Below are 72,089 nucleotides of genomic sequence, written 5' to 3' on the forward strand. Positions count from 1 at the left end.
CGCTGCTGCAACGGTCGCAGGTTCGAATCCTGCCTCGGGCATGGGTGCGTGTAATGTCCTTAGGTTAGTTAGGTTTAAGTAGTTCTAAGTTCTAGGGGACTGATGACCACAACAGTTGAGTCCCATAGTGCTCAGAGCCAATTAATCAACATTGGCTCTTTTTAAAAAGGCAAAGAAATGATAGTAAGCAAATATTTTTTTACAAAATGTTTCAAATTTACTCAGTTTTACAACTATAATGTAGTAGGCGCCTATTTTATAGGAATTTATCAACTGTTCTTTAAACTTATTTAAATATACCATCTAACCCACCAGGTTCTACAGATATTTTTCCTTGACTCTTCCCTACAAAAAGATTTATAATAAACTAGCAATTTACCCGTCGTGGCTTCGACCGCGTTACTCAGTAAAGAACACTACGCAATATGAATTTTTGGTGGGTTGTTGTTGTTGTTGTGGTCTTCAGTCCTGAGACTGGTTTGATGCAGCTCTCCATGCTACTCTATCCTGTGCAAGCTTTTTCATCTCCCAGTACCTACTGCAACCTACATCCTTCTGAATCTGCTTATTGTATTCATCTCTTGGTCTCCCTCTACGATTTTTACCCTCCACGCTGCCCTCCAATACTAAATTGGTGATCCCTTGATGCCTCAGAACATGTCCTACCAACCGATCCCTTCTTCTGGTCAAGTTGTGCCACAAACTTCTCTTCTCCCCAATCCTATTCAATACTTCCTCATTAGTTATGTGATCTACCCATCTAATCTTCAGCATTCTTCTGTAGCACCACATTTCGAAAGCTTCTATTCTCTTCTTGTCCAAACTATTTATCGTCCATGTTTCACTTCCATACATGGCTACACTCCATACGAATACTTTCAGAAATGACTTCCTGACACTTAAATCAATACTGGATGTTAACAAATTTCTCTTCTTCAGGAACGCTTTCCTTGCCATTGCCAGCCTACATTTTATATCCTCTCTACTTCGACCATCATCAGTTATTTTGCTCCCCAAATAGCAAAACTCCTTTACTACTTTAAGTGCCTCATTTCCTAATCTAATTCCCTCAGCATCACCCGACTTAATTAGACTACATTCCATTATCCTTGTTTTGCTTTTGTTGATGTTCATCTTATATCCTCCTTTCAAGACACTGTCCATTCCGTTCAACTGCTCTTCCAAGTCCTTTGCTGTCTCTGACAGAATTACAATGTCATCGGCAAACCTCAAAGTTTTTATTTCTTCTCCATGAATTTTAATACCTACTCCGAATTTTTCTTTTGTTTCCTTTACTGCTTGCTCAATATACAGATTGAACAACATCGGGGAGAGGCTACAACCCTGTCTTACTCCCTTCCCAACCACTGCTTCCCTTTCATGTCCCTCGACTCTTATAACTGCCATCTGGTTTCTGTACAAATTGTAAATAGCCTTTCGCTCCCTGTATTTTACCCCTGCCACCTTTAGAATTTTAAAGAGAGTATTCCAGTCAACATTGTCAAAAGCTTTCTCTAAGTCTACAAATGCTAGAAACGTAGGTTTGCCTTTCCTTAATCTTTCTTCTAAGATAAGTCGTAAGGTCAGTATTGCCTCACGTGTTCCAGTGTTTCTACGGAATCCAAACTGATCTTCCCCGAGGTTGGCTTCTACTAGTTTTTCCATTCGTCTGTAAAGAATTCGTGTTAGTATTTTGCAGCTGTGACTTATTAAACTGATAGTTCGGTAATTTTCACATCTGTCAACACCTGCTTTCTTTGGGATTGGAATTATTATATTCTTCTTGAAGTCTGAGGGTATTTCGCCTGTTTCATACATCTTGCTCACCAGATGGTAGAGTTTTGTCAGGACTGGCTCCCCCACGGCCATCAGTAGTTCCAATGGAATATTGTCTACTCCGGGGGCCTTGTTTCGACTCAGGTCTTTCAGTGCTCTGTCAAACTCTTCACGCAGTATCATATCTCCCATTTCATCTTCATCTACATCCTCTTCCATTTCCATAATATTGTCCTCAAGTACATCGCCCTTGTATAGACCCTCTATATACTCCTTCCACCTTTCTGCTTTCCCTTCTTTGCTTAGAACTGGGTTTCCATCTGAGCTCTTGATATTCATACAAGTCGTTCTCTTATCTCCAAAGGTCTCTTTAATTTTCCTATAGGCGGTATCTATCTTACCCCTAGTGAGATAAGCCTCTACATCCTTACATTTGTCCTCTAGCCATCCCTGCTTAGCCATTTTGCACTTCCTGTCGATCTCATTTTTGAGACGTTTGTATTCCTTTTTGCCTGTTTCACTTACTGCATTTTTATATTTTCTCCTTTCATCAAGTAAATTCAATATTTCTTCTGTTACCCAAGGATTTCTACTAGCCCTCGTCTTTTTACCTACTTGATCCTCTGCTGCCTTCACTACTTCATCCCTCAAAGCTACCCATTCTTCTTCTACTGTATTTATTTCCCCCATCCCTGTCAATTGCTCCCTTATGCTCTCCCTGAATCTCTGTACAACCTCTGGTTCTTTTAGTTTATCCAGGTCCCATCTCTTTAAATTCCCACCTTTTTGCAGTTTCTTCAGTTTTAATCTACAGGTCATAACCAATAGATTGTGGTCAGAGTCCACATCTGCCCCTGGAAATGTCTTACAATTTAAAACCTGGTTCCTAAATCTCTGTCTTACCATTATATAATCTATCTGATACCTTTTAGTATCTCCAGGGTTCTTCCATGTATACAACCTTCTTTCATGATTCTTAAACCAAGTGTTAGTTATGATTATGTTGTGCTCTGTGCAAAATTCGACCAGGCGGCTTCCTCTTTCATTTCTGTCCCCCAATCCATATTCACCTACTATGTTTCCTTCTCTCCCATTTCCTACACTCGAATTCCAGTCACCCATGACTATTACAATTTCATCACCCTTCACTATCTGAGTAATGTCTTTTATTTCATCATACATTTGTTCAATTTCTTCGTCATCTGCAGAGCTAGTTGGCATATAAACTTGTACTACTGTAGTAGGCGTGGGCTTCGTATCTATCTTGGCCACAATAATGCGTTCACTATGCTGTTTGTAGTAGCTTACCCGCATTCCTATTTTCTTATTCATTATTAAACCTACTCCTGCATTACCCCTATTTGATTTTGTGTTTATAACCCTGTAGTCACCTGACCAGAAGTCTTGTTCCTCCTGCCACCGAACTTCACTAATTCCCACTATATCTAACTTCAACCTATCCATTTCCCTTTTTAAATTTTCTAACCTACCTGCCCGATTAAGGGATCTGACATTCCACGCTCCGATCCGTAGAACGCCAGTTTTCTTTTTCCTGATAACGACATCCTCTTGAGTAGTCCCCGCCCGGAGATCCGAATGGGGGACTATTTTACCTCCGGAATATTTTACCCAAGAGGACGCCATCATCATGTAATCATACAGTAAAGCTGCATGCCCTCGGGAAAAATTACGGCTGTAGTTTCCCCTTGCTTTCAGCCGTTCGCAGTACCAGCACAGCAAGGCCGTTTTGGTTATTGTTACAAGGCCAGATCAGTCAATCATCCAGACTGTTGCCCTTGCAACTACTGAAAAGGCTGCTGCCCCTCTTCAGGAACCACACGTTTGTCTGGCCTCTCAACAGATACCCCTCCGTTGTGGTTGCACCTACGGTACGGCTATCTGTATCGCTGAGGCACGCAAGCCTCCCCACCAACGGCAAGGTCCATGGTTCATGGGGGGGAGGTTTTGGTGGGTATTTTTGTAAAATAATAGATTTCCATCGGCTCCAGATTTTAAAAGCACAGTTCTATAATTTAAGCTACGAAATACTTTGTGATTTTTGCGTATAATTTTCGCCTTCTTAAATTGGTTATAATAATCATGCTAACATAGTATTTCAAAATGTAGAGTTCTTCGTCTGGTACGGTTTCACTCAGCCGACTTCGACGGAATTTTGCGTGAATGGAGCTTTTATTCGGTTTGAGAAACGATTAAATTTGAAATACTTCCCACGGCTGTTTAGGGCATAATACATAATAATCACACCACACTATCGACAAATTTAAATGTTACTGTTATATCTTCCTTATATTCGGCAATCTGAAAACACGTGTTAATCCAAGCTTAAATTGACATGCTTTAGGAGTATTAAGTGCCATTAAAATATACAGGGTGTTACAAAAAGGTACGGCCAAACTTTCAGGAAACATTCCTCACACACAAAGAAAGAAAATATGTTATGTGGACATGTGTCCGGAAACGCTTACTTTCCATGTTAGAGCTCATTTTATTACTTCTCTTCAAATCACAATAATCATGAAATGGAAACACACAGCAACAGAACGTACCAGAGTGACTTCAAACACTTTGTTACAGGAAATGTTCAAAATGTCCTCCGTTAGCGAGGATACGTGCATCCACCCTCCGTCGCATGGAATCCCTGATGCGCTGATGCAGCCCTGGAGAATGGCGTATTGTATCACAGCCGTCCACAATACGAGCACGAAGAGTCTCTACATTTGGTACAGGGGTTCGGTAGACAAGAGCTTTCAAATGCCCCCATAAATGAAAGTCAAGAGGGTTGAGGTCAGGAGAGCGTGGAGGCCGCGGAATTGGTCCGCCTCTACCAATCCATCTGTCACCGAATCTGTTGTTGAGAAGCGTACGAACATTTCGACTGAAATGTGCAGGAGCTCCATCGTGCATGAACCACATGTTGTGTCGTAAAGGCACATGATCTAGCAGCACAGGTAGACTGTCCCGTATGAAATCATGATAACGTGCTACATTGAGCGTAGGTGGAAGAACATGGGGCCCAATCAAGACATCACCAACAATGCCTGCCCAAACATTCACAGAAAATCTGTGTTGATGACGTGATTGCACAATTGCGTGCGGATTCTCGTCGGCCCACACATGTTGATTGTGAAAATTTACAATTTGATCACGTTGGAATGAAGCCTCATCCGTAAAGAGAACATTTGCACTGAAATGAGGATTGACACATTGGTGGATGAACCATTCGCAGAAGTGTACCCGTGGAGGCCAATCAGCTGCTGATAGTGCCTGCACACGCTGTTCATGGTACGGAAACAATTGGTTCTCCCGTAGCACTCTCCATACAGTGACGTGGTCAACGTTACCTTGTACAGCAGCAACTTCTCTGACGCTGACATTAGGGTTATCGTCAACTGCACGAAGAATTGCCTCGTCCATTGCAGGTGTCCTCGTCGTTCTAGGTCTTCCCCAGTCGCGAGTCATAGGCTGGAATGTTCCCGGCCGGCCGCGGTGGTCTAGCGGTTCTGGCGCTGCAGTCCGGAACCGCGGGACTGCTACGGTCGCGGGTTCGAATCCTGCCTCGGGCATGGGTGTGTGTGATGTCCTTAGGTTAGTTAGGTTTAAGTAGTTCTAAGTTCTAGGGGACTTATGACCTAAGATGTTGAGTCCCATAGTGCTCAGAGCCATTTTTTTGGAATGTTCCGTGCTCCCTAAGACGCCGATCAATTGCTTCGAACGTCTTCCTGTCGGGACACCTTCGTTCTGGAAATCTATCTCGATACAAACGTACCGCGCCACGGCTATTGCCCCGTGTAATCCATACATCAAATGAGCATCTGCCAACTCCGCATTTGTAAACATTGCACTGACTGCAAAACCACGTTCGTGATGAACACTAACCTGTTGATGCTACGTACTGATGTGCTTGATGTTAGTACTGTAGAGCAACCGAAGTCAACATTACCTTCCTTCAATTCGGCCAACTGGCGGTAAATCGAGGAAGTACAGCACATACTGATGAAACTAAAATGAGCTCTAACATGGAAAGTAAGCGTCTCCGGACACATGTCCACATAACATCTTTTCTTTATTTGTGTGTGAGGAATGTTTCCTGAAAGTTTGACCGTACCTTTTCGTAACACCCTGTATACGATACTGCAGTGCCTATGTTATTCCGAATTACGATTCAGAGTTCCTGCGGACATGCAAACAGCTGACAAGAAATACATTAAATGTATTCGTATGTACGAATATGGACTACCATCAGCTGTATAATGGAATGACGACAGTGAAAATTTGTGCCGGAATGCAACTCGAACCCGAATTCCCGTCTATCGCGAGCGGTCGCCCTACCATTTTTCAGCTTTTGTGAAGGCATCTCCCGTTTGGATTCCCTTGTGATCTATACTCTACCGATTGAGTCGTCGTCTCCCCCTCCCCTCTTACAACCCCCCACACCCCCCGCTGCCATTATTTAGTGCTGGTGACGTCCGTGGTCGCCTTCATGGTGATGCAATTTTATTGCCCAGCAGTTAGGTCACTAAGCAAACAACGTAATACACTGCACCCATTCCACTTTCCAATAATTAATATTTGTTACTCTCGGATACCAATTCTTGAAGAGTTTAATTGTAAAATGAGCTGAGATTAACACAGCACATTTATTCCAGAAACACGGCACTAAACATCAGTAGCGCCTTCTCCCCTGTCTAACGGAAAGAGGTCTAGATACGAACATAGCCTAATACATCGCCAGCCAGCGAACTAGGAAGAAGGAAGGAAGATTAAGGTTTAACATCCCGCCGACGACAACGAAGTCATCAGGGACGAAAGCAAGCTAGATTCAACAAGAGAAATATAACTTATATGGAAGACAAAATATTTGCTTTAATTGGTGTCGTTATTTCTCTTTCTTTCTCTCTGCTTTCCTTGAAGCTGTTTGTTTATTATCTCTGATCAGAGTTATTGCTCATAGAAGCTGTAATCCAAACATTGCTTCGGAAGACTGAGGGCGTATATATAACGTTTTTATACGAATATTTTGAAGACCATGAATGTTTAAGAACAAACTATTGACTATGGTGTTCGTTTATACGTGGTAAGTAAATATTAATGCTCTTTTACTGAAGAAGAACATACTGTTACATCGTGAAGACGAACTCATTTATCTCTTTCCCGTAGATTTCGTTCCATCACAACAAAATTTTTGGTGGAACAGGTATTTTGAATTTTATAGCGCTAATAAATATTAGGATAACTGTCCCAAAATCTCCTCTGTGCCTGATATTGCTTTTAGTAGGTGTAATTACGGATATGTTTTCGAAAACTTCAGTTTTCAGTTTCTGCAAACGAGGAAAGATATAGAAGGTAATTATTGCTGAAAACTGAAGTACTTATTGAATTTCCAGATTCAAATATGCCTCATTAGCGGGAATTAGGGTAGGCGATATTTGTAACCTTCACCCTATCAGTTGCATCTCTGGTGAAGTTGAATTAAGTTTACTGATTATTTGCGCACAATTTTAGCGTCAACATTATGTCCTGCTACTATAGAAGTGCCGAAGAGTGAAAGGGCAGCTGCACTTGTACAGTTCGTTTACCAAAACTACCACTTTCTGTCACTGGATAAAATCTTGAGGTGTTCACAGTCCTATACAAGTAACATGGATCTCATACGTACGTCGCAGAAGGTCAAAACAATAATTTTCTGTAACGTACAAAATATTGTACGAGTGTATGCGACTCCTGTTTCTTCAGTCCGTAATGTGCAGTATGTCAACGTGGCCATCTCAAGATAATTAATCATTTGATAATCAAATCATTCAGTGTATCAAACTGATAGTGCAGTTTGACTGTTGCTTCATTCTACTGCTCAGTTTATTGTTGTAAGTATGTAAAATACCAAACAGAAACTCATTAGCCTACCACATTATTTTGTTTATAATGAAGTGAAACTCTGTGTGACTGGACGTAGCCGAGTGTGGACCTGTCCACCGTGTGACAATGCACAATAACTTTGAAGAGGAAAGAGATGGGTTTCGTCTCTTCAAAGTAAAGATGCAGGAAGCGCTAACGAATACTGTGTTTTACAACTGAGACGTTACTTATGTTTCAAGTTAAATTATGTCAAATTAAAGAATGGCCGGAAGGAGAAAGTAGAGGGTGGCAATGAAAACTGCGGTGGAAGATACGAAACAGCATGAGATTCCCCACGGTGGGGAGTGGAATTCCAATATTTTCCTCACACAGGAAAATACGATGAAACATGCTCGAGTGAAGCATATAACTAAAGGGGTTATCCCATGTCAAGTGGTCTAGTTTTAGAGATGGTCCCCACTCTACAATCCAGGATTTTTTCAAATTTGGTATCTGCTAAACAACCAAGGGAAAATTTACGAATTTGTAGCCCCAAATTTTAATACTTTCTGAGTAAGTGCCTATTAAGTGAAAAGTGAACAATTGTAGCGGGGACATGTCGAATATTTCAGTAATTTTTGAAGTGGTGTAACCACTGCAAAGCTGCTCTCTCTCTGTAGGTGGTTTAAAAACTTCTCCTTTTGTAACTTTATTGCCTAGTAACTTGTTTATAAAATCTATAAATTTTAACACTTTTGAGTTCTTTAAGCACTGACATGTTGCCAAACGGATGTATGCGACCTTTATAAAGATCTACTTTCCTCCCTGTACTCGGTTGGTTGGGGAAGGAGACGAGACAGCGAGGTCATCGGTCTCATCGGATTAGGGAAGGACGGGGAAGGAAGTCGGCCGAGCCTTTTCAAACGAACCATCCCGGCATTTGCCTGCAGCGATTTAGGGAAATCACGGAAAACCTAAATCAGGATGGCCGGACGCGGGATTGAACCGTCGTCTTCCCGAATGCGAGTCCAGTGTGCTAGCCACTGCGCCACCTCGCTCGGTACCTCCCTGTACTCCATATGCAGGCAAACCTCTGAGGAGTCGTAGGTAGTTTTCTTAATGGGTCCAGAAGTGCTTCACACTTGTTTTGAAACAAACGAATCCGAAAGCGCTACAAGGTATTCACACACTAATACAGAATAGTATTGCTATTGCAGTCTTCCGACTAATGACGATCTGTTCCGTATCGTACAGCTGTCAGAAAGTTCGACAAATAGTGCAAGGAAAGGAGACAGCAGCCCTGTGGTTATTTGATAGATGGACAGAAAGGCTAATAAAACTAATCATTATTTTGCCGGTGATGCCTTGTAGACTAGTGGTAACGTGCAAAAGAAAAGATTCGGTGTGCATGTCAAACTGCATTTTTGCGATTAAACAAATCATCGCAGTCCAATTAGACAGTTGTGACATGGATGTCAGCAGAAATTTTTACAAGATGGAGAGATGTTCTAAAATTGCCACTTTTTATAAAATTCATACAGTTAGTCAGAGAACGTATGCTGTCCCAAGAACTAAATTTTACAGACATTACATAAAACTTATTGTGTTTTAAATGATTAGTGAACATCCATTCACTGTTTGTTTTTAGGTAGAATGTTATATATATATATATATATATATTAACAAGCAAGCCACCATTTTGATTTAATGATTAGAAATTATATCGTTTTTAAAATTAATTCCTGGGTATTCAACGAGTTATTCGCAAGAAATATTCTTGTTATTGCACCACTGTTAGGTTGTCACTGAAAATTAAAAGAAGTAGGGAAACAGTCAGAAAGAAGGAGAAAAGCCTATTAGAATAGAACAAAAGTGATCAGGGATAGTGCCGAATTAATACTTCTCAGAGTGAATCAACGGAAATAAACTTACGAAACTCCTACTGCAGCGATGCTAACTCTGCTATTTCGTAGGATCGAATAAAAGTGCTAAAACTGCGTGACAGTATATACGTATTATACATTTAAGTCCCTCTCCGCGTTTTTCTGTCTGTATGTGAAGTCAAACCTCATAAATTACTGCAGGGATTCTGATACGGTTTTCACTAGCAGATTGACTGATCACGATGAGGCTTTGTGTATACAGAATGTAAACAATAATTACTTAAACCTAACACAGTGCTGTAGGTAAAGTGGAGACGAACACTTTTATACAGGACCATTGTGGTCCATCAAATCAAGAAACTATCACAAAGTGGCCTAAAAATCCACCTAAGCTACACCGCATGCAAAAGTGATCTTCAAACGCACCCACCATCCCACACTCACCTCCCCACCGGTCAAGATCTTTAGGATGTTGTTCATGACACTCCTTCCTACCACTGTACAAAAATTTGTGAATACTCGAATTATTTCCCATATTCGACCTTCTTTGGTCTTCATTGACTGGGATATTACGTTGCTGGCTCAGTCGGCTGTTTCGTTAACATTAATAATTTAAACTTTCCCGTGAGGATATTGAAAGAAAAAAGACTTTTGTGAACTTTATCCATAAACTAATTATATTTACAATTATATCTCAACCTAATGCCTAGAAGCACAGTAATCTCGTAGAAACAAGGTTAAACGAACAAAACGGTTTAATTGTTCATTTTATGCAGACAAAACTCACAAAATTGTGAGGTAAAATTTACACGAGCGCCAGTTTTACGGTTTGTAAGGGCACGACCAGACCGCTGGCTTGATAATAGCCCAGAAAATGAAGACCAAACAAGCTCGAATGTCCTAAGTTATTAGTGTAATCTCAAATTTTTGTATAGGGGTAAGAGGCAGTGCCGTGAACAGCATATCAAAAATCATGACCGGGAGGGAGATGCCTGTGGGGGTGCGTTTGAAGGCCACTTCTGTACGTTTTCCACGAGTAACTCGAAAATCGCAGCCTCTAGCGAAAACACCTTGTTTAAAATTAAACTACCATAAATTTTCTACAAACAAAGTCCTAATGATTGTTTTATCTCTAGAACCAATAGTTTGCGCGCTTAGGACGAGAGAATATTATAAATCTTGTGCAACTTCTATGCACTGTAACTTAGTTGACTTTTGTAGGCCAATTCGTGGTGCTTTCCGTACTTGATGACCCCTTAGCGACTTTCTCTACACCACTGTTGTACGTCAGTTACCTTTACACCGTGTATAACTTACACTGAGGTGACAAGTCGTAAGATGGCAATGATATGCGCACATAGAGAAGACGAATTATCGCGTACATAAGGTATAACGGACAGGGGATGTCAAATTGATTCCATATTTTTAGATTTCCAGAAGGCTTTCGACACCGTTCCACACAAGCGTCTTCTAATCAAACTGCGTGCCTACGGAATATCGCCTCAGTTGTGCGACTGGAGTCGTGATTTCCTATCAGAAAGGTCGCAGTTTTAGACCACCCACCCTACAGTCCTGATCTTGCGCTCCGCGCAAGATCAGGACTGTAGGGTGGGTGGTCTAAAACTTCCCAGCCAAAACTGTCCAATAAATCGCAGATCTGACCTGCAGTGTGACGTCTTGCATTGTCATGGAGAAGGACAATTCCCTTTGTCAGTATGCCGCGTCTTTTGTTTTGAATCGCTTCTGCATTGATAGTAGTTCCTCGTTGGATGAAGTCGACCAACAAAACACCATGCCTACCCCAAAATACGGAGGCCATGATTTTGCGCTAGGACAGAGTCTGTTTGGCCTTCACCTTTACAGGCGAGTGTGTGTGTCTTCATTCCATGCTCTGTTGCTTCAATTCGGGCGTGATATGCGAAACCCATGTTACGTCTCCAGCTACGATCTGACTCAAGAAGCCGTTGCCTTCATCATGATGACGAGTCAAAAAATTCATTGCACACTCAAATCTTTGGTTTTTGTGGTCCTCTGTTACGAGTTTCGGGACCCAATGGGAGCACAGTTTCCTAAACTTCAGGTGTTCAGAAACAATGTTGTAAAGCACTGATCTCGACACGTCAGGAAATTCGTTTGAGAGACCTGTTGTTGTGAAGCCCCTGTTCTCACGAATCCTCGCTTCAGCTGAAGCCGCCAAATCGTCTACAGACCGGAGCGGTCCTCATCATGGACGTCGTCACGGCCATCTTTGAATTCTCATACCCACTTACGCACTTTGCTTTCACTCGTAACAGTATCACCGTACACTTCGCAAATCTGTCGATGAATTTCTGCAGCAGACAGGTTCCTTGCTGACAAAAACCGTATCACTGAGCGAACCTCACACGCGGCGGGCGAGTTGATAGTCTTAAACATTTTGAAAGCCCAGAACAGAACCGTACAGGTTAGCTACAGAGCTGAAACTGAGCACAGTTGTTCCCGAGGCATGCCTGTACACTACGAACGCGCTCGTTGCGGTATGCTCGCGCACTGCTAGTGTCTACAACAAAACGGACCTTACTTAAAAAAACACGCATCGTATTATGGTGTGGGCTGTGTTTACATGGAATGGACTGGGTCGTCTGGAATCGATCATTGACTGAAAATGGTCATGTTCGCCTACTTGGAGACTATTTGCATCCATTCACGATCTTCATGTTCCCAAACAAGGATGCATCTTGTCACCGGGTGACAATTGTTCGCCATTGATTTGAGGAACATTCTGAACAATTCGAGCGAATGATTTGGGTACCCAGCTCGACAGGCAAGAATCCCGTCGAATATTTATGGGATATAATCGAGAGGTCATTTCGTGCACATAATCCTGCATCTGCAACATTTCCGCACTTATGGACGGCTATATCGCAGCGTGGTTCAGTATTTCTTCAGGGTACTTCCAACGACTTGTTGAGTCCATGCCACATCGAGATGCTGCACTATGCCGGGCAAAATGAGATCCGACACGATATTAGGAGATGTCCCATGACTTTAGGCACCTCAATGTATACCAGTGTTTTCGTCTCGACTTTCTCTACACGACCGACCTACGCTATAAGCAATTTACTTTACAAAAATGGTTCAAATGGCTCTGAACACTATGGGACTCAACTGCTGAGGTCATTAGTCCCCTAGAACTTAGAACTAGTTAAACCTAACTAACCTAAGGACATCACAAACATCCATGCCCGAGGCAGGATTCGAACCTGCGACCGTAGCGGTCTTGCGGTTCCAGACTGCAGCGCCTTTAACCGCACGGCCACTTCGGCCGGCAATTTACTTTACACCCTGTGTAATTTGTTACGTTACACCACACCAGTCGTCTAGCAGTAGACACTTGGCGCTACCCGTGCAAACCCAGGATAGATCCCTAGTACTGAATAAATACCTCCTCGTTCCCCACCGTTGAGGACCCGTGTGAGTTGCTGTATCATGAAGACTGAAATCCGGAACGAGTTACTTCAAATTTTGCAAATAATTTTTCGTGATCACAATACACCTGGCTCTTCCATGCGCTGCAATATATGTAAAACTGTAGCGTCTTGAACTTCTGCAGTCGTTACCGGTACGTTAAATGAAAAACATCAGCAGCTCATGTTAGAAAAGTGTGTAACGACAGGAAATAAAAGTATGTTGTGATAGAAATATCGGACGACACGTACCCAAGCGAACAGTAATCTTTAAGCTAAGTGAACAGATGACTTTTCTACCGCCACAGCCTGCAAAGAGTGAGATATCTGCAAAGGATGTTGTTGCATTGATGCTGCCACCAAAACCTTGTGGACAGCAGAGGAAAAAGTCCTTTCGTGTTCTACTTGTATGGTGGCAATAACAAGAGATCATTTGATTAAGGAGCACGGGGCCATTCGCCGCTTGTAATAATGCCGGAATATTTTCTTATTATACAAAAAAATACAATACGCTTTATCTCTCATTTAGGATGGGACCAATACTTTCTTTGTCTTCAGACACCTTCGATATCCGCTGCATCATCAGGTATCTGACCTCCAATGTTTGTATTGCAGGCAAGTCTCAAGAAACAAAATGGCTTCCGCTGAATACTTCCTCACAACCAAATCTGCCAAAATATAATTCTGGAAAGGGACTCATACAAACGTCGTACTTGGGTGTTACACAGTTACCAGTCCTGATAAGGAACTTCGTTTTCCTGCGGCTATGGTCACCGAAGTGCTCGCTGCACGAGTAAGTATAATTCTGTAATATGTTGTGTAGCTTGAAACTAACTTCGGAAAATTGATAATCAGAATGTTGCGCTACATATTATGTTAGACACTTCAATGAATTTAAGAAATTGTATCTTGTTACACATAAAACCTGCATACCGTAGAATTCCCCAACTTTGTGCCACTTTTTTAGATTTTTTAAACGTAACTTCCTTAAATTTTCACGTGGAAGGCTGAGGATTTTACTCAACATTGCTAACCATCTTTTCTTTCGAATTCCATCTTTTCATAAAATCTGTCTACTATAGGAGGGGACGCAGAATTTCTTTCGTGTGTCTGATTGTTGGGAGGAGCAGGAGGAGGAAGAGGAGATTAACGTCTAACGTCCCGTCGACAACGAAGTCATTAGAGACAGAGTACAAGCTTAGGGAAAGACAGGAAAGGAAAACGGCCGCGTCCGTTCAAAGGAACCACCCTGGCATTTGCCTGAAGCGATTTAGGGAAGTCACAGGAAACCTGAATCAGGATGGCCGGACGCTGGTTTGAACTGTGGTCCTCCCGCCTCACTCGGTCATTGTTGGGAGTGCTGTTTGCCCTACTATGTGACACTCCTCATTTTTATACAGAAAACTCGAAGCGAACTGAAGAAGAAAATTTTCTGCTTCAAGTCCGCACCAGGTGTGATCTCTCATGCTGGATCTATCTGGCGAACAATTAGGTGTGTCTTACACAGCAGGATTGGACCACGTCCACAATTTTCATACTTAGGCATATCTGATACTGGTGCTTCTTCTGCACTGTTTGTAAATTAGTTATAGGATAGTAAACGGTAATTAAATTACAGGAATATTTGATACAGCACTGAATGCAGTATATCTTCAAGTTTTATTCCCGCCTAACACTGTTAGCTCCTGACGTTCGCGATAGGTGGCATGTGCGAATGAGGTATTTCAATCTCTGAAGATTACATTTTCAACCGTCTCACATCATTATACTCTTCCAGCAGCGTCAAGGCTTTGGAGGAGGTCGCCTGCAATATCGCTGTTACCAGTTTATAAAGTTGTAGCCGGCCGGTGTGGCCGTGCGGTTAAAGGCGCTTCAGTCTGGAGCCGCAAGACCGCTACGGTCGCAGGTTCGAATCCTGCCTCGGGCATGGATGTGTGTGATGTCCTTAGGTTAGTTAGGTTTAAGTAGTTCTAAGTTCTAGGGGACATGACCACAGATGTTGAGTCCCATAGTGCTCAGAGCCATTTGAACCATAAAGTTGTTCATAATGATCATTCGACTGTAGTATATGTTCCTTTCTGTATCCAAGAGGGATAAACTACTTAGCAGCAATAAGAACAACCCTGACAAATTGAGTGTAGTTTTTAGATTCTGGTGGAATGAAACATATATATTTATCTAGGTGGTCGGAAGACTCTGGCAACTGGACCTGCAGGACTTCCATCTGGTTCGCTGTACAGATCTTTCTATTGAGACAGAGAGCCCCATATCGAGGATTACTAGCCTGTGCTGGCTATGTGGGAAATTAGGTAGGACTTCTCTGGATATAGACACTGAGTGCCCTCTGCAGTCCTGGGACACAAAGCAGAGATCCAGGTTGTAATCTCTTCGCCAAGCGGCCAATCTGAAAGTTCCCAAATTCTTGGCATCGTAAATCAGGTATAGATTTTCATTTTCAGCTCAGTTGTTGAGCGCAATACCACATTCATTGTCACGTGTATAGTTCCAATGACTATGGGGACTATTGAAATCTCCAGCATAAATCAATGGGTGGGCAGTAATTGGTAGAACAGCCAATGGCCACGGCACATTTGGTAGCGTGTAAATATTGTTTATAATGGTCTCCTCCAGTTGTATCGAGATATGAAGTATCTCATTTTCTGTATTTGTTGAAATGAAGCGAGCATGCTCGATATTGCTTCTTACATAGGTGGCAACATCGTGCGCTCTATGATACGTAGCACCCATAAGATCGTAGCCATAGCTCCTACCTATTTTACGCAGGTCTTCCATAGTTGGAGCGTTTGTTTCCTGGATTAGAACTACGTCAATATCATTATCTACAAGGAATTTAGGTAGGTACTAGCTTTTAGCTCGGCTAACGTCTTCTTTGTTTAAATGGCATACTCGAAATGAAGGGCCAAGTCTTTTAATCACTTGGTCCTGAAAAGACCAATTTTTAAGTCTTTTTGATACGGATTTGTCTGCATGTTTGTAGCCAAGAAATCCAATATTTGGTCTGGCTGCCGATTCGTTCACGCTCATTTGGCATTATCCAGAGTGCACAGGTAGTATTCTACTATGAACGTGAGCTAATTTTCAGCCCATTATGGCGGTGATCTGGGGAGAGGTCCAACTATTCCGTTGTTTTGGATAGGCACTGCAGTGTTACTCCTGGCAGCATGGTGGGAAGAGCTACTGGGAATGACTTCAGGCTACAGTTGGAAGTGACTGAGGTGACTCCGACAGCAAAGCAGTACGTCATGGACATCCTGCGTCCCCTATGTTAGTTACTTCTCCTGTGGCAGAACTGTGGCGTCATTTTTCAATAAGACAATGCCTGTCCACACTTGGCACGTGTCTCTATGAACTGTCTATGTGATCTTGAGGTACTCCTATGACCAGCAAGACCCCCAGATCTGTCTCTGATAGAACATATATGGAACCAGTTGTAAGGTCAAATCCGTCCCAGTACCAGTAACCAGGATATCAAAGATCAGTTAAAACAGTTGTGGGCCAGCTTGCCTCATAGAGAATACAATAGCTTTATGAAACCCGTCCTAACTGAATCACTGCATGTACCCAGGCCAGAGGGGATCAATGTCATACTGATAAGTGGACTAATACTGTCAGTTTCTTTGTAACTGTAACACGCTTTTGTTATAACTGAAATAATATCACATACCCTGTCAGCCCATGAAGCTTGTCATTTCCTCTCTCTCCGTTTGGTACTTCACTTTTTCTGTTAGACATTGCAGTTAGGACGTCTGTAGATTTGTTGCTGAACATGGTACAGCATCATAGCAGAATTCCTCGCTGCATTTTTTTCACCACTAAAGCAGCTCTGACCAGCCATAATCTGTGCACAGAAACACTGGAATCATAACCTACACTTGCAGTTAACATATTCTTGTGGTGTAGTCTAATGACATTCAGGTGCTAACAAAACTTTCTTTCTCCCATATTAATAATTTGGTACATTATAGCACCACTCTTCCTTAACATATATTTTATGTGGGCATTGAATGTCCAGTGTTTGTCTACACACCTACATTCCTGTTGACGGCATGCTTTCGAATTATCGTCTGGTTTATATTGATCAATGGGTCCCTAGTAAGTCTTTCTTTAAATGACGTATATACACAGTCCATCCAAAAAGTTGCTGGTGTGCAAGTGATAGCACTGAAATATCTATGGTGGCAGCTTGAACTAACAATTGTAAACAACAGATGTGCATTGGACCTGTCAGTTGTGAGCAGGCAATGTGAACTACTGATCACATGGCTGCTCTGTCACAAGCTGCAATGGAGTAACATTTCTAAATCAGGTGTTCAAGACATTATTCAGATGTTTTGGAGAAGAGAAAAAAGTGTGTGCAGAGTCTCTCCTGCACACCTTGACTCCTGAACAAAAATGACGATGCATAGATGCCTGGCACAACTTCATTGATGTGCAAAACATGGGCAATTCTTTTCTGGTAAAAATCGTCACAGGTGATGAGACTAGGTGTTACCAAAACGAACTTACCACAAATGACAATGTCAGAACTTTATATGAAGGTTCAACACTTTGACAACATAACCAGCATTCAAGCCAGTGTCACATGCGAACATACCTGAACAAGGTATTTTCATACTGTCTGCACAAATTATGTTGACACTCGGCATGGTGGCTGATGGGAGTGAACCTAAAGGCATTTCTGATGTATGGTTGCTCCCATCAGCCACTGCGCCGAGTGTCAACTTAGTTTCTGTGGAGAGTACAGTTTCACATGGTTATATGAAAGTTCTGTGTGCCATATTCAAGTGGGGGGGAAACTATGTAGAACATGTGAACCATCTTAACTTTTCTCTATTTTTTGTTAATCCAGTCTAGAAACTTTTTGTAGCTATTGAGTACCTCGGATATTAGGGTGCTATCGTGCATCATACCTGTGAGCAATTCTGATGTATGATTCAAGTGTGTCCCATATTTATTTTCTACCTAATCTCTGCTGTTGGCACTTACTGAAAGCAACAAGTCATCAACAAGCACTATAAATCCTAATAATTGTTTACTGTTTTGTAATCTATCCAGAAATGGTTCGAAGTTAACACACTGGAATTAGGGGCAGCAAAAGGACTGTTGAGGCATCCTTTCACATTACCTTTGGTAACTGTTAATGTTGGATCTCAATGCATCACAAAAGGATCTCTGTAGGAATCCAGTAGACAATAGTATAACATTTTTTGGTAGCCAGTTTCCTCAGTTGTCTAAAGAATGAAATGCACCAAAAGTTATTGATGGCCCCAAACTCTATCATTTTTTGTGTCTGCAGCATACACTAATTTCCTTCTTCATTGATTGCATCGTCTGTACATCCATCTTGTCTGAAACCTTGTAGAGCATTATATAACCCCATTAGAATCCTATGGCATTTTAATCTGTTGATTAGCACTTTTTCCCAAAATCTTATCCAGATAAACTGGTTTGATCAGGGGAATGTAGGATCCTTAGCTTCTCCCTTCTTTTACAATGACTGTTTCTGCCATTTTCCAGCATTTTCGGAAATTCCCCTAAATCATGCATTCATTGAGAAATCTGCTAATGTAAGGAACTACATAGGGACTTAATTGTTGTATCACCTCTCTTGGTAAGCCAGTGGCACAGGACCTCCATTCTTTTTCATTTCTCATGTGATTTCAGTCACCTCTATGGCAACTGTATTGTCATAAGGTCCTTTAAGCTCTTCTCACAGTTTTTGTGGTATTCAGTGTCATCCTTTTCAACGTAACCTGGAAGAATGACTTGACAGAACAAATCAGCGGTCTCTCTCCAGTTTGTTGCCATCTGGCGTTCAATCTGGGTTGTGTATAGAACTGTGTGGGATCTTATTTTCTCATTTACAATTTTACAGGGCATGCCTCGGGAATCCAATTCCAGGTTTTTAGAAGCATACCTCACCCAGCTAGATTATTTGACAAACCTAATCTCAGAATTATAACTCTCTTTTAGTGGTTTTTATTAAATGTCTAAGATCTCTTTCATACAAAGTTTTTTGATATTTTCTTCTAGCCTTCTATACTTGTCTTCTAAGCACAGTAAATTTTGATCTCCAAGTTTCAATTGACCTGTATTGACTTGTTACTTCAGTGGCACAAGCCTGTCTATTGCTTTCTGGATCACTTTCAATAGTTCAGGGGCTTTTTCGTCAACATTTATCTCCCAGCACCACTAGATGTGGGGGAACATACTCAGAATACAGAAGCTCCTATTTTGCTTTTCTCTCCTCAGGTCACTTCCTAGTGGCAAACTTGTGTTCAGGCTCACATGTTTGTAAGTGTAGCACCTGGGTTAGAACTTGCCTCTGCTCTGTTTTGGCAAAAAAAAGAAATGATTATATTCCATTGATGGCCAGGGTGTCCACCTGGGGCAGTTCGGCCGCTGAGTTGCTAGTCTTTTTGGTTGGTACCACATTGGGCAACTTGTGTGTCAATGATGATGAAATTATAATAGGAGCAACATAACATCCAGTCTGTGAGTGGGGAAAATCTCTGACCCAGCTGGGAATTGAACCCAGGCACAGGGGTGCCTCACGCCATTTTATAAAAGATTAGAATTGATATTCAAGGTATCTATACTTTTATGAGTACAATACTTTTCTCATGATACTACTCGTGAGTAAAATATCAATACTTTTCATTCTGAACCATGTCCCTAGGCATAACCTTTTGTGCAGTGGAAGTGGCAATGTAGTGGGAGTTCACAGTGCCAGTTTCCCATTGGTACATTGCTAGCAGAAGCAGTACAGCCCATGCCACTTTCCCATTGGTGTATTGCTAGCAGAAGCAGTACTGCCCACTTGCTGTCAAATGTTATCTAATGATAATAGGTCTATAAGCTCTTATCATCTGTTGAAAGTGATGATGGACTGTCTCAATGAATGCATAACAACACAGCCTGTTACAGAACTGAAGTGTGAGCACATTATCACATAGGCCCATTGCCTGCACAAATTGTTTATGATGGGAATGTAATAGCTGTCCTTTCAGTGATCTCCATACTGTGTTCTTTAAGTTAGCATTGCACAGTCAATATGACAGGTGCTTATCAATGAAATTTCTCTCACACAATCAAACGCTACTGTAGGGTAAGCAAAAGAAGATCCCTGACAGTTGCAGTGGGCTTGGCACAACTGTTTTGCACGTTTACTTCAACCAGTCACATAACACGATTTGTATATGTCTCTGTGACGATGTCTCAGTGTTCCCTTGGCTTTATAGACAACTTTTGTTTTTACCTGATGCTGTTTGTGCTTCATAATTGAAATCTGGCAATTGTGCTGCTAGCTGTCAGAGACCTTCTTTCCATCTGTACTATTGCTTCTCAAATTCCACTCTGCAAACAATACTTTGTCAAGAATCTTGGCCTTCCAGTTCTCTGTGATTTGAAAGACCTAATTTCACTTAAGTCTAAAGAAATCATCTATTACAAAACTTTTCCATTTGTTAAGCTTTCTAGGCACTACTTCCCACTACATCAAACATTAAATGCTTTTCTTAATTAATAAAGCTGTAAATGGCAGTGTCACCAGGCAACATTCAGTCTAGCAGTGGGCAGTGGGCAGAACGCTTTAGCTCATCAATGTGCATGACAAGATCAGAACTAGATGTAAAATTGTTGTATAGTTCTAGTTCTGCACAAGTGCTGTTCAGAAATGTGGTGTTAACACAGGCAGACCCAAACTGGTCCTACACGGAGACGTCGGAGAAGGACTGGCTGCTGGGCTTGGCAAAATCTGAGGATGGCAAATCATTTGTGGCGGAGCTGCGCCGCAAGAAGGGTGCCGTGGCAGATGTGGCATCACGACAGCTGCTGGTGGCTGAGGCACGCCTCCAGCGCGTCAAGTCCCCACCTTCTATGTCAGTACACTCCTCCCCTGATTCTCCTAGCTGTAAAACTATAAATGCAGCAAGCAAAAAATGTCAAATTTGTATGACTTATGCTACATTACTGGACATGCATCTACATTTACATCCACACACAAACATCACAAGCCACCATATGGTGCATAGTGTAGGGTGCCTTGTACCACTACTAAAGATTCCATTTCCTGTTCCACTTGTAAATGGACAAATGGAAAAAACAAATGTGTATCTGCTTCCATACAAGCCCTGATTTCTCTTATCTCTTATCTTGACTTCACATTCTTTATTCTTTATGCAAGATATACAGGCTGCCCCCCTCCCCCCCCCCCCAAAAAAAAAGTGTTGTGTGGTTGAGTTGGAAGGTACACTGATTAGATTTCAAGAAGAAATGTGTATCCAGAAATGCACGGCTTGGGTGCTCGAGAGCTTCAAAGTCCGAGATGGGTGTATGTTCCACATTACATCAATAAACCCAACATGAGTAGCACATCATGGTGTTTGCATTACACATGACCTTTGAACTGTGTACTTCCTACATCAACACAGAGCCAACGTTGGTAATGCTGAGCCTCATGCACATGAGCCAATACGTTGAGTTGTCTTTGAAGTGCTTCAGTCACTCTGTGGACTTCAGCAATATTATCCTCCAGTGACATTACAGGTGTGCCATGTATCATACTCTTCACACTGCCCCACAGAAAATAGTCAAGAGGTATCAGATCTGGCAGCCCTGCTAGCCATGGAATTGCTCCACCGCTACCAGCTCATCGACTGGGATAGGTGACGTTGAGGTGATTCTGCACATCAATATCAAAGTGTACAGGAGTTCCATTGTGTTGCAGCCACATGTCCATCAGTACATTTAGTGGCACTGCATACAATTGGGTAGGCAAAACTACTCTAATAAGTGTGAGGTAGATCGGTCCTCTTAGTCTGCTTGGCAGTAGATACGGCCCAATGATGTGGTCACGAATTATCTCAGTCCACATGTTAATACTGACCCTGCGTTGGCGATTTTGAATCACCTGTGCATGCAGAGTTTTGTTCACCCAAACATGTTGTGCAAGTTTAATATGCTATCTCCAGTAATAGTGCATTCATCTGTGAATAGCACCAAGCTCAGGCATTGTGGCTACAGTATGCATTGTGTAAATACCACTGTACAAACTGTACCTGTTATGGGTATTCCTCTTCCCATAATTCCTGCACTTTCTGCAGATGGTATCAACGGAGCCAGTGTTCATGGACAACATGCCATATGTGGCACTTTTACTGATGTACAGCATCTGTGCCACCTGCCAATTGCTGACGGTTAGGTGCTCCAATCGTAGTGTTTGAACCAAGTGTGGATGACCCGCATCACATTTCAGCATCTACCAGAGGAGAGTATTTGCAAGTACCAAGCACTAAGCACTAGTATTTTACTGTACAATGGACACACCTCAGGCAGAAAATATCTATGTGCAACTTTCCACCTTCTCTGAGAAATCACTCAGTGGATATGAATATGGAACAATGCAAGGTATGTCTGTTTGTAAAATGTTTGGCATACAATCTTGCAGCAGCTCTCCCATTGCAGTTCACTTTGTCATGTGCAAGTACCGTGCTAGTCATTTCCGCAGTTGCGTACTGGTGCATTTTGCACTATTGTAAACAATGATACTGCACTGGCAGACCACACAAGTTCCATTGTAGGACACACACAATGGCTGTGTGAAGGAATGTAGCACATGTGCAGGAATGTTTTTAGGCTCAGGTCATCTGTTTGCAGTTCACAAATGGCTAAGGGGTTGCATACCTTTGGTATTCAGACACCAAAATGAGTTGGAACAAACTGTAACCACAGTTCATTCTCAGACTTCAGTGCTCTTCAGTGCCCAAGCTGTGCTTTTCCGGTGATGGGTTCCTTCTTGAAAACTGATCAGTTTGCTTTCCCAAAAACCATATTAAGCATTTTTAGTGTTCTTTCCCTGTGACAACTTGTATATTTGTGGCAGTAGGATCAGTCTGCAGTCTGTTGCATATGCTAGTTCTCTAATATTTCTCAATTGTGTTACACAAAAAGAATATCTTATTCTCTCCAGGGTTCCCCATTTCAGTTAATGGCACATTTTCATAATATGTGTGGATCAAACCTACCAGTAATAAATCTAGCAGTGTGCCTCTGAATTACTTCAATGTCTTTCCTTTACCTGACCTGATGAGGATCTCAAACACTTGAGCAATACTGGAGAACAGGTCATAGAAGTGTTTCATACATGAGCTACTTCCTAGAATTCTTCCATTAAATTGAAATCGACCATTTGCCATCCCTTCATGTGACCTTACATGCTTGTTCCATTTTAGGTTACTTTGCAATGTATGGAGCATGCCCCATTCACAACATCAAATAGAAATTCTATCCAACGTGTCCTGTATCCTCCTGCAGTCAACCAACAATTAGCGTTTCTGAACAACCACAAAAAGAAGATAGGAGTCATGTAATCTATAATCTGTATACAGGGTGATGCAATATTCGTGCACTCAGGCTTTGCAGCACGACTCCTCAGATTTCAGTGATAAAATAATGTCTCTCACAAAATTTCATCTGGCGAGTACATCCAGCAGAAAAAAAGACTTTAAAGAGTGGCAGTCCGGCAATGCTGTAACCACATGTATGATAACTACCTCTGTCAGCACATATTAGTCTCGCTGAGCAGTTGATGCAGTGGATAGAGTTTTGGGTTAGCCTACAGGAGGTCGATGGTTCGATCTTGGGTTCAGACATATGTATTTTATTAGTAAATGTAGTCCACGTGGTACAGTATCTAGCATCTTCATTGTCAACAGCGATTGCAGTGGGGTAACTAGAAATCATTTGCACTTACATACTGCAATTGTAGAAATGGAAGATTGGTCAGCTTTGGAAGAAGCCCTTTCCACGTTGTTGGTGTGAATTTATTCGCACCAATTCATCTACTAGATGGGAAGACTGTTTTCTTTGTACCCTCCTCCAGTGGTCCCATAGATTATTACCATCCCATAGATTATTACCAACTATTATTCTTCCCTCATTCATGTCCATTACCAGTAGGACTAGCAACATGCTTTGCGAATAATGTCCAAACTTGGTTCTATTTGTATGTGTTATCACCATGGTCCCACTAATTATGACTTTCAACATTGAGTCTGGTAACTGCATGCTCCTTAGTATGTGTCTCAATACATAATAATAATAATAATAATAATTATTATTATTATTATTATTATATTCCATTCTCAGATGTTATGTCTGGTTACAAATGGAAAGTGATGCGGACCTTGATCAAGCGTGACTTCCTTTTAACTGTGTGGTAGATGTTACATTGCATTTAGGAACTTTCGGGTAATTGAACATGTATCAATAATTACAGATTTCTGTAGTTGTATATATACGTTTGGATGTAGCTGTATTGCGTTGATGTACTGGTGGATATTGTGTGGAATGACTCCTGTAGTTGATAGTATAATTGGTACAATGTCAACTTTATCCTGATGCCACATGTCCTTGACTTCCTCAGCCGTTGGATGTATTTTTCAATTTTTTCTCCTGTTTTCTTCTGTATATTTGCTGTATTGGGTATGGATATTTCGATTAGTTGTGTTAATTTCTTCTTTTTATTGGTGAGTATGATGTCAGGTTTGTTATGTGGTGTTGTTTTATCTGTTATAATGGTTCTGTTCCAGTGTAATTTGTATTCATCATTCTCCAGTACATTTTGTGGTGCATACTTGTATGTGGGAACGTGTTGTTTTATTAGTTTATGTTGTATGGCAAGTTGTTGATGTATTATTTTTGCTACATTGTCTAGTCTTCTGGGGTATTCTGTATTTGCTAGTATTGTACATCCGCTTGTGATGTGATCTACTGTTTCTATTTGTTGTTTGCAAAGTCTGCATTTATCTGTTGTGGTATTGGGATCTTTAATAATATGCTTGCTGTCATAACTGGTGTTTATTGTTTGATCCTGTATTGCAATCATGAATCCTTCCATCTCACTGTATATATTGCCTTTTCTTAGCCATGTGTTGGATGCGTTCGATTCCCGGCGGGGTCAGGGATTTTCTCTGCCTCATGATGACTGGGTGTTGTGTTGTCCTTAGGTTAGTTAGGTTTAAGCAGTTCTAAGTTCTAGGGGACTGATGACCATAGATGTTAAGTCCCATAGTGCTCAGAGCCATTTTTTTTGTTGGATGCGTCTTGATCAATGTGTGGCTGTGTTAGATGATACGGGTGCTTGCCATGTAGTGTTTTCTTTTTCCAATTTACTTTCTTCATATCTGTTGATGTTATGTGATCTAAAGGGTTGTAGAAGTGGTTATGAAATTGCAATGGTGTAGCCGATGTATTTATATGAGAGATTACTTTGTGTATTTTGCTAGTTTCTGCTCATTCTATAAAGAATTTTCTTAAATTGTCTACCTTTCATTAATGTAGGTTTTTTATGTTGATAAATCCCCTTCCTCCTTCCTTTCTGCTTAATGTGAATCTTTCTGTTGCTGAATGTACGTGACGTATTCTATATTTGTGGCATTGTGATTGTGTAAGTGTATTGAGTGCTTCTAGTTCTGTGTTACTCCATTTCACTACTCCAAATGAATAGGTCAGAATTGGTATAGCATAAGCATTTATAGCTTTTGTCTTGTTTCTTGCTGTCAATTCTGTTATCAGTATTTTTGTTAGTCTTTGTCTATATTTTTCTTTTAGTTCTTCTTTAATATTTGTATTATCTATTCCTATTTTTTGTCTGTATCCTAGATATTTATAGGCATCTGTTTTTTCCATCGCTTCTATGCAGTCACTGTCCCAGATAGCACAGTAAGCTGGTTTCAAACTTGTTTCCAGATGTAAAGTTCAAGTATATAAGCTTGATCAAAGCTGGAATATTCAGGCCTGTTAGTTGGATTCAAGCTTGAAACAAACATCAAAGTTGGCAGAGTTCAAGCTATATTTCAAGCTTGACTTATCAAGTTTGGCTCCAGGTGTATCTACACACGTGGAATACAGCCTGGTATTTACAGCTTGTTTTAAGCTACATAATTATTAATCTGAATTTATTAAACCTAATTAATTAAATAAATATCAGAATGGAAATGGCGTGAAAAAAATTATCAAGACATGTATGTTTAAAAAAATTTATTTTCAAAGTGTTTAAAATTGTTTTATTTTAAAATTTAATTATTCTGAAGCCCCTCCGGCCCCAGCACACAGACCAGAGCAGGATCAAATATCGCTGACTTCTGCTGGTATAATGATCCTGTAACAGGTAAAAGAAAATGATAGCCATACCTAAACATAAAAAATGTAAAAAGTTGAAACTGATCAATCTAAATATAATTTATGCCCCAGATTAGCAAAATAACTTCAAACTCACTGATGTAGTAAGTATCATTAACTAGTATAAATGTCACTGAGTAAGCAGCTGCTTCTGGTGACTTCATTCCAAAGAGTTTTTAAAGTAATTTCAAATAACTTTTTGTTTGAAATTTTGGGTAATTTTGCGATGACTTCATGAAGAAGCCACACATCACTATATCTAACAGTTTCATGGCCATTTAATCTGAATTATAAAGAAACAATTACTTGAAAACATACACACCTCACACTGTAAGCTTATAAGGAAACTACCGTTTAGAAAAATGTAGACTTTTATTCTATCCACAATTATATTTTGGTGAGTAAAACTGAATCAAAATGAAATAAAAGATGAAATCGAAATGAATTTAAGAAATTACCAGTTCAGTGGAACTGAAATGTAAAAGAACAAAAAATGTTCTCCTTGTCATATTTTAATATTGCCTTTTATTATATTTCAGCCACATTACAAATAACAATAAAAGTAAGAGGTACCAGTAGGCCTTGCAGTATTATTTCACCTAGGGAACAACAAAATTAAGAGCAATTGAAGACCAGTCAAAGCTACATAAATAAAAAAGACTGACACCTATGTAGTGACTGGTTCTTGATGCACTTTTCCCGTTCACCACGTCATTACTATTTGTATTAGCAAAGAAACTTTTCACACTTCATGATTATTCATTCATGGTGTGACACACGCGAGTATTTACAAGTAAACAAATGTAATAGGGTGATATAAATAAAAAGGCAAGATTTTAAAAAGGTAAAACAATATTAAGTTTTAATTTATTGGTGCCACGTACTAGAGAGCTAGTTTAAAATGACCTCTTTTTGCTGAACAACTTGTAATATGTTTTCTTAGCTGGTAATCCATTTCCCTTTCATCCAGGTTTAATTTTTCTACGTAAAAGAATATGATATTTCTTCACGTTACGTAATAATATTTAACATTTGTAATATTAACGTACCACTAGAGAAAAAATGCACCAGCGTACCTGTAATACACTTTATATCTTCTTCAGACCCGGTGTAGCAGTAAGGCAGGGGACGCCACACACTTTCCGAACTATTTTCCAGTATAAAACAAACTTCACAACAGTCAACAATCATTAACGCACGTCACAAAAATGGCCGTAAACCTAGCAGCGTCAGTGCAACTGCAAGGCTTATAAACGCTTGTGGTGCTTCCCGTGGACATCTATGGAAGCTATGCTGTGCGCGCATCTGCTGTACAGCCTTCCAGGGAAATTATAGTTTATTTCAAGCTTGGGAAAATTATTTTAATTCAAGCTAAATTTCTACAGCTTGATGTAAACTGTGTAACAAGTTGATTTTTCAATCTTGAATTTTCAACTGAACCTAAACTCAATATCCACCTTGAAATAAGCTGTGTAACAGGTTGATTTTTCAATCCTGAATTTTCAACTGAACCTAAACTCAATATCCACCTTGAAATAGGCTTGAGTGCTAGCTGGGGTGGTTATCCAATATGTAATCTTCTTGTTTAGTGTGCTTTCCCTTGACTATGCTATTTTTCTTACATTTGTCTGTTCCAAAAGCCATATTTATATCATTGCTGAATTCTTCTGTTATCTTTAGTAGTTGGTTGAGTTGTTGATTTGTTGCTGCCAGTAGTTTTAGATCATCCGTGTATAGCAAATGTGTGATTTTATGTTGGTACGTTCCAGTAATATTGTATCCATAATGTGTATTATTTAGGATATTGGATAGTGGATTCAGAGCAAGGCAGAACCAGAAAGGACTTAATGAGTCTCCTTGGTATATTCCACACTTAATCTGTATTGGCTGTGATGTGATATTATTTGAATTTGTTTGGATATTAAGTGTGGTTTTCCAATTTTTCATTACTATGTTTAGGAACTGTATCAATTTTGGATCTACTTTGTATATTTCCAATATTTGTAGTAACCATGAGTGGGGTACACAATCAAAAGCTTTTGGTAATCAATGTATGCGTAATGTAGCGACCTTTGTTTAGTTTTAGCTTGATATGTCACCTCTGTATCTATTATCAGTTGCTCTTTACATCCTCGTGCTCCTATGCAACCGCCTTTTTGTTCTTCATTTATAATTTTGTTCTGTGTTGTATGTGTCATTAATTTCTGTGTAATGACTGAAGCTAATATATTGTATATTGTTGGTAGGCATGTTATGGGGCGATATTTAGCTGAGTTTGCTGTGTCTGCTTGATCTTTAGGTTTCAGATAAGTTATTCCATGTGTCAGTGTATCAGGGAATGTGTATGGGTCTGCAATGTAACTGTTAAATAATTTATATCTAAAAACAAAGATGATGTGACTTACCAAATGAAAGTGCTGGCAGGTCGACAGACACACAAACGAACACAAACATACACACAAAATTCAAGCTTTCGCAACAAACTGTTGCCTCATCAGGAAAGAGGGAAGGAGAGGGAAAGACGAAAGGATGTGGGTTTTAAGGGAGAGGGTAAGGAGTCATTCCAATCCCGGGAGCGGAAAGACTTACCTTAGGGGGAAAAAAGGACGGGTATACACTCGCACACACACACATATCCATCCATGTCTGTTATGTTTGGTGGATTGTCTCTTTTAATGTGTGTGTTATCTAATGTCTGGTAAAATTTCTTTTGGTTTGTGTTGAATGTTTGGTTTTGTTTCCTTCTATTTTCACTTTTTTTGTATCTTCTAAGTCGTTTGGCCAGTGCTTGTAATTTCTGCTTCTTTTCATCTAATTGCTCTATTGCTTCTTGTTGTGAGATTTTACCTAACCTTTTTCGTTTTTTGTCTGATATTTCATTTCTTATAAATTGTGTTAGCTGTCCGATGTCTTTTCTCAGTTTTTTCTATTCTGCTTTGTAGCCTGTGTTGCCATGCTGGCTTTGTGGGTTTCTTCTGTGTGTTGGTTGGTTCTGATCTCTGCCTAGTGTGTATATTTAGTGTAGTGAGTGCTCCTATATAAACCAGTAGTTGTAACTATTCTATAGTTGTATTTTCATTTATTTTGTTGTGTATGATTGTGTTGATAGTTGTTATTGTTGTTTGGACTTGTGGGTTATTTGGTGGTCTATGCAAGAATGGTCTAATGTCTGTGTTTGTGTCTTTGTATTCTATATATTTCAGCTGAAATTTTTCTTCTATATCTAACATGTGTGTCACTTTGTGTTCTATTTGTGCTGTCTTAAGATTTTGTTTTCCTCTGATTGTTTAATTGATGCGTGTTGTTCTTCGTTTGTTTGCTCTGGGATATTTGAGTCCATTACTGTATTTTCTTCTTCTTCTGATTGCACATTATTTTGTTCCAGTATTTGTTGTACTTGTTGTTTGATGTTTTCTAATTCTGACTGGGGTATCCTGTTACTTTTTATTATTACACGGATCTGATCAGCTAGTCATTGTTCTGTTAAAAATTTTAATTCTGGGGATCTGGTAATAAATGTTGTGTATACTTGTGATCTGTATCCAGTTGTGTTGGTTCCTAAGTTTGTTGCTGGGTAATAACAGAACATGAGGTGTCAGTTAACTTCATCTGACCATCTCATCCTCTGTCTTTGTTTTCCTTCTAGAGTGGTTGCAGGAAGCATATCCTGCAAAACACCTCTATTTGGATTTAAATCATTTTCTGTGTGGCTAGCAGTGTCATTACCATTTTGGACGGGCATAGGGTTCAAGCGTCGTCCCCGACCATGACAGCACTTGTCCGAGGCTTCATTAGTTCTGTCCTGAACCAACTAATCACACTAGAAGGGGGGTTAGCCCTATTAGTGGTTTGTTCTTTTCATCGCCTTTTACGACTGGCAGAACATACCGGCGGCCTATTGTTTTCCCGGGCCTCCACGGGAATTATTATTATTATTATTATTATTATTCTATCGATGGGATTCTGGAAACATCACATCTATTACTGTTAGGGAAACAGTGTAATTCAAAACCTAACTTTTCACAATTAGTGGTGTCAGGATGAATCATGCAGAACAATATCTGTCAGAGGAGTGATGCATGTTAGGTAGAACAGTGCGCAGGACTCAGGGTGTGTTTCTAATGTATGATTGTGAACCTCTAAACCAGTATGGTAGACATAGGCATACACTAATGATGAATATGTGGATATGCTTCTGGTCCTTAGGGCATCTGATAACTGGACTGTTATTGCTACTTGTGAGTAGGCTGCTAGATATCCTTGTCAATGCCATCCAGATAAAAATGTGTTTTGTCATCTGGAGCTGCACCTTCAGGAGTCAGATTCTCTCCTTCCACCATTGCATGACAGTGGTTGTCCACAGACTTGCCGCACTCCAGCTACTGAGGAAGCTATCCTGGAGATCATACACCGAGAACCTCAATGAAGTACACATAGTGTAGCAAGGCAGCTGTGTGTCTCACAATGCATGGTTGTTAACATGCTCCACAAACATGGGCTGCACCCCTATTATTATGCTTTCATGCAACAATCACCGGATGCAATTCTGTGAATGGTTCCAACAACAGCAGGAAGCCAACGATGACTTCATGAACACCATAATATGGTCAGATGAAGCACATTCACTCATGAAGTGTCTTCAATATGCACAATGCCCACCATTGGTGTGAGGTTAACCCGCATGTCACCCTCAACCGTGGATATCAAGTTTACTTTGATATCAACGTCTGGGCCGGAATATTGGGTGACAGATGTTTGGGCCCTTACATGTTGTCTGACCATCTGACTGCATGAAGGCATCATGCATTCTGTTGTGACTTGGCAAGACAGCCAAGCCACTAGGAGGTGAAGCCGAAAGGCACGCGTTAAAGCTCACGCAGGCTGGCGTGAGGTCTGGAACAGTTAAAGGATTTGAGTCTAGCAAATAAAGTACGTAGCTGTTGGAATACTTAACTTTAATCCATAATTGGTGAACATCGGTCTGACAGTACATGCATCACAAGATAAATAGCAATTGATAATGGCGCCTTGCTAGGTCGTAGCAGATGACGTAGCTGAAGGCTATGCTAACTATCGTCTCGGCAAATGAGAGCGTAATTTGTCAGTGAACCATCGCTAGCAAAGTCGGCTGTACAACTGGGGCGAGTGCTAGGAAATCTCTCTAGACCTGCCATGTGGCGGCGCTCGGTCTGCAATCACTGATAGTGGCGACACGCGGGTCCGACATATACTAGCGGACCGCGGCCGATTTAAAGGCTACCACCTAGCAAGTGTGGTGTCTGGCGGTGACACCACATTCCTCCCCCGCAAATCGGCGTACGGTTGTGGTATAAGGCTTCCGCCCGCTGTGGGGAGGACCCCATGTTGACGTATGCGATGATGTGGGGAGCCTAACAACAGGCGAGGCTGTGCCACCCACACCCTGCCATTCGGTCCGAGGGGAGCTAGGAAACGCCTGAAAACCTAGTCCAGGGTGCATGCCAATAGGCGGTGTATGCGCCCGTAAAGAGACAGGAGGGGCCGAAGGGTCGACCTCCATCTGGTCGGGGCACCCGACGGGCGAAGACGCCATGTGGTCCGGAGCAGGCAAGAGTTCCATGTCGGAGGACAGCTGGTCACGGGAAGCGATCGGCAGCGCGTGACCCAGGGAGGCGCCCGGCGGTTGCAGCGATGCGTCCACTGCGGGCGTCACCGGCAGGAGAACAGGCGGCGGCGCGTCTCCATGGGGCAAAATGGAAGGCAGTGTCGGTAACACCTGGGGATGAGGCGAGCCAGTAGATGGGTCCCCAGGGCACTGACCGGACGGCACCATCGCTGAAAGCAGACGGGCAGCGGCAGAACCCATGTGATGACAGAGGCGCAGCTGATTGAGATGCCGACGCACCTCACCAGGGGCCCCCAAAACCAGATACATAGCGTGGCCGAGGCAGCAAAGAATGCGCCCTGTGAGCCAACGCCGTGAACCTCGATAGTTGCGATAGCATACAACGTCGCCTGGGGCAAAAGCAGGTGTCTGCCGCTGCACAGGAACCTGATGCGGCGGATGTAGCAAAGACATCAAGGTGCGATGAGGCGACCGTGCAACAACTCAGCCGGCGAGCAACAATCTCGGGGCTGAGAGCGATACATGGACAAAAAGAGCAATAAGGCGTCCTCCCAAGAATGCGACTCCTTCAACTTCAACATCTGGGACTTGAAAGTCCGGACCAATCGTTCAGCGGCACCGTTTGACTGGGGCGAAAACGGCGCGGACGTCAGATGTTGAATACCATTGGCCTTGCAGAATGACTGAAATTCTGCGGACATGAATTGTGGGCCATTGTCGGAAACAATAGTCTGCAGAAGACCTTCAATGCAAAAGATAGCAAATAACGCTTGGATGGTGGCAGATGACGTCGTGGAAGACATCCGGACAACAAAAGGAAAATTACTGAATGAATCTACCACAACCAACCATCTAGCATTCCAGAATGGACCAGCAAAATCGATGTGTAAGCGTTGCCAAGGGGTAGTGGCTTTTGGCCATGCAAAGAATTTCCGCGGTGGTGCGGATTGTTGTTCGGCACACGCCACGCAAGAAGAGCACATATTCGTAATCGCAGCATCGAGTCCGAACCAAGTACAGTGCTGACGAGCAAGTTGTTTCGTTCGCACTATACCCCAATGTCTTTGGTGGAGAAGCCGTAAGACAGAGGACTGTAACGAACGTGGGACCACGACCCTGGACTGATCATTATCAGAACGCAACAGCAAAACACCACGTCGAACAAAAAGTCTCTCCTTGTGAGCAAAAAATCGGCGAACCAACGGATCCTCGATCCGTGATTTTGACAAGGGCCATTGCGTAGCAACAAAACGCAGAACGGGAACAAGGACAGGGTCAGCAGCTGTGGCTGTAGCTACACGACGAAAATCAATCGGAAACGATTCGACCACGTCATCGGTTTCCGCATCAATGAACATGCAAGTAAGTTCGGAAGAATCGAATGCTCTGTCCTCAGCAACAGGCAAACGGGACAACACATCGGTGTTTCCGTGTTTAGCAGTGGACCGATACAAGATATCGTAGCAGTACTGCGAGAGGAAAATAGACCTGCGAATGAATTTCTGCGCTGTACGTGGAGGTACAGGCTTGTTCGGATGAAAAAGCGATGTCAAAGGTTTGTGGTCTGTGATGATGGTAAAGTGACGACCATACAAGAAATCATGAAACTTAGTAACACCAAATACGAGAGCCAAGGCTTCTTTCTCGATCTGTGAATAATTTCTTTGCGCAGACGAGAGCAATTTGGACGCAAAGGCAATAGGGCGATCATGCGATCCATCTTTGTGCGCAAGTACAGCACCGATCCCGAAATCCGAGGCATCTACCATCAACAAAAGGGGTTTCTGGGGATCGAATGGCGTAAGGCAAGTATTGGAAAGCAACGCCAATTTCAACTGGCGAAAGGCGCGTTCGCATTCCGTCGTCCAGACGAACGGAACACCTTTACGGCGTAAGCGATGAAGCGGAGCTGAAATGGAAGAGGCGTGGCGCACATATTTATGATAGAAATTGATTTTTCCCAGTACCCTCTGTAGCTGCTTCACATTCTGCGGCGAAGGCAAGTCTTGTATGGTACGGAGGTGCTCTGGACTCGGATGTATGCCTTGGGCATTGAGTACACGGCCCAGGTAGGGTAAGTCCCGAGCAAAAAACACACATTTGTCCTTCCGCAAGCGAAGACCATTTTGTCGCAAGACCTGAAATAATGTTCTGAGATTGGCTAAATGTTTTTCCTCTGTCTTTCCGGAGATCACAATATCGTCCAGATAGTTTGCTGCAGTAGGGACCGACGCACGAACAGTTTGTAAATATTGCTGAAACAATGCAGGGGCGGATGCACACCCGAATGGCAGTCGTTTAAAGCGGTACAAACCAAGATGCGTGTTAACCACCAAAACACGCTGGGAGTCTCCGTCCACCGGTATTGCTAAGTACGCATCTGCTAGGTCTAACTTCGAAAAATATTTATCCAGGCACAGTTTGTCAAAAAGATCGTTCGGGCGGGGTAAAGGAAAAGTTGCAGTCACTAGTTGGGGATTCACTGTTGCCTTGAAGTCCACACAAAGTCTCAATTTTCCGGAAGGCTTTTGCAAAATTACTAAGGGTGATGCCCAGACAGAAGCCTGCACACGTTCAATTACACCTTGTGATTCCAAATCGTGTAATGTTCTTGCGACCTCATCACGCAATGCGTGGGGAACATTGCGCGCTCTGAAAAATTTCAGTTGCGCGTTTACTTTCAGTTCCAAATGTGCTTTATAGTTCTTAGCGCAACCAAGGCCCAGTGCAAAACTGTCTGCAAACTCTTCACATAGACGAGAAACACTGTCTGAAGGCACAGTCTGGTTCACTGATAGGACCTGATTTACTATAGACAAGTTAAACAACTGAAACAAATCGAAACCAAACAAGTTCACTGCAGAAGAAGAACGAAGGACGTACAATGACACAAGTTTTGTTTGTCCCTTGTATGTTGCAAGAAGGCTGCACTGTCCTAACACAGGGAGCCCGTGACCTGAATATGTAGTTAGCTTAACATTTGCGGCACGCAACGGAGGTGTGCCCAGCTGTTTGTACGTGGCGCGATTGATCAGTGAAACTGCAGCTCCGGTATCGAGCTGGAATGGTATCACGTTGCCGTTTATGTCCAAATCTACAAAAAGTTTATTGTCCTGCTGACGACAAGAGCGACTCTCTCGTGCAACGTGAACTGACACTGGTACAAAATCACTTGCGACTTGATGGGATTTCCGGCGGTGTCGACGCACATTATTTGTGGGACGAACACAGTCACTGTTAGAGAGAGTGGCACTGGGCGGAGTGGAATGAACTGCATGAATTTCCATGGGTGACGGTTCACAAGCCTGAGTATCCTTGGTTCGATTCCAATTCCGGCGCGAAGCAAAGGGCCTGGAATGGGTGTGAGTGTCTGATTGGAGCTTTTTCTGGCAAACACTTTGAACATGTCCTTCTTTATTACAGAAAAAGCAAATAGCTTGGCATGACGGGCAATTCTCACGCGAATGTCTAGTAGTACACCGCGGGCATGATTTCACTGCATTTGCTTGCTGGCGCGGCACACGTGGCGGAGAGCTTGGCAGCAGCTGCGCGGACGGGCGTGAGGGCTGTTTACTGTTCCGTGCAGCTCGCCCGGCGGGCCGGTTAACCTGACACACAGGTGGCGAAATTTCAAATGATTCCTGAACAAAGTCAAGTGGGTCTTGCCGATCCAATATGTCCATCACTTGTTGAAGGGAGGGATTGACTAGTTTCAAAATCTGTTCCCGTATACGAACATCAGAAACGTTCTGTGCAATGGCATCACGTACCATAGTATCTGAATAAGGGAGTCCAGATTGACACTCAAAAGCACAATCCCTAGTAAGGCCTTGCAAGGTTTCAACCCACTCCCGATTAGTTTGACCAGCCGTACGTTTTGTACGAAAGAAGGTATACCTTTTCGCAACTACATTGACTGATTCTTTGAAATATGCATCTAATGCAGACAAAATTTCTTCGTAGGACAGAGTTGCTACATCGCGTAGGGGAAATAATTTCACTATCACATGGTATGTCTGGATGCCTACGGCAGAAAGGAGAAAAGGCTGCCGCTCATTACCTTGAATTCTGTAGGCGGCGAGATGGAATCCAAATTGGTGTGACCACTCCGTCCAGCTTTCCAGTGCCGCATCAAAAGGACAAAAAGGTGGTGCAACTGCGTGTTGTGGCTGTGTGAGCAGTGAAGCAGTGGCTGCTGCATCGTTTTGCATTGCACGTTGACCCTGGACGAGCTGTCCAAGTGCATCCAATAAGGCCTGCGTCTGCTGATTCTGAAAGCGATAAAATTCGGACAGTACATCTGGAGATTGTGGCGAAGCCATGACACAAGTAATTTAGGCAAGATCAAAACAAATGCAAAATCCTCGTCGTCATTTGTTGTGACTTGGCAAGACAGCCAAGCCACTAGGAGGTGAAGCCGAAAGGCACGCGTTTAAGCTCACGCAGGCTGTCGTGAGGTCTGGAACAGTTAAAGGATTTGAGTCTAGCAAATAAAGTATGTAGCATTTGGAATACTTAACTTTAATCCATAATTGGTGAACATCAGTCTGACGGTACATGCATCACAAGATAAATAGCAATTGATAATGGTGCCTTGCTAGGTCATAGCAAATGACGTAGCTGAAGGCTATGCTAACTATCGTCTCGGCAAATGAGAGCGTAATTTGTCAGTGAACCATCGCTAGCAAAGTCGGCTGTACAACTGGGGCGAGTGCTAGGAAATCTCTCTAGACCTGCTGTGTGGCGGCGCTCGGTCTGCAATCACTGATAGTGGCAACACGCGGGCCCGACGTATACTAGCGGACCGCGGCCGTTTTAAAGGCTACCACCTAGCAAGTGTGGTGTCTGGCGGTGACACCACACATTCCTCTCAGACTATTTGCCTGATGCACTGGAAGATGTTCCACTACATTTTCAGCAGAGGATATGGTTCCAACATGATGGTGCAACTCCACACTCTGGAATTAATGTGCGATAGTATTTAGACAGAACATTTCCAGGGAAATGGCTCAGATGTGGGGGTCCAGTTGTATGGTCACTGTGTCCACCTGACCTAAATCCCTTGGATTCCTTCTTGTGAGGACACATGAAGAAGCACCTGTACTCTACTACTCAGTTGAATGTGGAAGAATTGGTAGCACATTTTCATGCTGCTCTTGTTACTGTAGACACAGCTTTGCTGCGCGGGGAAGGTCCAGAGTTGTATGATTCTGTGGGTTATGCATATTTTTGATGTGCAGGGAGGTCGCTTTGAACATCTGTTGTTCTGAGGACAATATATTCTGTTGTGAAACTCATACGGTCTTTAATATGGGCGTTATTATTGTCACTGGTTGCTAATGTGCAACATCTGAGTGCTCATATTGCATGTAGTATAAATGACAAATAGATGTGTTATTGTACTGTGCTATCATCTTTAGCATCTCAAAATTGATATTGTTTTTGTAGTTATTCTATCCTGTGACAGGTCATTTGGTTCCACTGTCTATTTTTTACTTGTCTAACCGTGTATTTATGTTCAGGATTACAAAATGTTGTGAATTTAGGATGCACGTGATCTAAGAAATGGTGTGTATTACAGTATGAAATGTCAGAATGAAATTAGCAAATAAAAAAAACATGACCCAATCCAGTATCGAACCATCAACCTCCTGCATGCTAACCCAAACTCTATCCGCTGCACCACCTGTACAGCATAACTGATATGTGCTGACAGAGTTAGTTAAAATACATGTGGTTACAGTGTTGCCAGATTGCCACTCTTTAACATCCTTTTTCTGCTGGATGTACTCACCAGACGAAATTTTGCGAGAGACTTTTTTATCGCTGGCATGTGAGGAGTCACGCTGCAACGCCCAAGTGCATGAATTTCACTTCACCCTCTATAAGAAAAAACTGCACAATGATTTTTTCATTCAGAAACTGTATTTGAATGTTGGTTGTTTGTGAGAGGATAGTATTATGAGGAGAAACATCTACAAGCATGTGTTGGGATTCAACAGCAGTAGATGCAGGATCATGACCTAACACAATTGCAGTTTATTGTGCCACATATACTGCTGTTCACAATGGCTGGCATCCCATGAGCATCACATACAGCTTGGACAGCATGATAAATATGTGGTGAAAGAACACCACACTGAATGCAGGAAATATATACATAGGGCTGGTTTAAAGACCAACTGATTTGGGGGGTCCAAGCTGAGAGGGGCCCACACATGCCAGGTTTCTATACAGAATGTATCAGAATTAGCAGCAACTACTTGCAGTACCGTTATGAGAGGCTTGCCCAAATGCATGCACGTTTTGTATTCAGTCCATATCACAAACTGACACTGTTGAATGTGGGTGAGGAAAAGGGGGGATTTGACTGGGGAGGGAGTAGGGCTTCTGTGGGAAGGTGTTCCTGAGCTGGCCCTGCATATACAGTTTATGGAGGTTCACATGCTAGCTACACAACAACTGCCTATGAAGGAAGATTATGAAAGGCAGGCGATATAGTCAAGCAGCCCACCAACATGAATCACAGTGAAGACATCCATCATCTTGGCTGCTAACAATAGCTAGCATATGGATGGACCCTGGGCATTTATTTAACTCCCATTGAAGCAGAGTAATAATAAATGTTCTGTTTCCTTTGTCTGAACTGCTTTCACTACACTTCCAGTGATAATGGATGGCTGCCCTGAGACCTGCTTATCACCAACATTCATCCTCCTGTACCCGAATGATCTCACAACTTAACACACTTTAATATCACTAAGTGCATTGGGAATAGAGTCATGTGTGGTGCTGGCTTCAGCCAGTGCAGCCCTTGTTTTGTGGCCTAGCCTGGTGCAGAATAACATGGCTGGTAGGTGCATAGTCTGTAGATCAAATAGTGGGGAGAGTGCTGGTGTTGTGGGTTGCAAGCAGGCTGTCAGCACACTGAAGGGGGAAATGGCGAGTGCTGGAGAGGAAGTGCCATTCTAAACTGAAGCCTGCACTCATATTTTTTTGTAAATATTAAACAGAACCTCTCCACATTCACATTTACATGATAACCACCAAAAAATATCTACTGCTGCCTCTGCTATTGTTAGTATCCAAAAATAATTCCACTGAAAATACAGCAAAAGCAGCAATTTATTTTCGTCTGACTTGTTAACCATTTGTAACTTTCAGAGAGGTGAATTTTGAGTAAAACTTAAATTTCTCTTATTGTGATGTTAAAATTTGCTTCTTTTACCAAAACACTGTAGAGTTTACACAATGTCATCTCACTAACATATTGTGCAGATATAACTGAGAGTGAGTTCTGAAAGAGTGGTTCATTAAGTTTATTAAGCGATGGAACTGAGCACAAGTAAGGTCAACAGCTTATGAAAAAGCACATCATCAGTGCAAAAATGAACGTGTAATGTCTTCACTTAAATTGTTCCAAAACTCACAGTATTTCTTGTCACCAGTTATTGATGGCCCTTAAAAATTGTATTCTTTCAAGTCTGTATATAGTGGAATAACATAGTAGTTAATGAAGTCTCCCATAATAATCACATGGCAAAATACTCTCCTCTTTTTGTCCTATTATTTGCCCAAATCTCGTTTCGATATCTCAAACGTTGTGGATATTTCATATTGTCTTTATTGCTGGAGCCCAAGACTGCAAATGAGTGTGCTACGTAAGAGCAGTTGTCTCAAGCCTGATGACAGAAAGAGATCCCCGCCCCAATCTGATGAAAAATTCAATAACTTACCTAAATTTCATATGCAGCAACGTATTACATAATTTGAACCAAACATAAAATAATAGTGACACCTATTTTTCATTGCAAACCTTTTTCTAATTTCATGCAGTGTCTTAGTTAAACGCAAATATCACAATAACTATGACCATTAATGACATGATGGGCATGTCACCATGAGGTTGACATATAAAACTACACTCCTGGAAATTGAAATAAGAACACCGTGAATTCATTGTCCCAGGAAGGGGAAACTTTATTGACACATTCCTGGGGTCAGATACATCACATGATCACACTGACAGAACCACAGGCACATAGACACAGGCAACAGAGCATGCACAATGTCGGCACTAGTACAGTGTATATCCACCTTTCGCAGCAATGCAGGCTGCTATTCTCCCATGGAGACGATCGTAGAGGTGCTGGATGTAGTCCTGTGGAATGGCTTGCCATGCCATTTCCACCTGGCGCCTCAGTTGGACCAGCGTTCGTGCTGGACGCGCAGACCGCGTGAGACGACGCTTCATCCAGTCCCAAACATGCTCAATGGGGGACAGATCTGGAGATCTTGCTGGCCAGGGTAGTTGACTTACACCTTCTAGAGCACATTGGGTGGCACGAGATACATGCGGACGTGCATTGTCCTGTTGGAACAGCAAGTTCCCTTGCCGGTCTAGGAATGGTAGAACGATGGGTTCGATGACGGTTTGGATGTACCGTGCACTATTCAGTGTCCCCTCGACGATCACCAGTGGTGTACGGCCAGTGTAGGAGATCGCTCCCCACACCATGACGCCGGGTGTTGGCCCTGTGTGCCTCGGTCGTATGCAGTCCTGATTGTGGCGCTCACCTGCACGGCGCCAAACACGCACACGACCATCATTGGCACCAAGGCAGAAGCGACTCTCATCGCTGAAGACGACACGTCTCCATTCGTCCCTCCATTCACGCCTGTCGCGACACCACTGGAGGCGGGCTGCACGATGTTGGGGCGTGAGCGGAAGACAGCCTAACGGTGTGCGGGACCGTAGCCCAGCTTCATGGAGACGGTTGCGAATGGTCCTCGCCGATACCCCAGGAGCAACAGTGTCCCTAATTTGCTGGGAAGTGGTGGTGCGGTCCCCTACAGCACTGCGTAGGATCCTACGGTCTTGGCGTGCATCCGTGCGTCGCTGCGGTCCGGTCCCAGGTCGACGGGCACGTGCACCTTCCGCCGACCACTGGCGACAACATCGATGTACTGTGAAGACCTCATGCCCCACGTGTTGAGCAATTCGGCGGTACGTCCACCCGGCCTCCCGCATGCCCACTATACGCCCTCAAAGTCCGTCAACTGCACATACGGTTCACGTCCACGCTGTCGCGGCATGCTACCAGTGTTAAAGACTGCGATGGAGCTCTGTATGCCACGGCAAACTGGCTGACACTGACGGCGGCGGTGCACAAATGCTGCGCAGCTAGTGCCATTCGACGGCCAACACCGCGGTTCCTGGTGTGTCCGCTGTGCCGTGCGTGTGATCATTGCTTGTACAGCCCTCTCGCAGTGTCCGGAGCAAGTATGGTGGGTCTGACACACCGGTGTCAATGTGTTCTTTTTTCCATTTCCATGAGTGTATAAGTGACACAAAAATGAATTTTTTTTAGTGAATAGTTTCTGTAAAACAGTTTTAGAAAGATTGCAGAGCATCTGCCTTGATTCTGCCAGCCCAGTGTGTCGCTAACCAGCAAAAGTGGACTAAATCAGCCTCCTCCTCTGAACAACTGAATGAATGTGCCCATCGCTTTGAGTGAAAATTGGTCACTGCTCATCAGCCACTGTGTCCTGCATGGACACTAAACAGAACAGCCCATCTAGTTCACTAGATTTTGTGTCTTATAGCAAACCATCGGGCCAGCCTGGGACTTCTCCAGTCCACTGAGCTGCATGCTGAGGTTACTTGCTGGGCCGGTCTGTCGCCTCTGCTACATTACATCCAGCATTCATCTGTGAAACTCTGTTTTCATTCTCATCTTTTTTGTTTAGAGTAACTACCAGTAAACCCCCAATGCTTTAAAAAATTGAATTCCCATGTACACTGATGAGCCAAAACACTATGACCACCTGCTTAATAGCTTGTTTGGCCATCTTTGGAATGAAATTCATCACTGTTTCTGCCTATCAGGGATCTGACAATTTGTTAGTAAGTTTGTGGAGGTATGCGGCATTAGATGTCTATGTATAGGTGAAGTAATTCATCTAAAGAATGGGTTGCTGGTTTGCGTACACGGCGATGGTGCCTGATAGCAACCAAGATGGGTTCCACAGGATTCACGTCAGGTGAATTTGGTCATTGAGACATCAGCATGAGTTCACTATAATGCTCCTCAAACTACTGTAGCACACTCCTGGCTCCAAGACATAGACAGCTAAACTGCCAAAGGATGACATCGCCATAAGGGAAGAGATCAAACATGTAGGGATGCAAGTGGTTCGCAGCTGTCAGCATTGCTTTGATTACTACTGCAGGTCCCATGCAAGTGCAGGAGAATGTCTCCCATAGCATAATACTGTGCCCATGATGCACTGCACACTTTGAACCGCCATTCATTTCAATGATGGCGTTATTCATGACACCCATTGACCTAGTGTATCAAAAATGTAATTCACCGGAAGAGCCAACACATTTCCATTGATTGACAGTCAAACACTGATTGTGCCATGCCCGCTGCAATCATAGCTAATGATGCCATTGGGTCAATATGTGAACCCTTAGAGGTGGTCTGATGCGGAGCTCCATGTTCAACAATGTACAATGAACAGTGTGCTCCAAAACACTTGTGCGTGCACTAGATTGTGCTCTTTCAGTAGAGATGCCACGGATCATCATCTATCCTTCTTTACAGAACAGACAAGCCTCTAAACCCCACGTTCTGTAACCATTTGGGGCCCAATGGTAGTTTCACTGTCCTTCTTCCTCTTTCTGCAGACGCTCATGATAGTAGCAAATGAACATTCAACCAGCTTCACCATTTTTGAAAAACTTGTTCAATGCTTCTGCGTGATAATAATCTGCCCTTTGTCAAAAATCAAACAATGGAAAATCCAGACTGCAGTCGTGTGTGTGTGTGTGTGTGTGTGTGTGTGTGTGTGTGTGTGTGTGTGTGTGTGTATGGGAGGGGAGGGAGAAGATGTTAAGATCTCAGCGAGAAAAAGTTTGAAAAAAAGGTTTGAAAATTGTAAAATATAATGTATGTGTAAAATTTGTTGGAAGTTGCTAGTGCTCTCATTCTCAAATACTGGATGAATAAAGTCGTCAAGATGAACACAGAGTTTGTAACTGAAATATTTGTCTTACTGTGCAAAACATGTAAGGTAAGATTCTACCTCTTAATGAGTAGATTATTATGGAATTTTAATTTTTTAAAATTTGATTAATAATTAAATAAAATGTTGAAAATAAAATTTTTGTTGAACCCTGGAAGCCATTATTCAGGCAACATACAATAGGCACTGGCTTACAGGATAGTTGTTTAATAATACAGATACATGGGGAGATTGCAAACACTTTCAGTGAATTTTTGATCTTTATTTCTCAAAAATACCATTTATAAAATCATTAGGCAGTACATGCACTTTTGACTTACAGGTATGTGTTTAATTCCTATAAGTAATCAGAATATTGTTAGTGAACAGTGCTCCTTAAGACAGAATAACAAATCTGCACTTTGAATATTAAAACCCAGCTTGGATAGCATGTTATTTAGTTCTGTATCTGTGATGGGTATATTGTTTGGAAAGAAAAATCTCAGTGTGAGAGATATATGTAACCTAAGCTTTCGAAAATTTCATAATGGATGTCATAAACTAAGTTTTCATCCTCACCTTTGTTATCTGTTTAATGTCACCATCATCATTTGGTGTTCTTATCAAGGAAGCAAATAAGGAACAGACAGTTAAAAATAGCTTGTGCTAGTTTCAAGTGAGAATAAATTGCATTTTTCTACTGTACACGGTACAAAGTTGAATGAATATTTTAGTTTTGTGTTGACAGCTCATTTAAGTTTGATTATTGCCTCAAGAAAGGGTCCTTGTCTTTAACATTAAGCACGCACAAATGCATTAAAAATGAGACATCCTTCAATTTCATCATGAACTAAATCTATGCTTCCATAATACCAACACATAAATCATACCCTTTGCTCTATCTGAAAAACTCATATGACCTTCTGAACATCAAAATATGGCTCTAAATTCTCAGTTCTCTTTCCTTCTTGTTATACTACTGAGTACCAGTAACAGATTTTTTGTTGGCAGTCCATTTGGTTAGCATTACATCATCACATGTAGGCCTATTCATTTTATAATGAGCAAAAATTTTACAAAAACAAAGTAAATTATATGATTCATTTTGGAGGCTCTTTTTATTCACTTTCAACAAGTTACAGTACCCATTCCTATTTGATCACCAATAACAAGTACAGAATGTATACATTCTTGCAATAATACTTTTTGATATCTAAGTAGTGCAAATCAAAAATAGACTGGTATGATGAAAGACATTTCATTCTTAAGAAAGGATTTGCTGATAACCATAATTTAAGAATTCATTGCCAGATAGTGGGAATGACTAATAGTCTCCAGATAACTTTTAGGACTTTGTAGACTGACATAAGGGTGCCATAGTAATGTACATTGTTGGGAGCAGTGAGAAAGATGAGTAGAGCCCACAGTGTATCGGGCTGTTGAGCCAACAGACTGTTGGACTGGCCTGCTAGACCATTGTCTCTAATGTGGCACATTGTACTGAGTCCACCAGCCTAGCATGCCAGGAGGGTTAGCACATGACCCTGTTTGGTAAGTGAGCAACAGATGGGCTGAGTGGGCTGAAAGCAACATCCTGCGTGACTCTGCTTGGGACTACAAACCACCCACAGTGAGTTATGACGGACCATTGATTTCATGCTTGTTGGTCACAAAAAGTGAATGATGTACATTTTCACAGTTATCAACTGTTCAAGAATCCCAAACATTCTAACTGCTCTGTATGAGTTGCATGACATTATCTATGACTGTAAAATGTAGCATGTTTGAGAAATACAAATATGTGTGTGAACAGTTAAAAAGATGTTGAGAATGGATCTCAATTAAAAAGTCATCCTGTGCATACATAATGCAAATCTGCACTAATGAATTTTTTATTAACTCTTTGAAAACAATGATGCACTATGGTAGGTAATTACTCATTCATGCATACAAACTTCTTTGATAAGTTGGAAATTATTCTTGAATATTAACACACTTTTTATCATTGACGGAGGAAGGGACAACGGATAGAGCTGATAGAAAATTTTCAATAATTTAATGATACAATAAAAAAATACAAGGTTTAAGAGGCATAAAATGAAGACCAAAGACTAAATTGTTGACACAACTCATAATGATATAATAATAATGTATCAGAATTTTCTTCAGCAAATATTTTCCTGTTTCAGATTGAGCAGAATCTGGCAGACATTGTTGGCATGTAAGATTTATGTGGCAGTTGGTTGTGTCACCGCTTTTGTCTTGTGGTTGATCGCCTTTGCTGGAGCCATCACTGGGCTAAGAGCCTGCTGCTGTGATGGAAGCACCCAAACAACAGAGTGCTGTTGTAGCAGTCTGTTCATGTCGTGTAAGCCTACACCAAATGAACCATTTCTAGTATGCTTCTGAATTAAAAAAAAAATTATATACAGTTGGACAAATAATGAAATTCTCTACAATTTACATTAAATTATTATTTTGCAATGAAAGAATAATACATTTGGCAAAAATAAATTGAACATATGAATGTCTGAAAATGGCATCCTTGTGTAAGAATGTACATTTTACAATATTCTTCATTTTGAAAATAATAAACTGTTCTCAGAGTTAAATATTTCTAAAAATAAAAGAGTGTTTTATTCCCTTTGCAGTCTCGTGCTGAGATCTAATGAAACGACACAACAAATGAATTCTGGCATTATGTACTCCATATCGTCCCATTACTTTAGAGGTGAAGCAATATTTCAAATGACATGCCAAACTTCATTTACAACACGTTGCAGAAGTTTTTAAATAGCATGTAATAGTTGCTATTAAGGGCACTTCACTCTTTACCATTTTATCAGTTACTGAGCAAGGCAGTTTAGTGGTCTAGATACTGAATTTGCATTCTATAAGAATGACATTCAAACCTCTGTCCACCTATCCACATCCATTTTCCATAGTTTCCCCTTTACACACATAACTAGTTTCCCCTCTACACACATAATTAGTTTCCCCTCTACACACATAATGTGATGGGCTTGGTAGGCCCCTAGTTCTTTTGTTGAAAAGGGAATGACACATTCATCCATTCGTCCTTTTCTCTGTACAGACAAGACCTTAACGTTAACATTCATCTTATGTGTTTAAATAACACCTTTCACATCCCAAATTACCTGTAACAAAACAACAGAAACATTCCTTGATTTTTTTAAGACTTTGAGTAAAAAGGTGCAGCACTGAGTTGCATGCCTTGTGCTGAGACTGTTACAATGATATGAGATCTCTTCAAAATGATTATCAAGACTGAACTGTTTGTATATGAATATTAAAAACTGCTATTCATTTCTCATTCATTTTAAATGATACTATTTTTCATTGAATACTTAATAACCAACAAGTTTCCATTTTAACTGAAGTAATCTCAGCATTATACAGTTGGTAGTGGACCTTTCACCACTAAAGTAACATATGCTTTTGAAGGATTGTGACTGGAATGCTAAAGGTTAGGAGAAATTTAATGTCTGTGCAAATTTAGAGTAGGTAGACATGCAAATTACACAGGCCAACAATGGAAAAACTTTTTTGCTGAAAATACCTCATTCTTATGTTTTAGGGTGGGAAATCCAAATATGATACTTAAAAAACTGTATTGCCCACCATCTCTTCACATTTTACAGTTAAATTTATTAAATTAAGCGATTTTTTAAAAAATTAACAGCTTTTATGTAGTTAAAATAATTTAAAAAGCAGATGTAATGAATGTAGATGACATTGGTAGCACTGCTGAAAAACATTTGCTGGGAAAAAAGGTCAATTCTATTTTTTTGTTAACAGATGGTGTTTTGTTTACTGTCAACCTAACCTTACATTCCCGTTTCCTGTACATGTGCTCAGTGCAATGTTTAATCGTGGTTGTCAAAACTCTACTGACAGTTTTTTTTTATTTTCGTTGTGAATTTGTCATTAAAAAACACCAAAAAAAACATTATAGACTTTGTGAAAAAGATTTATCTATCATACGTTGGATCTAAACATGGTGATAAAGAGAAATATTGAGCGTCGCATAAGGTATGTTATGTATGTGTTTTATGATGCTTGCTACTTTTGCAGTGTTGATATTGCTGGTCGTAATTCAAAAAACAAGAAGGTAATAAGCTACCCTAACCTCTCGTTCACCATCTAACCAGTAGGGCATGATGTATATTTGCCAGTTCCTGAACCACCAGATGATTGAAATTCTATTCCAACAGAAGTATTTTCTGATGTACAGTCTGATTTAGATGAACCAGATGATGATGAATTCCATTGTAATACAGAAAGTCTAGAGCCCAAATTGTTTACTCAGACCAAAATTAATGATTTGGTTAGGGATCTGGGGTTAACAAAAGAAAAAGCTGAATTTCTTGGCTATAGATTAAAAGAAAAGAACTTATTGGCAAATGGAACCGGCATATACATACATAGAAAGAGAGAGCAGCTATTTTCCAAGTTTTTTCAACAAGAAGGTGATTTAGTGTACTGCTCAGACATTCCCATTCTGATGAATGAGTTTGGTATTGAATACAAAAAGGAAGACTGGAGGCTGTTTATTGATTCATTCAAAACTAGTTTAAAGGCTGTTTTATTACACAATGGTAACATGTATGCATCTATACCTGTTGGACATTCTGTACATATGAATGAAAGCTATGAAAGCCTAGAAATAGGGCTAAATAAAATAGGCTATTCTGCTCATGGTTGGATGATATGTGGCAATCTAAAAGTAACATGCATGCTCCTTGATCAGCAAGGTGGCTTTACCAAATTTCCATGTTTCTTGTCTGAATGGGACAGTAGGGCTAGGGATCAACACTGGTGCAGGGAGTCTTTAAAACCTTGTGAGAAGAACATTCTACACAAAAACCTTGTAGATCCAAAAAACTTACTCCTACCACTTCTACATATAAAGTTCGGTCTAATGAAACAGTTTGTAAGAGCTTTGCCTAAAGATGGACAATGTTTTAAGTATCTCTGCCAAAAGTTTCCATTCCTTTCAGAAGCTAAACTAAAAGAAGGTGTCTTTGTCGGGCCTGACATTAGAAAATTAATGTTTGATGTTAACTTTGATTGCACAATTACTTTAAATGAGAAAGAAGCATGGGTGTCATTCAAGCAAGTCGTTACAAAGTTCTTAGGACATGAAAAAGACCCGGAATATCTTCCTATTATAGCTACAATGTTAAAGAAGTTTAAAACTTCAGGATGTTTATTGAGCCTGAAAGTTCACTTCTTGAACAGTAACCTTGATTACTTCCCGGTCAATATGGGAGATGTTAGTGAGGAGCAAGGAGAGCATTTTCATTAGGACATTAAAGTGATGGAAAAACAATATGAAAACTGCTGGAACACCAACATTATGGAGGACTACTGTTGGTAACTTCACCGGGAAGTTCAACAAGCAACTCATCATAGAAAAAGCTACACAAGAAACTTCAAAGAAAAAAGAGAAAGAAAATACAAATCAATTCCAGCTGACAGGTGAAGCCTCTATTAACACACATCATTGTTTTAAGTAGCTTACAGTAAATACAAACCATGCTTATGTTGTAGCAAAGCATTTCATTAATTTTCCCGTTTACCGTATAACACAGGATTTTTATACTATATAATAAAAAGCATATGGCTCAAAAACTATGGGTGATACAAAAAAATTAAGGCTAGATTTGGATTCAGCTCATAAAAATTTATAAAGATCAGCTATCAAAGTAAAACAGTTCAAAAAAAATTTCGTTTGCCTGTGTTATTTATCCCTTCTCCTACTGTAGTTTCCTAGCTGTTGGAAGAATATTCTGGACACAAAATTACTGATACTACTCCTAAACGAGTACTAGTATTTACCAAAATTCCCTGTGTATGTGCAGTGACACTTATATACTTCCTGTATTATTTGTACCAATTCATGTATGCAGTAGGTAACATTTTGGTGCTGTCTGTCATAACTATACAACTAGTATCTAACTTAGTGCTTTATGTATGTCCAGTTCTACTATATCACTTCTGCAGTATATCAGTCGTGTGTAACATGTGCATGCAAGAATAACTAAAAGCAGAAGGTATGCACCATTTCCAAAAAATCAAACACTTTAAGTTTGAACCTGAAATTACCTGGAGCATCATTAAATGAAAAATAATATGTTTTTTAAAAAGGTAATTTCTTCCATACTTATGGCAGATACCATAGGACACTGAAACCGTAGCCACAAATTCAATGTAGCCTATATTCAGTAACATTAGCAGTGTTTAATCGCCCTGGAATCTTTTTATGTAATTGTATTAGACACACAAAGCTATATCTAAAAAAGCATATTAGAAAAGGTTATTACAATTTATTTATATTACATATTATTTTTTATAATTTCTACTAAAAACACAAACAGATATGAAACTTCCTGGCAGATTAAAACTGTGTGTCGGACTGAGACTCGAACTTGGGAACTTTGCCTTTCGCAGGCAAGTGCTCTACCATCTGAGCTACCCAAGTATGACTCATGACCCGTCCTCACAGATGCAATTCTACCTTCCAAACTTCACAGGAGCTCTTCTGCGAACCTTGCACAACCAGCACCCCTAGAAGAAAGGATATTGCAGAGACATGGCTTAGCCACAGCTGCTGAGCTTTTGTGAAGTTTGGGAGGTAGGAGATGAGGTGTGAGTCATGTTTGGGTAGCTCAGATAGTAGAGCACTTGCCCGCAAAAGACAAAGGTCCTGAGTTCGAGTGTCGGTCCAACACACAGTTTTAATCTGCTACGTAGTTTCACATAAGCGCACACTCTGCTGCAGAGTGAAAATCTCATTCTGGAAACAAACAGATACATTTGCCACCCAGCTCATTCACACTGGTTCACTTACACAGGACAAACTCCACTACTTTCTCCAAGGTTTGCTTCACCAGTGTGCTATGTACCTGAAGGTAAATCAGGAGAAAAACAACCAGCAGAAACATTACTAACTAAAAACACACATTTTACCCACTGGACATTGCGTTTGCACATGGACTACTGTCACCCCCCCCCCCCCCTTCCCCACCCGCGCCATGAGCCATGGACCTTGCCATTGGTGGGGAGGCTTGTGTGCCTCAGTGATGTAGATAGACTTTCCGTAGGTGCAACCCCAACAGAGGGGTATCTGTTGAGAGGTCAGACAAATGTGTGGTTCCTGAAGAGGGGCAGTAGCCTTTGCAGTAGTTGCAGGGACAACAGTCTGGATGATTGACTGATCTGGTCTTGTAACACTAACCAAAGCGGCCTTGCTGTGCTGGAACTGCGAACCACTGAAAGCAAGGGGAAACTAAAGCCATAATTTTTCCCGAGGGCATGCAGCATTCCTGTATGGTTAAATGTTGATGGTGTCCTCTTGGGTAAAATATTCCGGAAGTAAAATAGTCCCCCATTCGGATCTCCAGGTGGGGACTACTCAAGAGGATGTTGTTAACAGGAGAAATAAAACTGGCGTTCTATGGGTCGGAGCATGGAATGTCAGATCCCTGAATCGGACAGGTGGATTAGAAAATTTAAAAAGAGAAATGGATAGGTTAAAGTTAGATACAGTGGGAATTAGTGAAGTTCGGTGGCAGGAGGATGAAGACATCTGGTCAGGTGAATACAGGGTTATAAATACAAAATCAAATAGGGGTAATGCAGATGTAGGTTTAGTAATGAATAAAAAAATTGGATGCAGGTAAGCTACTACAAACTTATTATGGCCAAGATAGATACGAAGCCCACACCTACCACAGTAGTAGAAGTTTATATGCCAACTAGCTCCACAGATGATAAAGAGATTGATGAAATGTATGATGAGATAAAAGAAATTATTCAGATAGTGAAGGGGGATGAAAATTTAATAGCTATGGGTGACTGGAATTTGATAGTAGGAAAAGGAAGAGAGGGAAACGTAGTAGGTGAATATGGAATGGGGGTAAGGAATGAAAGAGGAAGCCACCTGGTAGAATTTTGCACAGAGCATAACTTAATCATAGCTAACACTTGGTTCAAGAATCATGAAAGAAGGTTGTATACATGGAAGAAGCCTGGAGATACTCAAAGGTTTCAGATAGATTATATAATGGTAAGACAGAGATTTAGGAACCAGGTTTTAAATTATAAGACATTTCCAGGGGCAGATGTGGACTCTGACCATAATCCATTGGTTATGAACTGTAGATCATAACTGAAGAAACTGCAAAAAGGTGGGAATTTCAGGAAATGGGACCTGGATAAACTGACAGAACCAGAGATTGTAGAAAGTTTCAGGGAGAGTATTAGGGAACGATTGACAAGAATGGGGGAAAGAAATACAGTAGAAGAAGAATGGGTAGCTTTGAGAGATGAAATAGTGAAGGCAGCAGAGGATCAAGTAGGTAAAAAGACGAGGGCTAATAGAAATCCTTGGGTATCAGAAGAGATATTGAATGTAATTGATGAAAGGAGAAAATACAAAAATGCAGTAAAAAAAGCAGGCAAAAAGGAATACAAATGTCTCAAAAATGAGATCAACAGGAAGTGCAAAATGGCTAAGCAGGGATGGCTAGAGGACAAATGTAAGGATGTAGAGGCATATATCACTAGGGGTGAGATAGATACTGCCTACAGGAAAATTAAAGAGACCTTTGGAGAAAAGAGAATCACTTGCATGAATTATGGAAGTGGAAGACGATGTAGGTGAAGATGAAATGGGAGATATGATACTGCGTGAAGAGTTTGACAGAGCACACCCCGGGAGTAGACAACATTACATTAGAACTACTGACAGCCTTGGATGAGCCAACCCTGACAAAACTCTACCATCTGGTGAGCAAGATGTATGACACAGGCGAAATACCCTCAGACTTCAAGAAGAATATAATAATTACAATCCCAAAGAAGGCAGGTGTTGACAGATGTGAAAATTACTGAACTATCACTTTAATAAGCCACGGCAGCAAAATACTAACACGAATTCCTTACAGACGAATGGAAAAACTGGTAGAAGCAGACCTCAGGGAAGATCAGTTTGGATTCCGTAGAAATGTTGGAACATGTGAGGCAATACTGACCTTACGACTTATCTTAGAAAATAGATTAATGAAAGGCAATGCTATGTTTGTAGCATTTGTAGACTTAGAGAAAGCTTTTGACAATGTTGACTGGAATACTCTCTTTCAAATTCTGAATGTGGCAGGGGTAAAATACAGGGAGCAAAAGGCTATTTACAACTTGCACAGAAACCAGATGGCAGTTATGATAGTCGAGGGACATGAAAGGGTGGTTGGGAAGGGAGTGAGACAGGGTTGTAGCCTAGCCCCAATGTTATTCAATCTGTATATTGAGCAAGCAGTAAAGGAAACAAAAGAAAAATTTGGAGAACGAATTAAAATACATGGAGAAAAAATAAAAAAAATTGAGGTTTGCCGATGACATTGTAATTTTGTCAGAGACAGCAAAGGACTAGGAAGAGCAGCTGAACGGAATGGACAGTGTCTTGAAAGGCAGATATAAGATGAAAATGAACAAAAGCAAAATGAGGATAATGGAATGTAGTTGAATTAAGTCGGTGATGCTGAAGGAATTAGATTAGGAAATGAGACACTTAAGGAGTTTTCCTATTTGAGGAGCAAAATAACTGATGATGGCCGAAGTAGAGAGGATATAAAATTTAGACTGGCAATTTCTGAAGAAGAGAAATTTGTTAACATTGAGTATAGATTTAAGTGTCAGGAAGTCTTTTCTGAAAGTATTTGTATGGAATGTAGCCATGTATGGAAGTGAAACGTGGACGATAAATAGTTTAGATAAGACGAGAATAGAAGCTTTCAAAATGTGGTGCTACAGAAGAAAGCAGAAGATTAGATGGGTAGATCACATGAATAATGAGAAGGTATTGAATAGAATTGGGGAGAAGAGAAATTTGTGGCACAACTTGACTAGAAGAAGGACATATTCTGAGGCATCAAAGGATCACCAATTTAGTATTGGAGGGCAGCGTGGAGGGTAAAAATCATAGAGGGAGACCAAGAGATGAATACACTAAACAGATTCAGAAGGATGTAGGTTGCAGTAGATCCTGGGAGATGAAGAAGCTTGCACAGGATGGAGTAGCATGGAGAGGTACATAAAACCAGTCTCTGGGCTGAAGACCACAACAACAACAACATGCTCTACTGTTAAATATTCTTTTATCCTTTAGAGGTTGGTTAAGATTAAGCATTTTTTTATTTATTTGTGTATGTGTGTAGGAAGTATCAAACTATGGGTCAGTTGGTTACCACCAATAATGCACGGTACATTATGTGGTATAACACTTTATTAGCGTGAACTATTTCTAACACATCTATACAACAGCATCGTCTACTACACACTGCCCCTTTACTGTTTGTCAAAGACCTTCCTTTCTACCTTATCAGAGAGGTTCCCATAGTAGTTGAGGTTGACATCACCACAGAGCCCCCTCCGGGAATATAGATTACTTTAGTGGATGATGACAAAGAGTGTTGAGATGCGCAGGTACACATGACCACCTATGTCATGGCTGGCATAAATGTGTGGCACAACCAGACCATTCCTCAGTGAGATGCAGGTGCTGGCAGTGAGTGTCAACACGCACAGATGAGCGCGAGTGGCTGTGTCATGGCTGGTGCGAATGCAGGTCACAGTCAGACCATTTCTTGATAAAATGTGGTTTCTGCATGAATGCTATATACACTTATGAGCCAGAACATTGTGACCACCAAACTACTATCAATACAAACCCATCCAGGTGATAGCAGTGTCACCTGGTGAGGAATAGCTGCTAATCAGACACATACATGGTGCATGTAAGATCAGTGAGCATGTGTAGAATGCAGAAGGCATGTGATGTGTCTGGATTTGACTAAGAGCAGATTGTAATGGCCCAGAGACTTGGAACGAGCATTCTGGAAACTGCATGACTTTTTGGGTTTTCGAGGAATGTTGTAGTGATTGTCTTCAACATGTGGCAAAACCAAGGTAAAACCATTCCCAGATGCTAAGGAGCTGGGCAGCCACCTCTCATTACAGGTATTGGACACCATAGGCTGTGCAGATTTGTAAAGCAGGGCAGGCAGTGAACTGTGGTGCTGATGACCCATGCATGTGCTGATGTTAATACCATAATATCGACAACTATGACTGAAATGGGCATGTGACCATTGGCACAGTCACAGAGCATTGCATGGTCTGATGAATCATGACACATTCCTTCATCATGCCAATGGCAGGGCATGAATCTGTCATCTTCCAGGAGAAAAGCTCATAGACACCCCTACTGTGGGATGGAGACAAGCTGGTGGCGGCCTCATTATGCTCTGAGGAACATTCACATGGGTGTCCAAGAGTCCAGTGCAGCTCATGCAAGGCACCAAGGAATATTGTACACTGGTTGAAGACCACGAACACGCCTTCATGATGATCATATTTCCTGACAGCAGTGGCAGTTTTTGACTAGATAATGCATCATGTCACAAGGCCAGAAGTTTGATGGAGTGGTTTGAGGAACACAGTGACAAGTTCCAATTGAAACACTAGCCCCTCAGCTCACTAGATTTGAACCCGATCGAAGACATCTGGAATGTGACTGAATATAGCATCAGGGCATGCACCCCACTCCCCAGAATTTATGGGAAGTAGGTGACATGTGTGTGCAGATGTGGTGCCAACTCTCTGTAGCAACCTAGCAAGTCCTCATTATTTCCATGTCATGATGACATTGCCAAAGGAGGCCGTGGTAGCTAGTAAGTGGGTGGTCAAAATGTTCTGGCTGATCAGTGCAAATGGTACTGAGCCAAGTGTGCAGGAGGGTGGTGAAGATGACCATACTGCAATTCCAAGGGCTGAGCAGGTGTAGTGTGTGCAAAAGCCTTTGCTTCATCATCCGTGGTATCATGCAAGGAATCTGTAGCAGAATGGGGTGGAGAGGGCTCGTGCTGGTCATCTTGGATCACCAGCAAAGCCTGGACAGCTGCATGGGGTGTGGCATGATTATCATGTAGTATCCAATCTGGTTTCAGGGGAGCAATGGGAACTATCGTCAGTGTACCATGTGGTACAATGTTGAAGGTCTATGGCCCTCAGCTGATGATTTTGTGGGAGTGTGATTAAGGAGGCTGCAAGGCAGCTCATACAGAGTCATCCTGCAACATGACATAATCACACTGCACCAGATCCTTGTATAGAATGACTTTCAGTGTTGAATATGGTGTTGGCTGTGGGATGAGAACTGAGTGAATATGGTCATGCCAGTGTTGGGAGGTCTGTAGAAGGTTGTGTGAAGTCTGCTGCAGAGTGAGAGGTTCACTAGAATACCTGTGCCAGCAAAGCCTGCAGATCATTGTTGTATGCTGTACACAAGCCAAGTAGAACCCACAGAATGGCCTTCAGCCAGAACCTCCCCTGGCACATGAGGGCCACCTTCATGGTACTGTGCCACCTCTTCACAAGTCCATAACCTTATGGGTGCTAGGCACTGGTGCATGTGTGACACATTCCACAGAGGTGGCACAAGGTGTTAAAGAGGCTGTAATGTCATACAGACGTGCTGCTTTAATCTGCCATGTGGTTCTGTCTATCACTGAATGGAGATTATGATAGCCATCTGATTTGGTAGGGGGCTGACGATGTCAAGAAGTACATGATTAAAGCATACTTTTGTGATCAGAAAGCATCCATGGTAGGGCTGAGCATGGTGACTGATCTTGCTACATTGACAGGGAATGCAAGCCTGAGCCCAGCAATGGCAATTGTGTTTCATGTTCAGCCATATTAACCTGTCCGTGACAAGGTGTACTGTTACCTTACTAGTGGGCTGACTAAAGTTATGTAGCAGGTCGAATATCTCCTTAACCATAGTTATAGGGAGCCACAGACATTTTTTGTCTTTCAACACATCACATAACAATGGTTCACTATATGAAGAGAATGAATGATGTTCTAGGCAGAGCCCAGTGTCTGGACTGTTCTGCAGCTCTCATGCTTGGGTCATTCATCTGGTCCCTCAACATGCCTGTGAAATTCTATTGTACAGATATAGTACTGACCCATGAAAGATAATCTGCAGTAATTTTGTCTTCACTGTGTACACATCTGATGTCTGAGGCATACTGCAAGATAAGGCCCAAATGCTTGAATCGCCATGGGCCGGCATCTGATGATGGGTTTCATATGGTATCTGCTAGCAGCTTGCGGTCTGTATATATGATAGCTTGCCGGCCCTTAATGTCTCCACAGATGTACTAAATAGTGGAACAGACTAGCAGAAGTTCCCAGGTGACTGTGGGCCACTTGGCCTGGGAGGGCAAAAGATTCTTGGACAAAAACCAGAGCAACTGAAGTTCACTGTTGACTATCTGGTGCAGTACTAACCCAATAGTGGAATTGCTCACATTAGTCGTAAGATGCAATTGAGTTTTGGGTGTTGGGATGTGCCAAGGTGACAGTGTGTGTTAAGCACTGCTTGGTGCATGGAAATGCATTCACCATCTCCTAAGCTCCTTGTCCTGCTTGTCAGTACATGCCAGAGTGTCCTTGAGAGATGTCTGTAGCTCAGCTGCATAAAGCAGGTGTAAACAATAGAAAATTAGAATCCCTTTGAAGTATTGTAGATTTTGATATGTTTCAGGAAAGGAAAGATTACTCACTGTAGAGATATGCTCTGCCATTGGCCTGATGCCAGAAGCATTGAGCTTGTAACCTCGGAACATGACTTCCAGTTAATGTAACTGTGATTGGATTCATTAATAATCACACCACCATCTTGTACTGTGGCTAGAACTAGTTCTAGATGCCTCGAGTGTTCGTCATGGTTTTTGGAGAAAATGAGAATGTCATCCAGGTATATGTAACTGAAGGAAAAACCCAGGAGACAATCGATAACCACTACCATGTCTGAGCAGCATTCTCAAGACCTTAAGGCATTCAGATATATTTGGGCAGTCTGAATGGCATGCTGACTGCTGTTTTCTGTATATCATCTAAATGCATCAGGATTTGTAAATATGCTCATTTGCAGTCGATAACACTAAACACTGTTGCACCAGTGAGGGTGTGAGGGATTTCCTGGATATTAGGTATGGGATAACTATTGTGTACAGTTCTAGAGATCAGTATGTGATAGTTACCACAGAGTCTGACTGAACAATCTTTATTGGGCACAGATTTAATACAGGAAGCCCAAGGGCTGTCAGAGAGATGTACAATCCCTGCTTGTGAACAGCTTGTTACTAGCTAATTTAGCTGTCTGTAAAACAGTGCGGCATAGGAGCTGAGGTGTGTGGTGAGCTGGGGGATCATCAGTGGTCACAATATGATGCATTGTCCCATCACAAACTACACATGCATGTGCGTGACACAAGAGGCAGCAGAGTCAATGACACAGTTCACTAACACTAAGGGCAGCACTGTACTGACCTTGTGAGATCCTGAGATTCTTGACTGTGGGAGCTGGCATGGGGGGAGGGGGGGGGCAGCAGATGCCAGTGTGTTGCCCATCATCTGTGGATGTTAAGACTCCACCACAAGGAGACATCCTTGGACCAGCTGCAGATCTGTAGTTACATCGTCAATGTGGTGCTTAAGGTCCCCTTTTTTGGTGTGAAGCTGCTGGAGTTGATTGCAACAGTCAACATAGCATTCATGTGTAATCAGTATATCATCCACTGGGTCAACACACTCATGAAGCATATCAAAGTATGCATTATTGGCACAACACTGTTTGAGCAGACGTGGGGTAGATGTGTGAGCGGTGTAAGCATGGTCGAGGTGGAGAGGCCCAGAATAGTACCTCCGGTGGAATGTTGAGTGAGAGCAGTATGAACAGTGTCTGGTGAGAGCCAGTGAAAGCATAAGAAGTCCATGCCGATAACTGGCTTGGTCATTTCCATGATGTAGAATGTCCTAGTCTGCTGCAGGGTCATTGTAAGGCCCATAGTGTAGTGAATGGTGCTGTGGACTGTGATTTCTAAGTCATTCGCTGAATGGAGGTACAAGGCCATTGTTAAAATGAATGTTGACATGCTGAGTTGTGGGAGGAAGCTAGTGTCCATTTCCCTGTCTTATCAACAAGTATTGATGCATTGAGATGTTGGGCACAAAGAGGCATGCCTGCATGGGTGGCATCACAGTGTCACATGCCTGTGCAATGTGTAGGCTGGTGCATTTATATCTGTCTGCTGGCATTGTTTGGATCGTCACAGGGCTTGCACCGCTTATGGGTGGCACAAATGAATTGGCTGTGAAACCAGAAAGTCATCAGTCAGGGGGTAGGGATGGTATCTAGCGTTCCAGTGTGTTGTTGCCACGCAGTGCAAGCCGAGTGACTGAGTCATGGTGGGTTGCCAGCTGTTATGGGGGTGTTGTGAGTGGACATGCTGGTTCAGGTGGGCACGGTCATACCTCCAGCATCACTAAGTATGGAATCCTTGCACTTGTTAGTATAACGGCACCGGCAGTTCACCAAAGTCACACAAACTACCAGTGTGAGTTGATCTTCTCATGGCCAGTCATTCTGAGTTGTAGGTTGGTAACTTCACAACCAAAGGATCCACAATGCCATCTCTGGCATAAGAGGTGTACTGATAGTTGCGCAGAGTTGACACCAAAGTTGCAACAGTGTGGCCTCCTGGAATTGTTGCTCACACATGGCCTCCTGAAGTTGCTGTTGTGGAGTGTGTGAATGTCTCTGTAGTACAGTAGCTTTCACTGCACCATAGTTGTTCATATGTGGTAGGGTTGGGATAATGCCACTAAAGAGATTGACCTATGCCACTAGATGGCTCAGTAAGAGCACATACTTGTTGGCACTGTCAGAAATGCAAAAAGTCTCAAAAATACATTCTGCAGACATGACCTATAATGCTGGCTGAGTGGTATCAAATGGCGGTAGTTTGAAATGTGTGTCTGACCATTGAGGTGAGAAAGGTGGGTGAACAGTCATTTCAGTTGACATGTTAGGCCACATGGCTATCAGATCTGCATAGTACACAACTCGTTGTGGTGGAAGGGGGAGCGGATGCTCAAATTCAGTGTGCAGCGCAGAGGACACAGAAGACACAAACACAGAATCATACATAGTTTGTGGCCACTGTCGAATTAAGGGAGAGACAGATGTGGTATTGTCCTCAAAGTCCAATGATAGGCTAGAAGAAGACAGTCGTAGTTGAGGAATGACAAGGCCAGTGTTAGCAACAGAAATAGCACACTGTTGAACATTGCACTCAGTTTTGGTCACATAATTAACACACTGACAACACTGCACCTCTTGCATTACAATCTTTGAGCTGGTGTCTGCTGAAATCAATGCAGCAGACAAATTGGTGTGGGACAGCCACATTATTGCAATACAATAGTCTGCACTGGATATTTGTGATTGTCGATTGGATGTGTGTTCCACAGTAGATGTGAGGTTGCCAATGTAGGAAGTATCAAACTATGGATCAGTAGGATACCGCTAGCAATACACCGTATGTTATATGGTATAACCCGTTATTAGCATGAGCTACGTCTAAAATGTCCATGCAATAGCGGTCATGCACTGCCTCTTCACTGTTCATCAAAGACTTTCCTGTTTGCCTCATCAGTGAGGTTCCTGTAGTGGTTAAGGTTGATGTCCCCATATGTGTCTCTCTGTTCTGTGTTTTAGTGCTGTCTGGTAGTTTATTGCAGAGAACACTTAATTTTATGCTCTTTTTCAGTTAATTTAAACAGTTTCGTTTCAGGATGGTGATCATCTCCATTTTATATGCTGTAACTGTACATGTATGTGGGCAACAAATCTGTGCAGTTACTTTTTAGGTGCATAATTTATTTTGTATTTATATGATGAGGGCACAGGCAAAATATTTATGTTGTTAAATTTATCTCTGTGGGAATGTCCTGGATGCAGATTTTTAATGCCTCTGGCTACCTTCTTCTATAGCTTCACTAATGTCTTTATGTGTACATGGACAACATTTCAGCCTTTCTTTATATTATGATACAGTAAGATATGTGGGGAGCACACACACACACATAATAGTACAGACACTTACCTAGTTTTTAAGTTTTTACTAATCTCTTTATGTGTACATGGACAGCATTTCAGCATTTCTTTATATTATGCTTCCCTTTCATGTCCCTCGACTCTTATAACTGCCATCTGGTTTCTGTACAAATTGTAAATAGCCTTTTGCTCCCTGTATTTTACCCCTGCCACTTTCAAATTCTGAAGGTGGCAGGGGTAAAATACAGGGAGAGAAAGGCTATTTACAATTTGTGCAGAAACCAAATGGCAGTTATAAGAGTCGAGGGACATGAAAGGGAAGCAGTGGTTGAGAAGGGAGGGAGACAGGGTTGTAGCCTAGCCCCAACGTTATTCAATCTGTATATTGAGCAAGCAGTAAAGGAAACAAAAGAAAAAATTTGGAGAATGAATTAAAATACATGGAGAAAAAATAAAAAATTTGAGGTTTGCCAATGACATTGTAATTCTGTCAGAGACAGCAAAGGACTAGGAAGAGCAGTTGAACGGAATGGATAGTGTCTTGAAAGGAGGATATAAGATGAACATCAACAAAAGCAAAACAAGGATAATGGAATGTAGTCGAATTAAGTCGGTGATGCTGAGGGAATTAGATTAGGAAATGAGACACTTAAGGAGTTTTCCTATTTGGGGAGCAAAATAACTGATGATGGTTGAAGTAGAGAGGACATAAAATGTAGACTGGCAATGGCAAGGAAAGCACTTCTGAAGAAGAGAAATTTGTTAACATTGAGTATAGACTTAAGTGTCAGGAAGTCCTTTCAGAAAGTATTTGTATGGAGTGCAGCCATGTATGGAAGTGAAACATGGACGATAAATAGTTTAGACAAGAAGGGAATAGAAGCTTTCAAAATGTGGAGCTACAGAAGAATGCTGAAGATTAGATGGGCAGATCACATAACTAATGAGGAGGTATTGCACAGAATTGGGGAAAAGAGAAGTTTGTGGCACAACTTGACTAGAAAAAGGGATCAGTTGGTAGGACATATTCTGAGGCATCAAGGGATCACCAATTTAGTATTGGAGGGCAGCATGGAGGGTAAAAATCATAGAGGGAGACCAAGAGATGAATACACTAAACGGATTCAGAAGGATGTGGGTTTCAGTAGGTACGGGGAGATGAAGAAGCTTGCACAGGATAGAGTAGCATGGAGAGCTGCATCAAACCAGTCTCAGGACTGAAGACCACAACAACAACAACGTGATACAGTGAGATATGTGTGTGTGTGTGTGGGTGGGGGGCACACATACACATAATAGTACAGACCCTTACCTAGTTTTTAAGATACTGCTGTTTTATTGTTTCTATCCTGAAATTTATTTTCTTGTAACAACTGTGGATAGAATAAGCCATAATACATCGTTAAAAGTTATATACGCTTACACATATTTTGGAACAAGTTTTTGTTAGTATGATGCTCCCCTGCTGTTCTTAGTGTTATAAGTGTGCTTCTTCAACAACACAGATATTATTAAGCACAAATTATTTACAAATAAATCACAGAAAAAAAGTTCCTGACTATTCTGGAAATACACTAAATGAAAAACTTCTGGCCAGTACAATACTCTGGAAGTTTGCTAAATAATTCACATTTTGCAGCAGAATAACACTGTTTGTACAGTAGGAAGTACTCAAATATGAATCACACCCTGTGTTTCAATACAATACTTTGTTCACTGAAAGCACAATGGTTGACAGAGCAATGTGCAGAAACAGTACTACATTGGAGAGGTAAGAAATTCTGTGGCTTAGCCGAATGTCAGTGGTATGAATAACCAAGTCCAAATCACAGTGCAGGTGTAAACCACATAGTGCATTGTTGTCATCAATAGATACACTGCAGAGCTTGCTGTAAAAAATCAGCTGGTTGACAAGTGACATTGTAGCGGTCTGCAGCAGCCCTTAAATCTGCCATGGGCATTTTTCCATGTGAGCTAGCACCAGTTGATATATCCATCCATGCCCTGCCTAGTGGCCTTGCTGGACATATGCATAATTATAATGATTGATCCATCGGTATGTCTGGTGGAGTTGCAAGAAGTTGTAACAAGTAAGAATACATAGTTCTCTGCTTGTAAGTGACTGTCTAAGCTTATGACAAACATCTTTTGGCTGTACTGATCTGTTTACATATATATTCACTTGTATGAATTTACAAACATCTTTTGCCATTGAAATATCTGTTATCTTCTTTATGTTCATAGAAACTTAAAATTTTAGTTCTTCCATTAAATGTGTAACTTCAATGAATGAAAGTTCATTTACAAGTATCACCCATCCAATAAGTTCTGAGACTGGTTTTCTTCCTGGTGTATATGTGATGTCAGCACAGTAACTACAGTGGCAGCTTGATCTAACAACTGTTAACAACATATGTTGATTCAGCCAGTCAGGTGTGAGTAAGCAGTGTTAAATAATGGACATGCAACCATAATGCATCAATGGTGTGTCATAAACTGCACTGTAGAAATATTTCTGAATCATATGTTCAAGACATTTTCTAGAATGTTTTGTTTTGTGGTCGCCCCTGACACAAACATATCACCCATAAAAAAAGCGAAGTTCATTGTGAGCAGAACAAAGAAGAATTGTCGGGGATTATAACCAGAAACTCCAAGTCCACAGCAGGGTCAGTATCCATACAGAAGCTAGGTGTGACCAATAACTACGCATGCAGCATACAGCTTTCAGCAAAGCCATGGCTGCTTGCTTAACCTGTTGGTCTCAATTGCTGTGCCTACATGGCTTGCCTTTCACATCCTGGCAGTTCTTTTCATTCTGAGCTCCTACTGATATTGCCTCCTGGCGAGGATATTAAATCACCCCCCCCCCCCTCGCCCCCCCCCCCCCCCACCACCACCACCACCAAATCAGAACTTAGTGCAGAAAATGTCCTAGTCTATGCTGGTGCAGGTGGAGGGCTCCAGCTGGAACAGCAGAATTCTCTGCCAGCAGATCCAGTACCATTGGCTCTGGGCCTAGCCTGTCAGGAATCCCAGTCCAGGGCTGTGGTGGTGGTAGAGGTGTAGAGGTGGAATGTGCCTGCAGCTGGAGGCTGTTCTGGTGCCACTGGGGTGAGTGTAGGTTGGGACAGAGGGAGTGGTTCCATCTCAACAGGGTCGCAACCTGTGATCTTCTCACCCACGTGCCGGCGAGCGGGAGCAAAGGTGATACTGAGGCAAAGCAAGAGGGTGAGAGACCCAGTTAAGAGTGACCCTGATGTCCATTCTGGGGTCGGAAGCAGACACAAGGGTGAAGGTGCCGAGTGCAACTGCAGTCGGTTACAGTGGCAGGTCGGGAGGATGTTCCCATGTCTGACATCAAACAGTTGCTAGCCCCTGCAGTCTATGAAGACCCCTAGCATCCATCCCAGATTCCAGCTGAATGTGTACCCTAGACACAGATGCCCCAAGTGTAGGCAGGACTGTACTTTGTTTAAAGTAACAGTCTAGATTGTGATGATGTTTATTTATTATGACTGGTTTTGACTTAGGTCATCTTCAGAATGTGAGCCCCCTGTGGCTGGTGGCTACTCAACTATAAACTGGGGCCTCTTGTCTGACACCAGGGAGCAAGGTGTCCATCAACTGTGAAACTCCTCTCAAGGGCATGGATAGTAGCAGAGATGGTAGTCAGTGGCATGCATGCCACAAATGCAACATTTGAGAGGCTTCCACCTCCAACAGTCACATAGTTCCCTGAAATTTCCTGGAAAAATCAATTTGGACTCTCTCCCATGGGTAGTCAGGGCAGGGCCATAGCAAAAAAAGTCATACTGAGGAATAGACACAGCAGAAGTGGCACATATGTTCAATGTTGGCATTGATGCTGGACCATTGAAGGTGCTGTCTGGCCAGTGTCATCATGATGTCACCCCCACTGTGAATTATAAAGGTAATGAAGGAAGGGGGCAAGAGTGGGAGCGCAATAACAACCTAGCAGTCAGGCTCCTCTGTGGTTAATGTTAAGGTGTACCATGAGGTGTTGAGCTGGTAGCAAAGTGTGAAATAATTGTGAAAAACTGGGTTGGTCTGTTGAAACATATGCTCTGGTCACACCTTCTGATCCACCAACAAAATCCTACTCGAAACTGGATCACAGGATCATGCCAAGATTTCTTGGCAATCAAAGCCCATGTTGGGGTCAAGAGAGAGAGGCATAAATGGGCATATGCATTAGCTTGTTGGACAATTGGGTGAAAGTGGATTTCATATTGGTGCCCAATTAAGTACAATGTCCAGCACTGCAGATGCAGTGGCATAAGTCTGGAACCTAAGAATGATGGAAAGCCTCTCTCCATCTGAACAGTTCTAGTAAGACCCAATGGTAATTGACCAACTGCTATGTCATCCTCAGTTGATAGGCATCATTGGTTGCGGTTTGGAGGGCATGTGGTCAGCACTCCACTGTGCTGGCCATTGTCAGTTTTTATGGAGCCGCTATTTCTCACTCAAGTGGCTCCTCAATGGGTCTCACAAGGGTTGAATGCACCCCACTTACCAACAGCACATGGCGGACCAGGACAGTCACCCATACAAATGCTAGCCAAGCCCATAGCATTGTAGTGATCTGAACGGAACCAGTATTACCACTCTAGCAAGGCCATTGGTTAGGTGGAACTTGGTGCCATACAAATACAGATGAAATTTCTTGACCCCATAAATAACTGCCAAACCTTCCTCAATGTGGGAATAAGTGAGCTACATATTTAATATACTGGAGGTGATGGCTGAGAACCATCTAGTAACTTGGGGGACAAAATTGTTGCAATGCCTAACTAGGATGTTACCATTGCCCGTGTTGACAGCAGCAGGCTTGAAGTGTATGTCATCAGACCTCGAGCTACCTTGAGAATATCCTTAAGACTTAATGCACTGAAAAGCCTTTTGACAGTTGGTCGACCACATCAATTTGATGCTGTTCTTGTGCAATTGATTGAGAAGGTGCATGATCTACACCTCTTGGGGAATAAACTTCACATAGTACATGATTTTATCAATGAGTGACTGCAGCTGTTTAAGATTTGTGGGGGCCAGCATTTTTATGATCATGTCAATGTGGTTGTGTTGTCATTAACTCTTGTGACATAGTATGCATCCCAGGCATTTGTGCTAGGGGGATAGAAACTATTTCTCCTACTGACAGCATAAATCATGTTCCTGGATCTGCTGAAAAAGAGATTCAAGAGTCTTATAATGCTCCATGTGCATTGATGATGTACCAGTAGTATCACTGAAATAATTAACACAGTTTGTTGATGTTCTAAATAGTACTGAAAAATGGTGAGTGTATTTGCAACCCCAAATAGTAAGTGACTGTAAATGTATAAACCAAGCAGTGTATGTAAAGCTAGCAGCTGATATGAAGCCTTATCCAGTGGCAGTTGGAGATAGGTATCCTTTATATCTATCTTCGAACAACAATGGTCCCAGCCAGTGTACTCAACAACACTTCCAGTTGAGACAGAGGACAGAGATCAACATTAGATTGGGAATTATTAATGAACTTAAAATCACCACAAATACCTAATAACCCATTTGGATGTCCAGTAATCACCATAGATATCACCCATTGACTGGTGGAAACCAGGGAAATTATGCCTCGCTTCTGAAGTCATGCAAGCTCTGCAGGTACAGCCTAATGAACCACAAATGCAAGAGGGTGAGCTTGGTAAAATTTAGGCACTGCAGAAGACTTCAAAGAAATGTGAGCTGTAAAATTACATGCAGACCTGAGCTTTGGTTAAAAAATCTCTTTGTATGAAGTGCGCAGGGCATCAAGATCCAAAACAGGCACTGAACTGGACACTAAATTGACTTTTACCAAAGAAAAATCACCAAACAGATGCATGTTTTCAGAAATTATTTTATTTAGATGACCAGTTTCAGTATCTCATTAATGCCATCTTCAGGCTCATCAATGTATGAATAACTAGAGCCAGCAATATTTGAATCCCACTTTTTTTGTGGAGTGTGTACTTCTAAGATTTCACAGTAACTTGAGTTGCTGTCAAGTCTTTGATGTGCACACTCCACAAAAATTCATGGAATCCAGATACTGATGGCTCCAATTATACATACATTGATGTATCTGATTGTCTATACACAGACCGCATAGGGGCCTGACGATGGTACTAATGGGATGCCAAAACTGGTCGTCTAACTTCTGAAAACATATGGCTGTTTGGAATTTTTTTTGTGATAAACATCTGATTGACCACTGTCCCATGTCCACGATGGATCAACAAAAACTAAATTGATGTGGTCCTCTCCCTTGAACCCAAAACTGGTAAAGCTGTCTAATCCAAAAATGTTAGTAGCAGAATGGGGGTGCATAATTAAGAAGATTAATACAGTTCAGTGTTTTTATAGTTAGCCACTAATGACAGTTCTCTGAGGAGAGGATTGGCCCTACAGCAGTAGGGCAGGACCCAACACCAGGGACATTCCAGCAGAGATGAACTGAGCAGTAATACATGTACTCATTGATTAAAAACACGGCATTGCCAGCATTCAACAAGAATTCCATAGTGTTAGTGTTATCGGTACAAACCTATCACAAAAGGACAAGGTGCAGAAAATCTCATGAAGGGTCACGACTTTGTCACCATGACATTCTAGCCAAAGAGTGAGTTGAACAATATCCTATACGTGGTTATATAAGCTGTCTGTACATTGTACTCAAGTGGGGGAGGTTATGTAAAACACATGAAGCATTCAAACCACCATCTTAACTTTACGATGTTTTTTTTTTTCTTTTTTTAAATCCAGCCTCAAATTTTTTGGAGTGGTAGGAGTACATTACTTATCATTTAATGGTGACACCATTTAATTCTCATAAGGAATGAACATCACCCCTCTCTGAATCATGTCATACATGGTATGATTTGTATCTGTTACTGGTAAGAGGATACTTGCATGGCTATTTACCAGAAACTTTCAGTATAAAGAATAGTATTCTTCCTGTCCCTGTGATTTCCAGTGTGTCCCCTAGGCCTTTTTAAGTGTAAATTCTCTCAAAAGAGAGAATTGCAAAATACAGTTACAGTTGAAACAGCTACATTAATACAAAATACTGCTGCTGGCACAAATCAATGGATCCTAAAGAACATTTACTTAGTATCTTTCATCAAAACACAAGCCTTCTAATGTCAGCAAATTTGTTATGCTCACTCATTATACCACTTGGAAATCATTTAAACATAGCAGATACATCTTGATGGATTCAGTCCAATATTATACTATTGTACAACTAGTAAAAGAAAAGACAGACTGGCTATTCATTAAAAATGGGTTAAGTCCCAAGATCCTTCACGTTAATCAGTATTGTGTTAACAACTTTTTGAATTCTGAATCACTATTTTAGATCAGGAAACACACAAGTTTTTAGTACTTACCAGGAACTCTTGGGGACAAAATTGCAAAATTCCAATGATATTTACGGCATTTGACACCTCAATATTGTCTTCCGTGCAACCACAATACTGGCAGCTAATGGCAGAAGGGGATGAGACTGGAGGTATCCATATCTGCCACAAAAGTTGCCAAAGTTGACATTTTATCAGAAAGGAACAGAAGGAATTTTGCAGAGCGAGAAAGAAGTGGCAGATGAAATACTAGCGTTTGTACAAGATGAGTCATTGGAATGTGTGGTGTTGTGTACGCTCGACTGTGCATGAGGAGTACAATGATGATGATACATGCTTAACATGGAAAGTGATACTGAAACAGATGCTGAACCATGTAGTTCTTTGTCCTTGTTGGACAGGGAACCACAAATCCTGTCTCCAGTAAAATGTAGTAAATGGCAAGTCCAAGGAGTGGGTATTACACATAATTAAGTACATGGAAGATCAGTTCATACTAAAAAACAATTAGTAACAGATTTCAAATAAGTCTGCAGTAATAAGACCATGCAGTGGATAAGAAAAACTACAGATATTCAAGGAAGGACGAGGCACACTTATTACAAAAACTGGTATTTGTGCATTCAAGGATGCTCGATACAATTTATGGGATGTTCAAGATAGTAACTTATTACATTATGCACATCAAACTGCACATGACATAGATTACAGAGATTTCAAGGAAACCAGTGAACAGTTGCACAACTTCAAACTGGATTGGAAGATGTAAGATAACAAAATTTCAAACAAAACATCACCTTGACGATGTGCAGCAAACTGAGGAATCACCCTAAAAATTTGTAGGTGAGATAAACTTATCACATCATTTGTTTTCAACTCTGACCAATTGGTATTTGAAGAGAAAATGCATATGAAAGGATCGCTGGAAATTAGAGGTACCAAGAGAATTGTATCGAGATCAACTAGCATCAAAGCCTCAATGCACTCATATAAAATTATGCCAACTATTAATCTGGGTTGTTAATTGGCTGGTAAGTTATTTATTATGCTGTAAGAAATTAGAGATGCTCTGCTCCCTATGATTCTCTCTAGTGTGTGTGATCTTGCAACGGCAGTAGGGAATATTTACGTCACAGCAAGCAAGAGTGGAAAAATGGGTATAAGAGAACTACAACAATGATATGAGCCCTGCTTTTGATCAATAGCTGGTGAAACTAATTTGCTTTTGTGTGATTCCTTGTCTGCATGCAAGTACCATTCCCAGTTAGAGCAGTTCATGTCCGTGCATATAAAACATATTATCACAGCCATAATCCGTATCACTTCAGGCAGGGAAATTACCTCCATAGTCTCGGATGCTACTGAATTTAGCATATGTTAAGATTCAGTAGTAAGTCAGAAACATGTGGAACAGTCCATACCAATTCAGGCAGGCTAGGAAAAATCTTGCCTTCATAGTCTCAGATGTTATTGAATTTAGCATATGTTAAAATGAAGGACTAAGTAAGGAACACATATTTTTTTGTTTTCTCCAAAAAAGTTTCTACTCCAAGGTACAGCCCTCCAAAGATGACACTGTGCATACCATTTTGAAGATATAAACTTTGGAAAAAATTTTAAAATGCTGTATCTCTGGAACAGCTATAGATATTTTGTTGTTTTTTTATTTGAAAGATAATTGCTTTATAATTACAAAGAAATCTTCCATTTGGACTTATCAGTCAAAGTTATTTTACTATAGTGTCCTGAACTTTTTTTTATAATTTATGGAAAAATTTTTTTTTTCAAAAATGCCAATCCATAAAATTTTGATTTTTTCTGTTTATCTTCAATTTCGTCTTTGACAAAAGAGTGAGGGCTGTGGAGGTGTCAGATTTTGCGACTCTTGTAAAATCCTCAGCATTCTAAATCACAGCTGTATTTTGTCTGGAAAGATTATGTTTTGTAGCATGGTGCTTCAGCAGGCCTCCTACACCATCACAAGGCCCCTTCCCGTGACCAGTAGCACTGTATATCCAATCAGTTGGCACAAGTGACTTACTCAATTCAACAGCTGGTAACGATTTTTAAAATGACTAGGAGCACCATCAGAAATAATGATGATCTTCTCTGCCCCTGTTTGCTGTTGAACAATTTTGTGCATTGCTAACAAAGCATGTGCTGAGTCACGTCCTGGGTCATCACTTATAAATGCAACACTTGTGGTCTTGTTTTGAAAATATGTCACTCCTGTAAAAATTGAAACCTGGTCGTTACTCCAATGATACCCTTGTACTTATTGTGGGAGAATTACAGACTGGTTCTCAGCAAAATCACAGTCAAGCACTAAACATAGTTCTTCAGCCTGTACACACCCTTTCACTTCCACAATGTGTTGTTGTTGCAATTTCTTCAGATGCTGGTGAGTTACTGCTTTCACAGACGATTTACCAAGTTCATCAATGAACCTGTCAAAGGCAACAGTTTTCTTAATTAGTTTATTTTCCTAACATGTTGCATATGTAATTTCTGCAGAGTTATCTGCTACGTCTTCCAGGCCAAGTGTCTGTAAAGACAGTCCTCCCTTTCCAGGGCAGTCACCACATTCTTGAAACAAACATCCCACTCGCTTTATGTCACAGACTACTAATAACTTCACACACACAACCAAGCTGTCACATATGTCACGTGCTCCAGTAAGTTCTTCAAAGTTACCACACAAAGTTCAAAATTCATGCAGTACACACACCAACAGACATCTCTAGGTGCATGTGGAACACCCACTTAGGTCATATTGCATAAAATTTTGATCTTCCAATATGTGAAATTGTATAGTTGCTCTTATAAATTGCAAAAGTTTCTTTAATACTGTGAGTCATGTACTTCTTCACTTTCACAACCTTTTGACCTTCAGCTGTTACAGTTAGTGTCTTTTTTTGTTTGCACTCTGGTAAGAATAGTCCCATTTATCTTCCAGATAAAATGACTGCACTATTTGAACTTAAGCTGCTTCTACAGGATGATCATAATAGGGATCTGGTCTTCCAAAGACTCCTTTTACAGACCTTACATTTCTTGATTTGTCTATCATGTACTTTGATAGCAATGGAATGCGGTTCAAAATTGTTTTCCTTGAAAATGTCTTTGGAATAATAGTTAAAACTTGCACTTTTTCCCTGTAGGATGTATAATATTCAACAGCTGGATTGATATTTGTGAAAAATTCCTGGCAAGAGATGCAAATGTGCTTTGGTTAATTTTCTTCTGAAGATGGAATTCCTGCTTTGAAGACTCTGAAGTGTATTCATCCTTAGCTTTAGTAATTTCACTGCGCTTTCTTGATGCATGGAGCTTATGATTCGACTTCACTGACTATGACTTCTTAACAGGACTAACACCTACTTCTGTAGTTGACTGATTCAGGGTATTTAAATCTTCCTCTATTGGTGCAAAATCTGCAGCATCTGCACCATGGGAGGCTTCACCTTGTGCAAATACTATCATTGTTGTTATTCAGTCAAAACATTTAGAGCACAAAAAGTTGTCACTGGGAACATCTTCAAATGAGAACACTTATTCCCAAACTGAACAAAGTCTGTTTTCTTGTTTGTCTTATATATCAATCTTTTATTGATAAGCAAACAGTCAGCACACTCCACTCTCCTGTGGCCCCAGTCAAAAGACATTTCAAACAGTCCTTTTCACAAAATACACAGTCCTTTTCACAAAACACACTGCAACCTTGCAGTGTTTTTTGTGAAAAACACTGGATAGTTTCAGATTTCTTAGAAGCCTATTCAGTAAACAAATTAGCACTGAACAACTACAATACAGAAACCTGCAATGAACAACTATGACAAAGAAACTGACAAGAAATTACGTGTTGCAACAATGAAAGTGAAAAGAAGTAACTGCTTCAATGAAGACATACATTACCCTTGAAAGTTAAAAAAAAAAAATGATTTTTAAAAAAAAAAACTGTCCAACTTAAAAGTGGAAGCTCTCCTTTACAGGGAATATAGTATTACAAGGTACTAATCAACACAAAAAAATCTAACTTTTCTGGATTGGCATTTTTGAAAAAAAAAAAATTTCTGTAAATTATAAAAAAAATTCAAAAGGCGACAGTAAAAGAACTTTGACGGGTATGTCCAAACGGAGGACATAGACCAATATGATTCTGTATGCATTCTTGAAGAGTGGATCTCCATCTCTTCATACAACATCACAAAGGTTAATTTCCTACAGCAAGCACCATGTACTTCTGGGTACTCGTAATAAATCCACAGTAATATCATAGTAGAAACAAGTCAGCCATCTGATTACTTTCTTAGTTGTGCCACCATGTCAGGCACAAAACATTTTTGTGATGGACAGTTATTTGTCTTTTGGTTTTAAATAGTATAGAACATAAACATTTTATCAACACTTGTACCATTTGATGATCTTGACCACATTGTGCACTGAATTTAAGATCTATTTTCACTGGGATTTTGGTGCACAAATAAGTATAGCTCATATTCAGCATGCTCATTTCAGTCCAGATCAACTACTCACAAATAAAAAAATCATATTTGGCAGCTAAAAAGTCTATACATTTCTTTACTCTTTAAGACAGAAAATTTCACCTAAGAACAGACCATAAACCATTAATCTCATTGTTCGATTCTCATAATGACGAAGCATACAGCTGAGGACATTATTATCCTCAAACAGCCTATGAAATTCATTTGTAAAAACTTAAATCTAGATAGTACAGGGACTACTGATGATGACATCGGATGACAATTATGACTGCTGGTAGTCGTCCCACTGCAACAGTGTCAGCATGTCATAAACCAACTGCACAGTGACCACTGGGGTATGACACACATGATATTGGCAAGGTGGTATGCCTTCTGGCACATTATCACACAGGACATTGAGAAGACAGCT

General features: G+C 41.3%; 1 long non-coding RNA gene across 1 annotated transcript; it reads right to left on the reverse strand.

The window, feature by feature from the left end:
• Positions 1-26,005: 26,005 nt before the first annotated feature.
• Positions 26,006-27,371, reverse strand: LOC126473374 (uncharacterized). Its single transcript, XR_007586443.1, has 2 exons — positions 27,238-27,371; positions 26,006-26,141 (listed from the first exon to the last, which is right to left on the reverse strand). It is a non-coding gene; the product is annotated as an uncharacterized LOC126473374 (long non-coding RNA).
• Between the last annotated feature and the right edge of the window lie 44,718 nt (positions 27,372-72,089).

Source organism: Schistocerca serialis, chromosome 4 (genome assembly GCF_023864345.2).
Source record: "Schistocerca serialis cubense isolate TAMUIC-IGC-003099 chromosome 4, iqSchSeri2.2, whole genome shotgun sequence".
Taxonomy (NCBI): Eukaryota; Metazoa; Arthropoda; class Insecta; order Orthoptera; family Acrididae; genus Schistocerca; species Schistocerca serialis.